The sequence below is a fragment of the Urocitellus parryii genome, chromosome X (genome assembly GCF_045843805.1).
Source record: "Urocitellus parryii isolate mUroPar1 chromosome X, mUroPar1.hap1, whole genome shotgun sequence".
NCBI classification, from domain to species: domain Eukaryota; kingdom Metazoa; phylum Chordata; class Mammalia; order Rodentia; family Sciuridae; genus Urocitellus; species Urocitellus parryii.
The window spans coordinates 30,628,813-30,700,324 of record NC_135547.1 but is presented as its reverse complement, the minus strand read 5'-3'; the positions used below and the strand labels follow the sequence as shown (position 1 = coordinate 30,700,324).

The following is a 71,512-nucleotide window of genomic DNA, read 5'->3' as shown; positions in this document are numbered from 1 at the left end:
GGAATTGAACCCAAGACATTGTGCATGCTACACAAGTGCTGCTCCTGAGCTACATCCCCATCCCTGAGAAGAATTCTTTTCAAAGCCAGTGTTACCTTATGTCATTCCTCCACTCAAAACTTCCTAGTGGCTTTTCCCACCACTGAGAATAAAAGCCTAAGTCCTTGTAATGGTTAATAAGGCTGTTCATAGTTGCCCCTTCCTCCAACTACTCTGACCTCATTTTAAAGTTTTTTTCTCTTGATTAAGTCCACTCCAATTACATTTCTTCCTCCCTGTCCCTTGCAGACGTCAGGCACTTTCTTGTATCAGAGCCTTTGCACTTGGCATTCAATCTGGAATGCTCTCCTTCCAGATACCCACTTCCTTTAGTTCTCTCTTCAAATGTCACCTGATCAGAAGCCCTCTCTGACCACCATATACAAAATAACATTTCCAACCCAGTGTGGTGAAGTATGTCTGTAATCCCAATGGTTCGGGATGCTAAGGCAGGAGAATCATGATTTCAAAGCCAGCCTCAGCAAAAGCGAGGCACTAAGCAACTCAGTGAGACCTTGTCTCCAAATAAAATACAAAATAAGGCTGGGGATGTGGCTTAGTGGTTGAGTGCCCAAGTTCAATTCCCACTACCCCTCCAAAAAATAACATTCCCCCACTTCCCTGATTTTTTATCCCCTTATCTTGCATTATCATCTTTCCCAATACTTGTCATAATCTGATATTATATATGTACATCTATTTATCTCTCTATGTATAAATATGTATACATACACACACATATATGTTTAAATCTGTTACTGTCTCTCATGTAAGTTCTATGGGAGCTGGGACTTATGTGCTTGTGTAATGACTCCACTACTTCAAGTCTGTCATGAGGTAAGTGCTCAAAAAAATGTATTAAATGACTGTCCACAGCCACCAGTCTAGTCTACTCCATCATCCTCTCACCTGGACTACATCACCTCCCTCCTAACTGATCTCTTTGCCCAGCCCTCTTTGTCTGGTTTCCTTCAAACCATTTACCACACTGCAGAAATATCTTTTAGAAATTAAAATCAGGCCATTTCACTTTTATTCTTAGAACCCTTTGATGGCCATCCCTTGGCCTTTCAGATAAAGTCCCAAATCCTTGCATGGCAGTGTACTTTCCTCCTTCTCCATAACATCCCCTATGCCAAGTGCAAGGTGTCTACTCTTTGGCTTTGACTACCTGGCCATCTTGGTCTTTTTCCTCCAGTCATGCTGGATCACTTTGAGTTCTTAGCTGAAGCCAGTCTCTCACATCAGGTCCTTAGTATATACTTGTCCCGCTGCCTGGGATACTCTCTCTCCTGTTCACCTTTCAAATCTCAATTTGAGGTTTATTTCCCAAGGGAGGCTCAGACTTTGTAAGCTCCTTCAGAGTCCAGCTACAGCTTCATCCCTGCAGGGTGCTGAGGTGCTTCCTCCCTCCATCCCATATTTATTTTCAATTTGTAAGAACAAGTATTTAATTTCCACCTATGAAGTTGTACCATTTAAGTAAAGGTGATAAAATATTTACTTTAAATATGTTGGTCATGGGCTGGGAATGTGGATCAAGCAGTAGCACACTCGCCTGGCATGCACATGGCCCTGGGTTTGATCCTCAGCACCATGTACAAATAAAGATGTTGTGTCTGCCAAAAACTAAAAAATAAATATTAAAAAATTCTATCTCTCTCTCCCTCTCTCTCTCTCTCTCTCTCTCTCTCTCTCTCTCTCTCTCTCAAAAAGGTTGATCATAAGCTTATAAATGATAGACCCAACCTGATCTTTTCTCAAAATTGGGAGCCATCTTGCCACAAAGCCATGAAAAGATAATTTTGCTTTACTATAAATTACTGCAAATTCTGAACCTGCTTGGAATGCCTTCCCGTGCCTTGAACTCACCCATGCCTGGCTCTCTGACCAGATAGCAGCCCTCTCTGAAACGTAGTGACACCTCATAAATATTGGCCTTCCCTGGCCAGACAACGACCCTTTCTGAGGCTCTAATGGTCCTCATAAATTCTGATGTTGGGGCCAGCAAAAAAAATGTAAACTACCATTAGTGTGATGCTTGTCAGAGTTTTGTTATCTGTAACCCTCCCTTTGTGTAACTTTCTGGGCTATAAAGCTGGGCTGCAGGAAAGCTGGGCTGCTGTCTTGTTCCCACCATTTTGGGAGGGAGAGGCAGTGCGGCCGGTCGAAATAATACCCTTGCTTTAATTTGATTTTAATTGGAGTCAGTGGTCTTTTCTTGCATCCTGGTCTAACAATAAACATGAAAGATACTTCTGAGTACACTATTATGTGCTTTTGTATACTTATCGCTTTTAAGAAATGAATGCTGTGAATCCCAAGAACAATAGTCGTTTGCAGGTATTTTGTGTACTCTTTCAAGTTTCACATATAAGTACTAAAAACATTATGTGGGAGCCGGGCATGGTGGTGCACACTGTAATTTCAGAGGCTTGGGAAGCTGAGGCAGGAAGATCGTGAGTTCAAAGCCAGCTTCAGCAACTTAGTGAGGCCCTAAGTAACTCTGTGTCTAAAATGCTGCTGCTGACTACTAAATTCTAAAAGTTAGTAGTCTCTAAAATAAAATACAAAAAGGACTGGGGATGTGGTTCAGTGGGTAAGTGCCCAGTACCAAAAAAAAGAATAAAGAAAGAAAAACATTATGTGGAATAGTAAGCAAATGTTATTTTTTCACTTTTTTCTCTTATCTCTTTAAGACTAACTTGATCGTTTTTTTTTTTTTTTTGTACCATGTATTGAACCCAGGGGTGCTTAACCACTTAGCCACATCCCAGCCCCTTTTATTTTTGTTTTGAATTTTTTCCCCTTTTATTTTTTGAGACAGGGTCTCACTATGTTGCTTAGGGCCTCACTGAATTATGAGGCTGGCCTTGAATTTGCCATCCTCCTGCCTCAGCCTGGAATTATAGGTGTGTGCTGTCGCTATGCCTGGATGATTTGTGCTAATTCCATACCTTCCCAGCTCTACCTTCTAGAAGTTAGTAGTCAGCAGCAGCATTTTCTCTTTCATCTTCTCTATTGTGTTCCTGGATCTTTCTCTCAGTTTATATGATTCAAAGTATACCTTTCCCCATAAAGCTTTATTCTACTTTTGAATAAATTGTTAAGTATATATTTTCAGGAATAGTAACCAAAAATTGAGCAATTTTAATGCTTCTTTTGCTCCTCATGGCCATATTTCTTTCTAAGCTACTTTTCCTCTACCTTGCATGGCAGTGTATTCTCCTCCTTCTCCATCTGCCTCTAAATGTCCTCTTTTCTGTTCCTATTTGGCTGTTTCTTCCTCTACTCTTTTAATGTTTTTTTATGGGATGCTTCCTTAAGCCTCTTTCCCTGTAGGCTCTTGTGTATCTCATGATCCCCATGATACTTTATATAATAGAATGTATCACAGTGTATGATGTGGGTTCATGTCTTTGAATTCCTCCACGGCTGGGATTGGGTTAATTCTGGAGATTAAACTCAGTGCACTAATCAGTGTACTAATCACACTTGTTATTATTTAGTGTCCAGTTCTATGAGGGCAGGGTCTGTGTCTATCTTGTTCACTGGTAATATCCCCTGTGACAAGTGCAGTACAACTGCTCAAAGAATATCCTTAAATAGGTTAATGTGAATAAAAAAGGAGTTTAATCTTTATTCTTTCATCTGCTTCATGGTCAGTCCAAATTCTAGTTATTTTAATAGTATTTACTAATCATTTGGCCTAACTGCTCTCCTGGCCTCTTGTCTTCCATCTCTCTGCAATCCATACCATGACTGCAACATCAGTAACATTAAAACCAAACCAAAACAAACAACAACAACAAAAACTCCCACAGTCTACTTGTGTTTCCCCTCCCCAATCCTCTGCTGTTTCCCCATTACCTACAGAATATAGTCAAAACCCCTCATCTTGGATTTGAGGGTTTGGCCCCAATCACTCTTCCTAAATCTCTGATCTTATTTATTAAGTGATTACAGTATACCAAATGCTATGCTAGTTACTGAGTTGGGAAGACAAGCACATCTACTAACTTTAAAGGGCATGATCAACTCTATTAGAGTCTGTGATAGATTATAAGTTTTTAAAAATTTTTAAAAATGTTTTTTAATTTTTTTTTTTTAGTTTTTGGCGGACACAACATCTTTGTTTGTATGTGGTGCTGAGGATCGAACCCGGGCCACACGCATGCCAGGTGAGCACTCTACCGCTTGAGCCACATCCCCAGCCCCTAAAATTTTTTTTATAGTTGTAGATGGACAGCATGACTTTATTTTATTTTTCATTTTTTTGTTATTTTTATTTATTTATTTTATATATGACAGCGGAATGCATTACAATTCTTATTACACATATGGAGCACAATTTTTCATATCTCTGGTTATATACATAGTATATTCACAACAATTCGTGTCTTCATACGTGTACTTTGGATAACAATGTCCATCACATTCCATTTATTTATTTTAATGTGAACCTAGTGCCTGACACATGCTAGGCAAGCACTCTACTACTAAGCTACAGCCCCAGCCTGGATTATAAGTTTTTGCCCTATGCAAATTCACAAGTTTAGAACTGTAACTTTCAATACAGTGACCACTAGCCACATTTCAAGTACTCAATAGCTATGTGGGGCTAGCATCTATGGTATTGGACAGCACATCTCATTTCTATATCCAAGAAATTGGGGATTACCTATAGGTGCTTAAGAGGGCAAGGACCATACCGAGGACATGCTCCCTAACCCTAACCCCAACACTTTGGTTTGGGTGTATTTTCAAGTAGTTCTGGCTCCCAAGAGAGATAATGCATCAGAGTACTTTGTAAACTATTATGTGATAAAGAAATTCGATATAATAAATAGGCTTTCATCACAGCTTTGTGTTACTTCAAGCAAATTCTAGCTCTTTTCTCGAACTTCTCCCATCCCCTTAATTTTTGCTCAAGGTTTCTGAAAAACACAGGTGAAATGTTTATCCCAGTGCTAAAAATCTTCATAATACTCACCTTGAAGCTTTTAAACCAGGACCCTATCTCAACACCCATCTTTTCTGTCACTTTCCCTGAAAAAAAAAAGGACACGAATTAAGATTTTCAAAAGAGCAACAAAATATTTATTTTGAGATTTGAGAATTATGGAAAACCATCTAGGTAATGGGGACTGGACCCTCATCAGGATCTTCTGGGAAATCCGTAGCACCACCCTCTACTGCAGCTCGCTGCTTTTCCAGTTTAGCAATCAATTCTTTCGCTGGATTGAAGACGCCATTGGTCTGCTGGTCACAGACATAGCAGCGCGGGGTGGTGCGGAAATGCTGCAGTGCACATCTCTCGCAGAAATAATGCCTGCACTTGGTGACAACTGGGTTTTGGAAGGTCTGGCGGCAGATGAAACACTTGAATGGTATTTCCTCATCATCACTTCCTACTTCGTAGTTTTCATCCTCATAGACACCATAGCGACCCTCATCAAGCTCACGTTCGATCTGCCACCCGTGCTTGTAATCTGAACGATCATGGAGGAATTTGCAGCTGTCTCCGAAGCCGCAGAAGCCAGTCTCCTTGTAGTCCTTACAGATATCGGGCTGGTAATCCCAGCGCACGGTGGCACGGAGATGCTCAGGGGCTCGGATGGGGCCCTTCCTCACCATCCCAGAGGAAGCATTGCCCATAGACGTATCTTTGGGCTTCATGTATTTCTGATAATTATTGATTCCCCGATAGATCTTGTCATCTTCCTTGCCCCTCAGCTCCTCCTGGATCTTCTGGCTGCGCTCAAAAATGGCTTGTGCGTCACGCTCCTTCTCTGTGTCTAGCTCATAGACGGCTGTCGCCCCCATATCCTCTGGCCCCACTGGTTTCGCCGAGCGAGTGGACTTGTAGACCACGCCGAGACTCTGAGGCTCATTCTCCTCCTCATCATCACTACTCAAGTCGCTGTAGGCCGCCTTCTGTTTACCACTGCCGCGGGTCTTCTGTATCATTGGATTGTGGGCCACACGCTTCTTTTCCGGTCGGACCACAGTGTTGCCTTCGTCACTGCTGCTGCTGCTGCTTTCCCCGGGCTCCGGGTCGCAGATCCGGCGTTTTCGCCGGCCTGCTGCCCCTTTCCGCACTGGCTTTTTGAAGAGGAAGGTGCACACTTGGTCGGCCGACTTTCCTGGAGAAAGTTGCTCTGCCATTTTAGAGTCCCGAGCTCCAAAACTGCTGTGGCTGGTGGGTTGCACGGAGTTCTTCACGTCACTGAGCGTCTTACGCTCTGCGGTGAGTCGGAACTGAAAAACCAGAGGGAAGAACCTCAAGAGAGCGCTAGTGACAGAAGGCTAGTGCGCGAGCCCCTGACACTCTTGAGCCTTGGCGGACTCCGTCGCTTCTTCCGGAGGAAGACAGGGCACCGCCCTCTCGCGGGGTGCCGCGGGGTTTCCTGGGAAAGAAGCCGAAACCGGTCACCTCTAAGGAGCCTAAGGGGTAGGGATTTGGTTTAGATAACCGTGCCGAAATGTGGTTCGAAATTCTTCCAGGACTCGGTATAATGGGCGCGTGCTTGCTTATCCCTGGAGTGGCAACTGTGTACATCCACAGGTTCACTAACGGGGGCAAGGTAAGGCTACTTCCCCCAACCGGGGAACGACTCCACGGACCGCGGTCCCAAAACAGCAGTGGGATAGGGAGATTGTTAGGATATGGAGCCTCTCTCCGAGATGGGAGATACCAAGGCTGATCCTCCTCTTTCTTGATGTTGCCTAAAAGTGGAGGCTTGCGGAATGCACAGCTTGCTTTAGTTAGAAATAGATAGTTCCTGGAGGGAGAAGAGAGTGTCAATAGGGCAGAGTAGCCTATCTGGTGCTGGAAAGAGAGAGATGAAAGAGGTAGGTAGGTCAAAATTCCTAGGCAGAGCGGAGAGGCGCTTGTCATGTTCCCATCCCTTTAGACCTCCAATCTTTTTTGTCGATTTTGGTTTTAATTTCTCATGTTCACATCTCTGTAGCTTCTTAATTTTTTTCCCTACCCATAGTCCCCTCCCTCCGCCATGAAGGTTTTATCCCCCACTTTGCTTTGCAAGCCTTTAGGGAATCACATTCGGATTTTCATTTTTTCCTCGTTCTAGTCCTTCACAACATCTTTAAGTACACTCGGAATATATATAGATTTGGTTTTTGGTTTCGTGATTGTCTTTCACCCGTGAAGTACCAGGTTCTGGTGTTGTATGTCAATTTGGCTTTAGTTTAATTAACTAATTAAGTAATTTTTTAGCGATACTGAGTGTGCTCTACCACTGGGGTGCTCTACCACTGAGCTACATCCCCAATCCTTCGTATTTTTAATTTTAAGACAGGGTCTTGGCAAGTTGCCCAGGCTGTCTTTGAACTTTCAAGCCACCCGCCTCAGCCTCCTGAGTCGCTGGGATTATAGGTTTGCCCAACTAATTTGGCTTTTATTTCAGTGATGATTCCATTTTTCTAGCATAGCACTTATTAAAAGTTGTAAGATCCATTTGTTGGGTCACTTATCTTTACAAATTGCAATAATGTTTGTCTTTTATTTGAAGGAAAAAAGGGTTGCCCATTTTCACTATCAGTGGAGTTTGATGGAAAGAGATAGACGCATATCTGGAGTTAATCGCTATTATAAATCAAAGGTAAGATGTTTCTGATGCTCACAATCTGCCAGGCTTGAGAGGAGCTCTGGAACCTAATTTGCATTTTCTTGTCTATTAGTGAGGCAAGCAATCTTTTATGTATTTAATTATTTGTTTTTAAATACTGGAGATTGAACCCAGAGGCATTCCTTTTTTAAATTTTGAAACAGGGTGTCTCTGAGTTGCTGAGGCTGGTTTTGAACTTGTTGATCCTCCTGTCTCAGTTTCCCAAATCACTGGGATTAAAGGCCTGCACCATGAAGCACAGCTTTTTTTTTTTAATATTTATTTTTCAGTTTTTCAGTGGACACAACATCTTTATTTTATGTGGTGCTGAGGATCGAACCCAGTACCCTGTGCATGCCAGGTGAGCGCATTACCGCTTGAGCCACATCCCCAGCCCCTGGATTTTAATTATTTAAAAATTTTATGTATGGGCTGGGATTGTGGCTCAGGGGTAGAGCACTTGCCTAGCATGTGCGGGGCCCTGGGTTTGATCCTTAGCACCACATACAAATAAATAAATAAAAATAAACATATAAAAAAAGGAAAACAGCATTCTTATAAAAAATTTTTATGTATGGCAAATATTTTTCCCAGTCTTCTTTTTCACTTTGTGATATTTTTCATCAGATAGTAGTTTTTAATTTTGATGTTTAGTTTATCTTTCTGTATTCTGGGTTTTACATCTTCTGTAACAAATGCCTTTTCTACCCAAGATTATAAGCATATATACTTTCCAAATACTGTTACAGTTTCTTTTTTTTTCCCCTCGTGTCCTTATTTGATCCATCTACTGGTCATTTGGGAATATAATGTGAACAAGGATTTAACTTTTTTCCAGGAGATAGTCAGTTGTTACCGTCATTAATTTATAAAACAGTTTATTTTTATTTGTAATACCATTCTAGTAAACTAAATTTCCATATATACATGGGCCTGTTTCCTGAATTTGCTCTTCTGTATTCCACTGGTCTGCCAGTTGGCACACTAATAACTTACTTAAAGAATTGTTGTAATTCTGTGTTTGATTGAATCATATTAAACTGCTGTTTTCTATAAGTCAAAATGACCAAGTAGTAGTATTTTCATATGGCTCAACCTAATAGTATGTTCATATAACTTATAGGAGTAGTTTTTCCTAATAATTCTTTTTAAAAATTTTAGATACTTTTTAATATTTATTCCTTGCTCATTTATTCTTCACAGGGAACCTAGGTAAATATTATTCTCATTTTGTAGGTGAAAAACAGAGGGTCAGAGCAACTCAACGTAGGTGATCTGCCTCTCAATATACTGCTATTTGAGATAAACAGAAGTTAGATAGAGTAGTCCTCCCTTATCTGCAGTTTCACTTTCCATATGTCAGTTACCTCTATCAACTGTGATCTAAAATGGAAAACTCCAGAAATAAAGTTATAAAATGTTAAATGCTTTTATTATAATTATTTTATTAGTTACTATTAAACTCTTACTGTGCCTAATTTATAAATTAAATTTTATAACAGGAATGTATATATAGGAAGAAACAGTATGTACATTTGTGGTTTCAGGCATCCACTGGTGGTTTTGGAATGGATCCCTAATAGATAAGGGGGGATAGCTGTATCTACTTGTCTAGAGCTGTGTTTCTCAAAGTTTGGTCTAAGAATAACCATCAAGATCACCTGGCATGTGAAATAGGATTAAGATTTCTGAGAGGTAGCTCCTAGAAGTATACTATTTTGTCTTCTCTCAAGGCAATTCTTCCAGTAGTAGTAAACAAAATACCTAGAAGAAATGTCGTCACTGAATAATCTTTTAATTTATAGATGCTGAAGTATTTGGTTGTGACTCTTGAAAAGTAGTGTAGTGCTTACAGGGCAAGGATTTTGGAGTTGGGGGTCCTTGTACTTGAATTCTGGTTCTGCTACTTCCTTACTGACTTAAGCAAGTGATTTTTTTAACCTCTCTGAGCCTCTATTTCCTCATCTGAAAAAAAATGGAATGAGGATAATAGTATGTACCTCAAGTTGGCTGTTACTTTATGAAGCAGATTTTACCCTATTATCCTCTGACTCAGAGAGTGCTTTGTGTAAGAATTGAGGTGTTAAAAATAGTTTCTTGATTTTAGTTCTGATTGCAGGGAGGGAAGGGTCTTTTCTTTTTCTTATTTTTTTTTTTTAAAAAGCATTTATTTTATAATTTGACATATGTGTAGGCCTGTTTGATTTTTGTTGTATGTAAATTGTACATTTTTTTTAAAGAGAGAGAAGAGAGAGAGAGAGAGAGAGAGAGAGAGAGAGAATTTTTAATATTCATTTTTTAGTTCTCGGTGGACACAACATCTTTGTTGGTATGTGGTGCTGAGGATCGAACCCGGGCTGCACGCATGCCAGGCGAGCGCGCTACCACTTGAGCCACATCCCCAGCCCGAAGGGTCTTTTCATGTAAAGTAATGTTTGCTGCTCTCAGAAAAGGAAAAGTAGAAATCATTACAGATTATTCTTCTATGGTGATTATAAAATTCATTGCATTTCAATTCCATATTGTTGCAGGATGTGAAAACACTTGTTTTTAATAAGAGAGAATGCCATTCTGTGACAGTGGAAATAAAGTACATGGTACATCTTTGATGGGAACAGAATTCTCACATTCTCTTTTTTTAAACTGTTTTTCAGGGTTTGGAGAACATTGATTAAGGAAGCATTTTCTTGATTGATGGAAAAAACTCAGTATGGTCATCTACCCCTGCTAGAAGGTTATTTGATATATTATGAAGCATGCAGTGTGTTATGTAATACATAATCAAAATAAAATGAAAACCCAAATAAAATGAAAAAGAAAAATACAAAGGCATTTCTTTCTTCAATATATACTATACAAGTTCAAGCAGTCTATCCAGTGTAGCTTTATTACTTTTAAAAACAAAAAAAAAGCAAAACCAGGAAGCAGCCAAGACTTGTACAATTGTAGAAATAATGTATACCAAGCACTATCTCTGTACCTAGAACCTAATACATCATGAATGGTATTACAATTATCATTTTAATAGGTATTAATATATTTTTAAAAAACATTTCTTCATGGGCTGGGGTTGTGGCTCAGAGGTAGAGTGCTTGCCTACCATGCGTGAGGCACTGGGTTTGATCTTCAGCACCACATAAAAATAAAATAAAGATATTATGTCCACCTATAACTAAAAAAATAAATATTTTAAAATAAACATTTCTTCAGAGATTGATAGGATAACGCAGAAAACAAACTTTTTTCCCCTAGTTCCTTTTCTGGGTGGATCCTGCAGTATTTAAAATTTTATTTAGGTACCTAGGGAGGTAGCTCAGGGGTAGATCACTCGTTAGGAAGTACAAGGCCCTGGGTTAAATCCTTTGCATGGCAGTAAAATAAAATTACAGTTAAGATAGGTTGAAACTCGGGCTGGGGTTGTGGTTCAGCAGTAGAGCAATTGCCTTGCATGTGCGAGACCTGGGTTCGATCCTCAGCACCACATAAAAATAAATAAGTGAAATAAAGGTATTGTGTCCAACTACAACTAAAAAATTAAAAAAAAAAGAGGTTGAAACTGATATCACACCTTCAGCTTTCATTCATTTTGTATGGTATCTATCACAGTATATGCATAAGTGTTGACTTTTGTTTTAGGATAGAGCAGTATCAACAATCATTTGTTTTATTCAAATGAGTGTAGTGATCCCTTGAAAGAGTTGCATGGTTTTTTTTTAATATTTATTTTTTAGGTGTAGATGGACACAATGCCTTTATTTTTTTACTTATTTTTATGTGGTGCTCAGGACCAAACCCAGGGCCTCGCCCTTGCTAAGCGAGCACTCTACTGCTGAGCCACAATCCCAGCCCATCATATTTTAACATTAAAGGTAACCAAATAATATGAAGAGCTGACACAGTGAAGACAATGCTGCTCTACATGTATACAAAAACACAGGTGACATCAGGACTTCTAGGTGAGAACACCAGTTCTTTGTTTTATTGTGGTGCCGGGGACAGTAACCAGGGCCTTGTGAATGCTAGGCAAGTGCTGTATCACTGAGTCACATCCCCAATTCACTAAGTTGTTTTTGTTTGTTTGTTTGGTTTTGGTACTGGGGATTGAACCCAGGGGTGCTCAACCACTGAGCCACATCCCCAGCCCTTTTTTTGTATTTTATGTAAAGACAGTTTCACTGAGTTGCCTAGGGCCTCACTAAGTTGCTGAGCCTGGCTTTGAACTCACTATCTTCCTGCCTCAGCCTCCAGAGGCACTGGGAATATAGGTGTATACCATGGTGCCTGAATTGAGGTGATCTTAAGCACACGTATGCTGTGTGATATCCACTCACCTCATTTTACAGGGCAGGAGTTATAGAAGGAAGGAGGTTATATTCACACTTGGTCTTTATTGTGTCACCCTGTGATAGTACAGCAGTGACCTTTTACAGTTCAAGGAAAGCACCCCATCCTAATGACAATTTTTTTTTTTTTTGTACTGGAGGTTGAACTTGGGGGCACTCAACCACTGAGCCACATCCCCAGCCCTGTTTTGTATTTTATTTAGAGACAAGGTCTCACTGAGTTGCTTAGCGCCTTGCCATTGCTCTGGCTGGCTTTGAACTTCGGATCCTCCTGTGTCAACCTCCCAAACTGCTGGGATTACAGGCATGTGCCACTACACCCGGCCCTAATGACAAATTTAATATAACTGCTAGTCATTATTTAGTGTCTCACAGGCCTCATCTGATTGGCTGTTGTGATAGCTATTGCTGGAAAGGAAGAAAGAGGGCAGGCAGTACATATAGGGAATTGTGGATATAAAAGATTTATAGCATTAAATCACTAAATCTATTGCTTTTCAAGTCTGTTATTTCTCCACTTTGCCTCTAGGTGGGGATCATCCACTAAATATATCTCCTTAGAGGCTACAAAATGAAAAACAAGAGTTGTTCAGATTCAGTGTTAGAATCCAAATTCTTTTTTTTAAAGCATTTATTTGTTTGTTGACCCCTCCCAGTGGGAGCCCCAGTAACAGATTCTTTTTTTTTTTTTAAGAGAGAGTGAGTGAGAGAGAGAATTTTTTAATATTTATTTTTTAGTTTCCGGTGGACACAACTTCTTTGTATGTGGTGCTGAGGATCCAACCCAGGCCGCAGACATGCCAGGCGAGCACGCTACCGCTTGAGCCACATCCCCAGCCCCAGAATCCAAATTCTTTACCTCCCCTTTTGAAAGCATCTTCTGTGAAGTTGATCTTTATTTTATTTGTTTTTTTAATGGTACTGGGAATTGAACCCAGTGCCTCATATATGATAGGCAAACATTCTACCATTGAAATACATTCCAGCCCTGAATTTTAGTTTATATCTTATTGTCTGGGAATGAACTAGATTAAAACAGAAACTAGATTATTAGATTTTGATTGATTCTTTTTTTTCCAGTGCTAGTGATTGAACTCGGGGCTTTGCACATGTGAGGTAAGTGCTCTACCAGTGAGAAAACACCCCCAATTCTTTTTTATGGTACTTTGAGTTGAATCCAGGGGCATTCTACCACTGAGCTACATCCCCAATTATTTATATATACACACACACACACACACACACACACACACACACACACCAGGGATTGAACCCAGTTGTGCTTAACCACTGAGTCACATCCCCAGTCCTTGTTTTATTTTTAAATTTTAAACAGGGTCTCACTAAGTTGCTTAGGGCCTTACAAAGTTGCTGAAACTGGCTTTGAACTCGCGATCCTCCAGCCTCAGCCTCCCAAGCCTTTGGGATTATAGGCATGTGCCACCATGTCCAGCTCCTTTTTATTTTTTATTGTGAGACAGGGTCTCACTAAGGTGCTGAGGGTCTTGCTAAATTGCTGAGGCTGGCCTCAAACTTGTGATTCTCTTGCCTCCCAAGTTGCAAGGATTACAGGCATTAGCCATTGCACCTGGTTCCCAGTCCTTTTCTTAAATTTTATTTTTAGATAATTGTCACTAAATTACTTAAGCTGACCTCAAACTTGGAATCATTCTGCATCAGCCTCCTCAGTAGTTGGGATTACAGGTGTGTACCATCATACCCAGCTTGATTCTTTTTTAAAAATATTTTTTAGTTGTTGATGGACCTTTATTTTATTTATTTCTATGTGGTGATGTGGTGCTGAGGATTGAACCCAGTGCCTCATACATCCTAGGCAAGCACTCTACCACCAAGTTACAACCCCAGACCCCAAGCTTCATTCTTTCTTTTCTTTTTCTTTTTTGGTGCTGGGGATTAAATCCAGGGCCTTGTGCATGTGAGGCAAGCACTCTACCAATTGAGCTATATCCCCAGCTCCCAGCTTGATTCTTTTCACATATAGTTAAAAGGGTTTTCTGATAACTGTTTTGACAGTTGTGGCCTGGCTGCTAATCTCAGATCCGTCTGTCACCTGCTATGGCCTGTTGAAATGTTGCATTGGAAATGTTGTCATTCGTTTTTTTTTTTTTTTTCATTATCCTTAAGTTTTTAAAAATAGATGCCATATTCACATAGTTTAAAAAATCCAATGATATAAGATATGCAGTGAAAAGATTTGTAATCTCCTGCCCAGTACCTGCCCAATCATCACACCTCCCTAAAGGGTGTCTTTATGCACATATAAATATGCAGTGGTAGTATCTCACACTGTTCATCTTCATGCCACTTGTTCTGAAGAATGCTGATTTTTAAAAATTACAGCTACTAAGCTGTCACAGTATAATTATTTCTAGGGTCAAACGAAATAGTCAATAGGAAAAGACTTTGAAAAACAGTAGAAGAAGCTGTATCATTCAGAAGAGAGAGGAAGATAATAGGCCCTGTCCTTTGGGAAATGTTTTTTTAATTTTGTTTTATTTTGGTACTGCAGATTGAACTTAGGTTCTTAACCACTGAGCCACATCCCAACCATTTTTACTTTTTGAGACAGGGTCTCACTAAGTTGCTGACACCAGTCTTGAACTTGTGATCCTCCTGCCTTAAACTTCATGAATTGATTATAGATATGTGCCACTATACCTGGCTGGGAAATGTTTTAAAATAAGATGTAAAAAAGAAACTTATAGAATCAATAATTCAAACTTAGAAGGACCTATTAGGTACTTATTTAGTCTGAATTGATTCCTCAGATGAGTCAACAAAGGTTCAGAGATGCAAAGTGATCGATCACTTTCGTGGCAGAACTGGGACTGAAATTCTGGTGTGCTTTTTTTGTTAACCAAAATTGTTTTTAAAATATTCATTTTTTAGTTATAGGTGGACACAATATCTTTATTTATTTATTTTTTAGTTGTAGTTGGACACAATATCTTTATTTTATTTTTATGTGGTGCTGAGGATTGAACCAGGGCCTTGCACGTGCTAGGCGAGCGCTCTACCACTGAGCCACAATCCCAGCCCACAGTATCTTTATTTTTATTTTTATGTGGTGCTGAAGATTGAACTCAGTGCCTCAGGCATGCTAGGTGAGCACTCTACCTCTGAGCCACAATCCCAGCCCCAACCAAAAATTTTATTTGTTCATTTCTTGCATATGAAGTACTCTTGGATTACATCCTTGTTGAGATTCTTTGCTAATGGTCCTCAACCACTACACAACTGCAAACAAACACTATGGGGTTTTCTCTTGTGGCCAACTTTACAGAGGCCTATGCTCTCCCCTAGTTCCTTCTTTTCATCAACCTTAATTAGGTTGGTTTGGGGCTCAGCACAAAAGGCCTTCACCAACTTGAATACATAGGCTTATCACAGTTGGATGCAAGCACACAAAGATGGGCTCGGCTCTTGTCTAAGACTTTGGAAGCTTTGCAAATTCCACGGGCTTAGGCCATGGTGGTAGGTTATGGGTAAAGCTGGCGGCAGCAACAAGGGAAGATAATTGTGATGTTTTGACTCCCAACCTGGTGTCCTTTTAGCTCTTCTCTGTGGTTCACTTCAATAAAGATTGGTTGAATAAGTGCTACACACCAGGCACTGTGCCTCAGATTTGAATGGCATGGCCTTATCCTCTAGGAGCTCACAGTCAGTAGGAGTAACATAGGGGTATGAGGGGTAAGAACTGTGACAGAAATTTGCAGAAGGTGCTATGGGGACACAGAGGTGGGGGCATGAACCAACCTTAGATTGGGGGTAAAGGAAAGGCTTAGGGTAAGTCTACACTAAACCAAAATTTTTTTAATCAGAGCTTTATAGTTATACATAGTAGCTGTGTTAATCCCAACAAACTCATACATGCATGGAAATCTATTTCAATTAACAACCCCCCCACTGCCTTTTTCATTGCCCTTTCCTCTCCTGTCCTCTCTCCCCTTAGTGTAGTTTGATTTGCATTTCCCAGACTGCTAGGGATATTGAACATTTTTTCATATGTTTATTGGCCACTTGTGTTTCTTCTTTTGAGAAGTTTCTTTTTAATTCTTTTGCTCATTTATTGATTGGGTTTTTTTTGGTGTTATTTTTAATTCTTTATATATTCTGGATATTTATCCCTTTGGAGGAGTAGCTGGCCAAGATTTTCTCCCATTCTGTAGGCTCTCTCTTCATGCTCTTAATCATTTCCTTTGCTGTGCAGAAGCTTTTCAGTTTGACAGCATCCCATTTATTGATTCTTGGTTTTATTTCTTGTGCTTTGGGGGTCTTGTTAAGGAACTTGGTGCCAGCACCTATGTGATGGATTGTTGACCCCATGTTTTCTTCTAGAAGTTGTAAAGTTTCGATCTAATTCCTAAGTCTTTAATCCATTTCAATTTGAGTTTTGTGCAGGGTGAGAGAGATGGGTCTAATTTCATTTTTCTACATATAACTATTCAGTTTCCCCAGCACCATTTATTAAAAAGACTGTCTTTTCTCCAAAATATATTTTTGGTACTTTTTTCAAATATCACATGGCTGTAGGCATGTGGATTTATTGCTGTGTCTTCTGTTCCACTGGTCATCATGTCTATTTTGATGCCAATACCATGCTGGTTTTGTTACTACAACTCTGGATTATAATTTTAGATCGGGTTTTGTGACATTTCCTGCTTCACTTTTCTTGCTTAGTATTGCTTTGGCTATTCTGGGTCTCTTATTCTTTCAAATGAATTTAATAATTGTTTTTTTTTCTAATTCTGTGAAGAATGTCATTGGTATTTTGATGAGGATTGCATTGAATCTGTGTATTGCTTTTGGTAGAGTGGCCATTTTGACAATATTGATTTTTCCTATCTCAGAACATGACAGGATGTCTTTCTATCTTCTAAGGTTTTCATCAGTTTCTTTCTTCAGTGTTCTATAATTTTCATTATAGAGCTCTTTTACCGCCTTGGTTAGATTAATTCCAATGTATTTAATTTTTAAAATTTAAAAAAAAAATTTTTTTGGTAGTTGTGTTTGGAGAGCATGTCTTTATTTTATTTGTTTATTTTTATGTGGTGCTAAGGATCGAACCCAGTGCCTCACACATGCTAGGCAAGCACTCTGCCAATGAGCTGCAGCCTCAGCCTATATTTAATTTTTTTTAGGTTATTTTCAATGGGATAGTTTTCCTGATTTCTTCCTTGACTGAATGACTGTTGAAGTATAGGAAAGCTATGGGTATTGATCTTGTATCCTGCTACTTTGCTAAGCTCATTTATAAACTCTAGAAGTCTTCTGGTAGACTTTTAAGGTTTTCTAGATGTAGGATCATGTTGATGGAAAACAGATAGTCTGGCTTTTTCTTTTCCTACTTGCATCCCTTTGATTTCTTTTTCTTGCCTGATTGCTGTGGCTGACGTTTTGAGGACTCTGTGGAATAGGAATGGTGAGAGTAGACAGCCTTGACTTGTTCCTGATTTTGGAGGAAATACTTTCAGTTTTTCTCCATTTATCATGATGTTGTAAGCCAACTCTTGAGAGTTGGGTAGGGTTTAGTAGACATAACTCAGGGAAAATATTCCAAGCAAAGGGAAGAGCAATGAGGGTGGAGATGGAAACTAGTGTGGCTGTGTGGGAAAGCTCTACCAGCAGTTTTGCAGAGCAAGGGCAGAGTGTAAGGCAGGGAGAGGCAGGAGGGACTGGGGAGGTTGGCAGGGCTGCAGCAGGAAGGACTTTTGTGTCTCCCTCAGGGTGTTGGAATTTCTGAGGGCCATTGGAAGTCTATGCAGAACAAGATAGTCTGTCAGGCTGCTCTGGACTTAAAGCGATGGTGGTTCTTGGACAGAGTTGCACACAACTGTAATCCCAGCAACTGGGGAGGCTGAGAAAGGAGGATTCAAGTTCAAGGCCAGCCTTAGCAACTTAGCAAGGCCCTAATCAATATAGCAAGACCCCGTCTCAAAAGAAAAAATAAAAAGGGCTGGGGATGTGGCTAAGTGGTTAAGAACTTCTGGATTCAATTCCCAATATTGAATCAATCAAGCAAGCAAGCTGTGGTTCTCAGCAGTACCAATTTGCCCCCAGGGCACACTCAGAAGATCTATAGGCAGTCTATGGAGTTTGGAGGAGGACATATTTCTGACATCTAGTGGCAGAAGCCCATGATGCTTCTAAACATCCTACAGTACATAGGACACCACCCTGTCCCATGACAAGTTTCTAGTAGCTCAAAATGCCAGATAGTGTAAGGTTGAGAAACCCTGAAAACAGTAGCAGGAACTCCACTGAAAAGGAAGTGTTATTGATGTTTTATTTAATTTAAATTTTACATTTTTAGGAATATATGGGAGCAATTTCCCTGGTGTGTTTTTTTTGTTTGTTTGTTTGTTTTTCATTAAAGTTCAGATCCCTTTTAGCTCATCTATAAACTTTACCTTTATTTCTTTCCTGGAGGCATTTATTTTCCCAAGGACTGCATCCCAACCTATACTCAGTGATGTGCCTGAGGTCATTAAGACCACAGAATAAAATATTTCTTTCTTTCTTTCTTTTTTGCACTGGGGATTTAGTGCAGGGGCACTTAACCACTGAGCCACATCCCCAGCCTTTTATTTATTTATTTTTTGAGCCAGGGTTTCAATAAGTTGCTTAGGGCCTTGCTAAATTACTGAGGTTGGCCTCAAACTTGTGATCCTCCTGCCTCAGCCTACCAAGTTGCTGTGATTACAGGCATGCAGCATCATGCCCAGATTTCTCTCTCTTTTTTGTTTGCTGGGTTGGGCATGGAATCCCTGGCCTCAGGCATACTAAGCAAGTGCTTTCCATGGAGCCATACCTCTACCCCCTTCTTTTCCAAATAGATGGTATGAGATGTGGAACCATGAGATTTGGGAGCTTGTTTACATCAGGAGGTTCCACCTGTGTGTTGTATGACCTTCAGTACATCACTTTACTGATCTGAGCCTCCATCCCTATCTCTCAAGTGAGGATAGTATTTGCTGCACATGGCCCTAGGTATTTGAGATGATTTCAAGCAATTATATATGTGAAATAGTTTATAAGTGTATATATAACCTTATGCATGTAGAAGGGATCATCACTGCATTGGAGCATCACTGTAACAGCTCTTCAGCTCATCCCAAGTCCCCCCAAAAGGCACTTCCACAAGTGTGATGTTGGGAGGATCCTAAGGCCTCAATCTCTGGTTCTGTTAGAGTGGTCACATCTACAGAATCTCAGAGCACTGTAAATGAAGGCAACAGACAGTAAGAACTTTAATGATGAGACTAATTGTTCTAAAGGAGTTTTCTAAAAGCAGAAATAAAAATGCAGTTTAATGCCACCATGAGAAGTGCATGCCTGGTTACCCTTCTCGGATCTTGCTGCTTCCTCTGTTCTAAGGGAAAGTGGTTAGTGGATGAGGTTGAAGCTGGCTATCCTCACAAGGAAGCTTCTACATGGGGGTAACAGGTGGGGGTGAGAATTAAGCACCATCTAGTGTTTGAGATTCCATATCACTTTGATTTTTTTGAGGGGTACCCAGTATTGAACCTAGGAGTGCTTAAGCACTGAACCACATCCCCAGCCCTTTTAAAAAAATATTTTATCTAGAGACAGGGTCTCACTGAGTTGTTCAGTATCTCGCTAAGTTATTAAAGCTGGCTTTGAACTTGCAATTCTTCTGCCTCAGCCTCCTAAGCCACTGGGTTTACAGGCATGCACCACTGCACCCAGCTCACTTTGATATTTTTATGACCTAAGAACTCAAATTATTCTATTGTGGTTTTGAGAGAAACAAGACACATGGAACAATTACTTTTGTCTGTACTAAGTATGTAGATCCAAATTTTAGATAACTAAAGAAAATGGCATTTAGCTTATTGGTTTGGGTCTCTGTGTGTTTGTGCAATCCCCCCCCCACACACACACACACATACACCCTCATCCACTCTTCACCCTCCTGGTCAAATATTTCATCTATGAGGTTTGCATGGAATATTCTTTTGGGGTGTGCTCTTCTTTTGTTTTCTAAGAGAAGCTGGAGCAGATCTTAGTGGCCTACTGAGGTTGAGAATCTTCTAATAACCTTTACATTTTTTATGTATTTTTGATAAAAGATGGAAATTCCTGTAAATAACATCCTATGCTATGTTTGTATAATTTTTAATTGTTAAGGGTTTCTTCAGTATATTTGTGTACCCCTCTATATCTTGTGCCATGGACTACAGTATCTCTTCCTCCACCCCAAAGACTATTCTGCAATGAAGAGCCAAATAATTGCTTTTGGGATTTCCACAAATCTTGTTTCAGGATTAGAGTTGTAATTGTTCTGTTCAGGGCATCACTAAGAAGATGGCCTGGCACTTCTTATATAAACCCACGTAAGTGCTGCTTTATTAGTTTGAAAATATTTTGTACCATCTGTTGATTTGTTTCTTGGTAGGTACCTTCCTGGGTTCTAGAAAACATGGAGAATCCAATTATATTTGGGCTAGAAACTAATTGATCAGCTAATAAAACTTGTAAGTATGCAATTTTGACTATGACCCCCCAAAAATTAGAATCTCAAAGGTAATAGAAAGAAGGTAAAGAAGACCGGGGGAACACTGAGCATTATTGCCTCCAAGAAAACAAAAAAATATTTTCCTCATGCTTAAGAGCTTTGTGTGTGTGTGTGTGTGTGTGTGTGTGTGTGTGTGTGTTGCTGTGAATTGAATAATCCAGGGCTTCGAGCATGCTAGGCAAGCACTCCACCACTGAGTGATGTTGCCAGCCCAGGAGGTTTTTTTTTTTTTTTTTTTTTTTTTTTTTTGGTATATTGTGCTTATCCCCTGTGTGCCACCTATTACATGTGGCTGTAGAGTGGCTTGTTTCTAAGAACTTAATATTTGGGGTAGAGTTGGTAAGGTCTCTAGGGCAACCTTGCAGTTTCCATTGAGTGCTTATGAGAGCTGCCTACTCTAGTTATAACTATGGGCTGGAATATCAAGACATCACCATCAGAAATTCAGCTAACCAAGAGGCTTTGCCATACATAGTACCTTTGTTCTGAGCAATGAGACACTTATACTCAAGGATGTCAGAGTATTCTGAGAGGACTCCATGATATCATGACTCTCAGAGATGCCTAAAGCTGGGTCTCACTAGCACAGTAGTGAGGATGGGCCTGCAGCTTGGGAAAGGTCCTGGGATCCTATCACCTTCTCCCCTTTCCCAGGGCAGTCTGGTGGCTTTTTAGACTTGTAATGACATCACTCAGCTACACCTGTTTAGATCTGCCCAAATCTAATATGCCTCGTGTTTTGAGCCCAGAAGCATTTCACTGTCCCCTACTTTGACTCACTAATTATCTTTTCATGTCAGCACATCTCATCTTCCAACTGGACTATGAGTCCTTGAGGGTGGGAACCATGACTTAGCTTACTTCTCCACAATTCCTGTTATCTGTGCACTTTACAGATACTTCAATATATGTATTGGTTGCCTGGATTCACATGAAAAGAAGAGAATGTCAACATTTGACCTAGACTTCATTTCTGAGAGTCATCAACCTTGCTAGGCACAGGCAGGAGAGGAAGGAGAAGGGAAAGGAGTAAGAAGATAGGGAAGGGTGTGGTAGGGTGAAAATGAGAGTGTAGGGGAAAGAGAGGGAAGAAACTGATGGGGAATGAAAATGACTGGAATTACATAGGTGGAAAAGAAAATAATTCAAGATTTAGGGTGTGGAGTTCTGAAGAAAGTCTATGGTATTGAAGAGGGGTTCCATCCCCTCTTTCTTGTGCTCTGGCATACAACACCTCTGCCTAAGGCCCTTTCCCTGGATTTTCCTCAATTCAGGAAGAAGCTAACAGAGTGATGACCTACAGGTGTCTCCAAAGCAACTCTCTGTAATGAGCCCAATGTCCTTCATACAAATTGTCCCCACTGCACACTTGGGGGCAAGTGAGGCACAGGCCTCTCTTTTCCCTGGAATTCTGTCCAGCTCCAGGCAGTCCTGCTGAGCAGAGCAGGGCATGTACAACTCCTGAGGATCCAACAGTATGCAAAATCACCTTGGCCTGACAGGCCATTAGCAAAGTCAACTTCTCTCAGAATGGTCTGGAAGGGCCCTTTGAAGTTCTGGGGCAGGATGTCTGTGCACAGGTTGTACTCAGGCAAATGTGGACATATTGCTGCATCACTAGAACATGAACCAGCAGATGCACACCTCCAGCAAGGTCCAGGACAGGAATAGGGGCCTAGAGTTCTGGGGAGACTGGACACCCTGGTGCTTTGAGGCTCATGGGGGTGGGGGGAGGTGACAACGTGGGAATTTGGGATGGGGAACTCACAACCAGCCTAGGGCTGAGCTGGCAATCCTCTAGCTAGCTCCTCTACCTCACCTGCTGCTCTCACCACTGCTCTCCATCTCGTGCTTCTGTGCCACATCTCCATACTTACCTGCACTAATGTCTGAAGAGGGTGTAGTTTGGAAGAGTCTGTTCTTAGCAGAGAATTCTAAGGTTTTGAATTGAGAATTCAAAAGGTTTCCAATCTGGAGAGCACTGGAGGTGAGATGGTCTATAATTTGTTGGCATCTTGGCTGGGGGTAGGAGGTAAAGTTTTAGCTGTTGATTTAATGCCTGCTTCAAAGAAGGAGTCTTGTTAATCTGCTAGAAAATCTTTCCTGCCTCCTTCCACCCACTCACTCTCCCACCCAAAACATTTCTTAAGATGTTATTTTAGTTGTTGACAGACCTTTATTTTATTTATTTTTATGCAGTGCTGAGAAATGAACCCAGTACCTCACACATGCCCAGCAAGTACATTTCCGCTGAGCCCCAGCCCCAGCCCCCTACCCAAAGCATTTTGCCTGCAAGGAGTCTCTTGTCACTTGCTTGCATGGAAATTAAGAATCCCACTCTCTCCCTATCTCTCACCAGGCACTAAACTCAACTTAAAGTGGATCAAGGACCAGAGATCCTGCACCTAATAGAAGAAAAAGTAGGCCCAAATAGTCATTATCAGATTAGGCTCCGATTTCCTTAACAAGACTCTTATAGTACAAGATATAAAATTAAGAATCAATAAATGGGATAGATTCAAATTGAAAAGCTTCTTCTCAGCAAAAGAAACAATCAGTGGGGTGCAGAAAGCACCTACAGAAAGGGAGCAAATTTTTACCACACATACATCAGATAGAGCACTAAAGTCTAGGATATATAAAGCACTCAAAAAACTTAACACAAGGGGCTAGGATTGTGGCTCAGCAGTAGATCACTCACCTAGCACATGTGAGACCCTGGGTTTGATCCTCAGCACCACATAAAAATAAATAAATAAAGGTATTATGTCCATCTACAACTAAAAAATAAATATTAAAAAAATTTAACACCAAAACCCAAATAACCCAATCAATAAATGGGCTAAGGAACTGAACAGACACTTCTCAGAAAATGGTATACAATCAATCAACATATATATGAAAAAATGTTCAACATCTCTAGCAATTAGAGAAATGCAAATCAAAACTACTCTAAGGTTTCATCTCACCCCAGTCAGAATGGCAGCAATAAGTGTTGGCAAGGATTTGGGGGAAGAGACTCAGTCATACATTGTTGGTGGGACTGCAAATTGGTGCAACCAATCTGGAAAGCAGTATGGAGCTTCCTTAGAAAACTTGGAATGAAACCACCATTTGACCCAGCTATCCCACTCCTCAGTTTATACCTAAAGGACTTAAAAACAGCATACTATAGTGAAGCAGCCACATCAATGTTTTTAGCAGCACAATTCACAATAGCTAAATTGTGGAACCAACCTAGATGCCCTTCAATAGATGAATGGATAAAGAAAATGTGATATATATCATATATATATATATCAATATATCATATATATATGATATATATATGTGATATATATATATATATTTATACACACATACACAATGGAATGTTACTCATCAATAAAAGAGAATATAATCATGGCATTTGCAGGTAAATGGTTGGAGTTGGAGATTATCATGCTAAGTAAGCCAGTTCCAAAAAACCAAAGGCCAAATGTTTTCTCTGATAAGTGGATGCTGATCCATAATGGGGCTGGTGGGGGGAGCATGGGAGGAATGGAGGAACTTTAGATAGGGCAAAGGTGAGGGAGGGGAAGGGAGGGGACATGGTAGTAGGAAAGATGGTGGAATGAGACGGACATCATTACCCTAGGTACATGTATGAAAACATGAATGGTGTGACTCTACTTTGTGTACAACCAGAGAAATGAAAAATTATGCTCTAATATATACTATGAACTGAAATGCATTCTGCTGTCATGTATAACAAATTAGAACAAATAAATAAATTTTCCAAAAAAAAAAAAGAATCCCACTCTCCCTTGCCTCCATGCCAGACCCTCACCATGTGCCACTCATCAGTGGCCCAGGGCTTCTAATACCTTGCTGCTCACCAAAGCTTGGCATAAAGGAAGTAAGAGTTCTGCCATTTTGGAATGTACTACTGTGGGTCTTGGTGATTCAGGCTGTGGTTTCAGGCATGCTGTAGCACTATAAGGTTCATAACATTTGGTCTGACAGGATCTACATGGGCATCAAACTAGTGGACAGGACTGAGGCCAGTTATTTTCATTAATAGTATTTGTAGCCCTGGAGCGAGTGTGCTCACTGGTGAGAGTGTTTACAGGATTCCTTCTAGCTTGTCTACTGGGCATTTTCCCTAATAAATGAGAGCTCAGAATACAAGCTCCCAGCTTCAGGGCAGTGGCATGCTCTTTCTTGCTCCTCTGCTTTTTTATTCTGTTATGGTTAGTCTCTTCCTCATCATGATTGAGGTAAGTAATGCTATTGAGCACTCACAATATGCCTGTCCTTGTTCAGAGTTCTCTGTATGAATTACCTCATTTCATCCTCTTTTTAATCCCATGAAATAAGATCCCCGGGGCTGGGGATTGTGGCTTGGTGGCAGAGCGCTTGCCTAGCATGTGTGAGGCACTGGGTTTGAATCTCAGCACCACATATAAATAAATGAATAAAATAAAGGTCCGTCAACATCTAAAAAAAAAAAGAAAAGAAAAGAAATAAGATCCCCATTGTATATACGAGGCTTAGAGAGGTGGAAGGACCTGCTGGGATTTGAATCCCTTCTGTGTTCAGAGTCAGTGTTCTTCCTACTGAGATACACTGTCCCTCACACTCACCTTCCTCACCACAACATCTCCGCAACACCATTTGTGTGCAGAACCTCAATGTATATGGTGGTGTCTTCCAGGCTGAGAGCTCAGTATTTCTTCTGGGTAATGAGGATATTTATAGCGTTTTTCTTCCTTTGCCAGGATTAAGATCAATTGCCTCATGGTGAGCAACCTCTCCATATACATAGCATGATTCAGGGCAGGCATTCTGAGACTTGGGAATTTCATGGGCTAATAAAATAAAATCAGGAGCCGAGCATGGCGGCACACTCTGTAATCCCAATGCCTTGGGAGGCTGAGGCAGGAGGATCGCAGGTTCAAAGCCAATCTCAGCAACTTAGCAAGGCCCTAAGCAACTTAGCAAGACCCTTTTCTAAAACACAAAAAGGGCTAGGGATGTGGCTCAGTGGTAAAGCAATCTTAGGTTCAATCCCTGGTACCAAAAAATATAAATAAATAAAATAAAACTGAGTCCTGATATAGTGTTATCAACTTTTCATTTCACCAGTTAAGGCCATTTAAAAGAATCCTACTAATAATAGTAGGAGTAGTATCTAGCCATTAGAGTTTTTGATGTACCAGGCATTGTTCTCAGTGTTTACATGAATTTTCTGAAATTTATGTGAGTTTAATCCTCATTAAAAAAAGAAAAACTACTTTTTGGTTACTAGTCTTGTAGTCAGGATGGGGGAGGAGAGAGAATGAGAATAAAGGAAATCTAAAATTATAAAAGAGGCAGGACACCCCCACTTCCTTGGACACCCAGCTCTGGGGCCCCTACTCTGCGGAGAAGTCTATCTCTGTTCTATCCTTTAAATAATTGCCTAGGCATTTCTTGGGTGTTCAGTCTTCAACATTCCGGAGAAATGTAACTTGGCCCTGATTCTCATCACTAGGATCATCATCCTGTTGTCAGTTAAAAGTCAAGAGGTGGACCTGGGTGGAACTCTCTGAAAACCTCTATGGGATCCCCAATAAAACTGGGGTGCAGGAAAGGCACATTATCCATCTCCTCTTTGAGAGGACCCACTCTCTCCCTTAAGAGTGTCCCCTTTCCCTTTTCCTCTTTAATAAAACGCATGCCTTGTTACTCTTAAAAAAAAAAAAAAGAAAAACTGGGGCTGGGGTTGTGGCTCAGAGGTAGAGCGCTCACCTGACATGCGAGAGGTATTGGGTTCAATCCTCAGCACCACAAAAATATAAAATAAAGATATTGTGTCCACCTATAACTAATAAAGATATTGTGTCCACCTATAACTAAAAAATAAATATTAAAAAAAGAAAAACCTAGCTGGGAATGTAGTTCAGTGGTAGAGCACTTGCCTAGCATGTATGAGACCCTGCGTTCTATCCCCAGGACCATGAAGAAAAAAAGAAAGATTTTTCTGCCTATGAACAAAGCATCATTAAAGTCTCTCTTCCCAAGCTGTCATGTCTCCTGAAGAGCCCAAACAGCTGCAGAGGCTCTTCATCAGAGAGCTGAGCTTTGAAATAATTAATGAGAATCTAAGAAGCCATTTTGAGCCATGGGGAACACTCATGGACTATGTGGTAACAAGAGACCCAAACACAAAATACTCCAGGGGCTTATCACTTAAGCCACTGCAGAGGAAGTGGATGTAGCCATGTGTGCTAGGCCACACAAGGTGGATGGAAGAGTTGTGGAACCAAAGAGAGCTGTCTAAAGAAAAGATTCTCAAAGAATAGGGGCCCACTTAACTGTGAAAAAGAACTTTGTGGCAGTAAAGAAGATGCAGAAGAACATTATCTATGGAAAAATGGAAGTGACTGCTCATGACTGAGTGAGTCAGCAGAAAGAAGAGGGGCTTTGCTTTTTTTGGGGGGGGGGCGGGTACCAGGGATTGAACTCAAGGGCATTCAACCACTGAGTCACATCCCCAGCCCTATTTTGTATTTTATTTAGGGACAGGGTCTCCCAGCTCAGGGCTTTGCTTTTGTAGCCTTGGACAACTATGACTGTGGATAAGATTGTCATTCACAGATACCATACTATGAATGGCCACAACTGTGAAGTAAAGAAAGCGCTGTAGAAGCAAGAGATGGTTAATGCTTCATTTAGCCATAGAAGTCAAAGTGGTTCTGGAAACTTTGGTGGTAGTCATTGCAGGTGGCTTTGGTGACAATGACAATTTTGGTCATGGAGGAAACTTCAAGTGAGTATGGAGGCTTTGATGGCAGCTGTGGGGGTGGTGGATATGGTGGAAACATGGATGGCTACAATGGATTTGGTAATGATAGAAACAGTTTTGTTTGTTTATTTATTTATTTATTTATGGTAGTGGGGATTGAACCCAGCGGTGTTTAACTACTGAGCCACATCCTCAGTCCTTTTTATTTTTTATTTTGAGATAGGTTCTTGCTATGTTGCTGAGGCTGGCTTTGAACTTGCGATCCTCCTGCTTCAGCCTCCCAGGCCTCTGGGATTGCCACTGTGCCTGGCTAGAAACAGTTTTGGAGGCGGTAGAAGCTACAAGGATCTTGGCAATTACAATAATCAATCTTCAAATTTGGGATCCATGAAAGGAGGAAACTTTGAAGGCAAAAGCTCTGGCCCCTATAATGGTGGAAGCCTATATATTGCCAAACCACAAAATAAAGGCAGCTAGGGCAGTTCCAGCAGCAGCAGCAGCAGTATCTATGGCAGTGACAGAAGGTTTTAATTACTGCCAGGAAACAAAGCTTAGCAGAAGAGAGCCAGGGTGGTGACAGGGAAACTACAGGTTACAGCAGATTGGTCAATTCAACGAGACACAGTGGTGGCAGGGCTTAGCTGCTTACAAAGAAGCCATATTCTAGACAACATTCATGTGTATGGGGGAAAAAAACCCTTGAGGACTGTATTTGTGACTAATTGTATAACAGGTTACTTTAGTTTTAGTTCTGTGGAAAGTGTAAAGCATTCCAATGAAGGGTTTTTTTAAGGGGGTGGGGGGGCAGTACTCACTGAGTACAGGGTCTCACTGAGTTGCTTAGTGCCTCGCTTTTGCTAGGGTTGGCTTTGAACTTGAAATCCTCCTGCCTCAGCCTCCTGAGCCACTGGGATTACAGATGTGTGCCACCACACCAGGCACAAAAGCTTTTAATAAAGACAATTTTGGCACCCATACTGTTGATTGCTAAATATAATATTGTGATCCTGACACTGAATAAATGTATCTCTTTAAAACATTCCAGATGGGCATTGTAGCACACACATATAATCCCAGAAGCTGGGGAAGCTGAGGCAGGAGTTCAAAGCCAGCCTCAGAAACTTAGCGAAACTCTTGTCTCAAAATAAAAAATAAAAAGGGCTGGGGATGTAGCTCAGTGTTAAGTGCCCCTGAGTTCAATGCCTATTACCAAAACCAAAAGAAAACAACAAAAATAAAAACAAACAACAATGACAACAAAAATCCACTCCAAAATCCTATTCTTTAGGTATTATCATCATCCCCACTTTATAGACAAGTAAACTGAGAAAGATAAGTGTTAAGTAAATTGTTCCTGAGTCTGTGCTGATAACCATTATAGTATACTCTCTCATGCTTGATTCACAAAAGACTTTTTTTTCCAGTGCTGGGGATGGAACCCAGGGCCTCACACAGGCCAGGCAAGCATTCTACCATTGAGCCACATCCCCAGTCCAAAAAATGTCTTTAAAAATAGTCAATGGCACAGGGGAGGTTCTAACCTTAGAATTTGGAAATGAAAAAGTAAATAACCCTGGTTAATGATGCAGACTGCTCTGGGTTTGAGTTTGGGCAATTTATTTAACACTCTTTGGGCCTTGTTTTGTTCATCTATAAAATGAAAGTACAGATATGTATCTCATGGTGCTGTTATAAGGTATAGTTAATTTATCATTAAAGGTTTAATACTGTGACTGGCATATCATCAGGATGCCCAATGCATACCAGCTGAGAAATGCAACATTACTAGTCCTCCAGGCACAGCCCTGCAAGCTCATCTCCTGCTGGGAAGAAGTGGGTATGGCTCCTATGACTTAGTCCTGTTATATCAAGGTCAGATGGTGGCTGTGACTGGTCTTCCTCCCCCTTCCTTCCCTCACTCTTTATTTTCCTTTTTTATTAACAGAAGCAGCCAGAAACATGTGGGTTTTCTTCTCATTGGTTGAAACTGGTGTTGCCTTGGCAGCATTTGTAAACATTCCGGCTCTGAATCTTGGGGGAAAAGCTGCTGAGAAATTCCTTCTGAGGCTTTCCCTGCTACTGCTGCTACTGCTTCAAACAAAGATCTGTTCACTCAGGTATCGGGATTCTTAAGGGGTGGGAGATTCCATGAAAAGGATCTGCAATGATTTTTCCTTACTTATCACCCAGACCTTAAACTTGACCATGCCCCCATTTCTTCCCACCCATCCTGCTCATCTAGCCTCTTATTAGAAAGGGAAGGGGGAAAAAAAAGAACTAGAAGAAGCCAGTTGGAGGGATGGTCAAGAATGATATACAGATGTGTGAGGATAAAACCTGAGCTTCTTTCTGAGCCCTGCTCCCCAACTGCCCCCTTCTATTGGGGCATATGGCTTCCTGGGGAAGATCTTAAGGTGATCCTTCCATGTTTAAAGCCCCTAGCTCATTTGCTTGGTGTTGGAGATCACAGATTTGGTTTCTAATCAATCCCTTAAGAGACAATTTACTGAAAGCTAAGTCACCAAATGACCAATTCTCTCAAGGATCAAGATGGTCTAACTCAGCAAAGCCTGTTGAACTGAAAAAATTACAAAACCTTTTGTGTGGTTGTCTTTAGCCACAGAATTGATGGCAAATTCCTTTGGCCAAATGGGCATGGCCCAAGGACCAAGGTAAGCCAGTTCTCCAGTGTTGAGGGCTTTCAGATCCCCTTCACACCCATCTTTTAGCCTCTGCCAGTTTGGGAATAGGCAGCATGGAAAGATTTTATTTCCTTCAGCAAATGATCTTGTCTATTCTCCAGCTACAGTAAGAGGGAATTGGGACAGAGGCATAATGAGCTTAATGTGCTAATATCAAGGTCTAAATGAACACTGGTCAGTATTATGATAGGAATATTTAAAGGCTGTTCAAATTACTTTTGGTGATGGCCATGGGAACCAGTTTGCCTTGTACAGTATCCACCATCCCCTATGACCAACAATGATGTTAAGAAAGGCAACAAGGAGTTGCTCCTCATGAAGGAGGTTCACAGGAGAATGGGTGCATTCTGGATGCCAGATGAAAATGTGAGGACAAGGCCCCACCACTCTTTCTGAATCCTGGAGAGAGAAGAGTAGTGTAGTTAATAGCACTGGCTATGGAGCCAGACAGGCTTGGTCTCCTCATTTCTACATGGTAACAAGAGTCCCTCTGTTTATGTCTCAGCATCTCTATAGGAAACTGTTGGCATATTAAAATTATAATAATTGGTAAGGGGGATATATACAAAGGTGTAACTAGAGTACAGGGAAACAAGGGAACATTTTGTTTCTCCAGCACCAGTAACAGTGGGACACAGTGGGGGTTGATGGGAAAAAATGATTACTCTTACCAAACCAAGAGGTTGTGTGAGACACTGGCCCTAAGTGAAGCTGGAACCTTGTCCAGGAAGTCAGCCACAGGTGACCCTATAGGGGGAGAGCCATCAGGGGATCTATAACTTCCACCTCATCCTTCTTCCCTAAGTTTGGTCTTGTGTGGAAACTTCTGGACACCAGAGGGCAATAGAGAGCCTATTTGTATGATCAGCTTTCCAGGACATTGATCAGGGAGAGATGGGAAAGGGGAGTGAGTGGATCTGGAAGGGCAAATGAGAGGTATCCATTGGCTAATATCATAGCCCTGGGGTAACAGCTAAATGAAATGTGGCACATCAATCACCCCCACACTGGAAACTACTATTTACAGAAAAAGTAAATAGCTCCATTTGGAGAGAGACATCTGCTATCATGCAGAACTCCAATATACGAAATTACCTGCAAGGATTTATAAGTGTGTTGAAAAGAAGTGATTTCTCAGAAGTGAAGAGACTTAAGCAGTAGTACAGAAAGAAAGAGAATTCAAGACTTGAGGAAAAAATATTCAAAAGACTAAAAATGTGCCAAGATACCTCTGTGACAGATGAATGTCCATAGCCCTGATAACGCCAATGTTCACATTCTCAAAAGATGTTGATGGCATTTGGAAAACTTTACAATTTATGATAAAAATATTTATAGAATAGGAGCAAATTTTTTCTTGATTTGGTAAATATCAAATCATATGTGTTATCCTTAATAGTTTTACACCAGAAAACATGCCTACTGAATTCAGAAACAAAAGAAGATTGCTCATTATCTCCATTTCCATTTAACATTGTTTTTTTCTGGAAGTGTCAAAGCTAATACCCATAAAGATATATTTTTCAGGAAAATATATAGTAAAAATGATAATTTCTTGGAAATGGTTTAATTATATGCCTGAAAAGTCCAAGAGGGGGAAAAAAAAAAAAACAGTCACCAACCTGCCCTCTGCTGCCTTGACTTTTAATTGACTACTGTTTGTGTGTGTGTGGTGCTGGGGATGGAACCCAGGGCCTTGCACAAGGTAGACAGGGAAGTGCTCTACCAGTGAGCCACACCCCCAGCTTGTGAATTCATTACTTAAAAGAGCCTGTACCCCAGTTGCTCAGAGCAGGGATTGAGGTTCTTTTAAAGACTCAACAAGAAATTATTATTTGGACTTCTAGAACTCTAAAGAAGTTAAGAATCATTTTATTACTTTTTCTTAAGTACTAGGGATTGAACATTGAACCCAGGGGTGATTTACAACTGAGCTACACTCCCAGTCCTTTTTATTTTTTTAAAATTTGAGACAGGGTCTTGTTAAGTTGCTGAGGCTGGCCTCAAACTTGTAATTCTCTTAACTCAGCCTCCCAAGGTACTGACTGGGATTATAGGTGTGTGCCACTATGTCCAGTTCTACACATTTTGATGTAAGTCTTCATGGCTTTAAGAATGTGGAAATCCTTGATTTTCAGGAAAATTAGAACCCAGCAGCTAGGTACAAAGTCAAGAAGAGTGAGGTCTCACTCCTACCCCAACTCCCAATCTTCTTCCTAGGGACAACGGCTATTACCTGTGTCATGATTCTTCAAGAGATAGTCTATATTTACTTGAGTGCATTCCTGTGCAAGTACATACACATGAAGAGAGTAACTTCTTTTTTTTTAAGAGAGAGAGAGAGAGAGAGAAAGAGAGAGAATTTTTTTAATATTTATTTTTTAGTTTTCGGCAGACACAACATCTTTGTTTGTATGTGGTGCTGAGGATCGAACCCGGGCTGCACGCATGCCAAGTGAGCGCGCTACCACTTGAGCCACATCCCCAGCCCCAGAGAGTAACTTCTTGAGTGTCTTTATCCAGGCAAAAGAAAATGGATGCATCTGAAATACCCAAAAGTCAGAAGGTAATGTTTTTGGATAAGGATTCTGAAACCAATGCAACAACGTCTATGATGACAGCAATGATGGAGGACACACAAGACAACAGAAATGTGACCGAAGTAGCTCTGGCTCTAGTTGAGGATGCCATCGCTGTTGCTGTTGAGTTTGTGGAAGGTAATAATCCTGTTTGGTTGCCTGAAGAATTGTTTCATGGCAACTACCAGGCAACTAACAAATCCATGCCTTATTTGCAGAAGCTAGAAACCCCATCAAAAACATCAAGTGGATTACTCATGGTGAATTCACTGTAGAAAAAGGCCGCAAACAAATTGAGAAGTTTGTTTTGGTAAGTTAGTTAACAACAAAAGGGCCCTTGTTTGATCAAAAGTTTGAGGTCCAGAAAACCTAGGTAATGACATCAAAGGTGACTAGATTAAGTAAGCATTGTCTCCATCTGGGTTCCAAAATCAAGGTGGGTTAGTCTTTGAAGGTAAAAAGCTTAATCGTATTGCTCTGTGTTTGTATCATCTTAACCTGACATTGCCCTAGAGGGAAAAAAAGACAACTAGCATTTCCCATTAAGCATATTGTTCCTGCTATTGCATTCAGTGGGGTCCTAGTGGCTCCCAACTTCACTACGCTCATACTAAAAGAGTGGATGTGAGTGGATCAAGTGCATTTTTGTATGTGTGATGCTAGGGATATAACCTAGGGCTTCCCTCATTCAAAGCACACACTCCACCACTGAGCTACATCCACATCCCCAGGAACAAATGTCTTTTTGCTACAGCTTTGGAATGTATTGCCCAGATGGTAAGATGTACATGTCCATCAGTTCCCCCTCCCCACTTGTGTCCAGCTCTGATCCCTCTATGTCTTTTCCTGGCAAATTTGGGAGGAACATCTTGGGTTGCTTTGCTTAATTGCCAGGTACCTAAAGAAATATGGCTTGAAATCTCTCATTGTACTTCCACAGAGGAGAAACTATTTGAAACTGATGGAGGTGAACTCACCTGTTCCCAAGACAAGTTTCCAGCTGTGTTGTTCCTCTGGCCAGCCCATTAGACTACATTCTTTGGAGTAGTTTCCTAGGCCCTAGAGAGACCCTGGTCAGGTGGTTCTGAGGAAAGGAAAGGCATTTCTGGCTCTACACTCTCCCTCTGTGCTCCAGTAGCACCTCTCACTGTTCTCATCAAGAGGGGTAGAGCGCTGTGAGGAGGAATGGAATGAAGTATTAGTTACTCTGGGGACTTCCTGCTCTACAACATGTCTCCATTTGAGGTTGGGCAAAGACCTCTGTCTGCTGCAGTCAGGGCTTCTAAATCAGACTGGAATGGGATAGAGAAAGAAGGTGAACTTTCTTTTGGAAATCACACTGGCCATTCTGATTAAAGGCAAAGTGAGGGCCGGGGTTGTGGCTCAGTGGTAGAGCACTTGCCTAGCATATGTGAGGCACTGGGTTTGATTCTCAGCACCACATAAAAATAAATAAAATAAAGTTATTTTTAAAAAAGGGAAAGTGAATTCTGATGATGGCCTAAAAGGTATAAAGTTATCCGAACCCCTGCTCCTTTCTCACCACTTATGAGTCTGACTCCATCGGCAACTACCTTCTCCCTTTTCATTTTACCCACTTCAGCCTCCCACCTCCTTGCTGTTTTTCAATTTCCAGGTATGTTCTTGCCCTGGTCTTTGCATTCACTGTCTGCTCTGCCTGGAACTCTCTCAAGATATATTTTCATGGCTCACTGCTTTACCTCTCTTTAGATCTTTGTTAAAATGCCACATGTTCATCAAGGCCTTTCCTGGCCACTTCACTGAGAATTGCAATCTTCTCCCTTTCTCTGATTCATTCCTCTCTCAGCACTTATCTCTACCAGAGACCATCAGATAATATGGACAATGAAGGCTGAGATCACTGTTGTCCCTGGCCCTAGCAACATCAGCTACACAGTGGATGCTCAATAAATCTGTGTTGAATATATGAGTGGATTTATTATCTCGTTACCATTATTTCTTCATAGATGAAAAGCCAGGGGTCAAAATATTTGTCTCAACTACTTTGAGGCCTATTGTGAGGATAGAGTCAATTAGAAAGAAGATGACTAAAAAGCTAAAAGCTCTATATAACTCATGATAAAAAAGAACCTTGTTCCCAGCTCCACTAATAGAGTGAACCTGAGAAGTGAGGTCTACTATCTAGGTGCCAGGCATTTCTTTCTTCTTCTTCTCCCTTTCCTTCTACTTCTCCTCCTTTTTCTTCCTCCTCCTCATCCCCCCTCCTTTTTTTTTTTTTGGTATGTGGATTGAACCCAGGTGCTTAACCACTGAGCCAAATCCCCAGCCCTTTTTATTTTTTTTTATTTCAAATCAGGGTCTTGCTAAATTGCTTAGGGCCTCACTAAGTTGCAGAGGCTGGCTTTGAACTTGCAATCCTTTTGCCTCAGCCTCCCATGCCACTGGGATTATAGGCATGCACCATTATGCCTGGCAGTGCCAGGCATTTCTTTTTTTTAATTTTAAAAAAATTTGATCTTTTTAGTTATACATGGCAGTAGTATTTTAACATATCATACATACATGGAGTACAACTTCCCATTCTTGTGGTTGTACATGATGTGGAGTTACACTGGTCTGATTCATTCTACTTTCTTTTCCATTCCTGTCTCCCCTCTCTTCCCCCACTCTGCCCTGTTCAATCTGGTGAACCTTCCCTTCTCCCCCCACCCCATTGTAAGTCAGCATTGGCATCAGAGAGAACATTCTGGCTTGGGTTTTTGGTGATTGGCTTATTTCACTTAGCATGATAGTCTCAGGGTCCATCCATTACCAAATGCAAGGCATTTCTTTTTTTTTTTTTTAATAGACCTTTACTTTTATTTATATGTGGTGCTGAGAATCGAACTCAGGGCCTCACACGTGCTGGGAAGCACTCTACCACTGAGCTACAACCCCAGCCCCCAAATGCAAGGCATTTCTGATGGCGAGTTTTCTTAAGCTTAGTGTCAGTTTCTCAGAGTTTACCACATAACAGGGGATGGTCAATTAGGTGATGATCATTTGCTAAGCATTGCTATGTGCCAAGCACTCCAAGCACTTCACCATGTATTATCTCATTTAGTCCTCACAACAAACCTGTACATAGGTATATCAATGACCATTTTATAGATGAGGAAATGTGAGGTATCTGCAGTCCTTTCTATTTTTTAAAAAAAATATTTTTAGTTGTAGATGGACACAATACTTTAGTTTCTTATGTGGTATTGGGGATCGAACCCACTGCCTCATGCATGCTAGGCAAGCACTCTACCACTGAGCCACAACCCAAGCCCTGCAGTCCTTCTTATTTTGAGATAGGATCTTGCTAAATTGCTGAGGCTGGCCTCAAACATGTGATCTTCCTGCCTCAACCTCCTGAGTTGAGTTACTGGGATTACAGCCCTGTGCCATCTCATTTCCTAATTGTCTGATATATTCTTTTGTTGTTTGCTTGTTTATTTGTTTTTGTGGTGCTGGGGATCAAATCCAGGGCCTTGTACATGCTAGGCAAGTGCACTATCACTAAACTACACCCACAGCCCCCATCTGATATATTCTTTCTACCTTAATAATAAAATTATTTTTGATGACAAAATAATAGTTTTATCATCAATGAAAATCCCTAAAATGCAAATTCAAAAGATTTCAAGGTGTTGCAATGTGAATAAGAATGATTAGACCTAGTATCAGGAAGTTTGTGCATTTGTGGGGGTAGGGATAGTATACTCATATATTGCCAGTGAACACAACAATTTATTTATTCTTTTCAGAAACATAATCTGGAAATGAGAATATACAAGTGTGTGTGTGTGTGTGTGTGTTTTGAGACAGATATCACTAAGTTGCTGAGGCTGACCTCAAACTTGCAATCCTCCTGACTCAGACTCCCAAGTAGTTGGGATTACGTGCATATGCTACCACTCCTAGCTTTACAAGTGGGTTCTCTTTTATTATTATTATTATTAGTTATTGATGGACCTTTATTTATTTGTTTATATGTGGTGCTGAGAATTGAACCCAGTGCCTCACACCTGCTTGGCAAGTGCTCTACCACTGAGCCACAACCCTAGCCCCACAAATGGGTTCTTTTTTTTACATTAGTCTTTTTTTAAATTTATTTTTTAGTTTTAAGTGGACACAGTATCTTTATTTTACATTTATATGGTGCTGAGGATAGAACCCAGTGCCTCAAGCATGCTAGGCAAGCACTCTACCATTGAGCCACAACCCCAGCCCCCAAGTGGGTTGTTTATTAAAAAAATTGAAAATTCCCATCATCTAATACAGTTCTTTTTATAAATAAAAAGACATTATTTTCAAAACCCAGTGAACAAAAAGACACAAAGTAGAAAATGAAAGCTTCCCCTCCACTGCCAGGATGCCCAGTTCTATTCTCCCAAAGGTCATTTACTATAGATAACAGTTTTGTGCATGTAATTCCAGGTGCCTATTGATTTTGTGGGTCCAATAATAAGTAAATGACTAAGCCATCCATGGTAGAGTGACACAGTGACATACTGTTTCCTGGAAGTGAGTATATGAAGTGGTATTATATAAAAATTACAAAACATAAGGATAACATACACATTCACTGGAAGTACATAAAAATCAGAGGCCTAGGGGTCTGGTGATATAGCTCAGTTGGTAAAGTGCTTGCCTTGCATGCACAAGGCCCTGGGTTCAATCCCCAGCACCACCACCAAAAAAAAAAAAAAAAAACAGGGGCCTGCATAATGATAAAAATGGGAAGAGACCGACCTAATGGGAATAGTTGAATTTAATGTCAATCTAAGGCTGCCTTAGTTCATAAAAGGGAAAAAATACACAAAGAGCCAAGCTCAGAAGAAGAACTCTTAAAATTGAAGCATCTGGTGGGGTGGAAAAAAATATTGAGCTGGCTGCTTTGATCCCTGGGTACCATCCAGGTATCATGTTAGAGTGTCTCTACTCAAGGACCCAGAATTCTCATCTGCAATGTAAGGGGCTTTGTTAGATTATCTCTAGGGACCATTCCAGTGCTATGAAGTCTGTGATTGTGTGAAAGATTAAATTTTAGAGCTGAAGACATATATTAAGTAATATAGAAAGGTTAAGGGAAAATAAGTTATGCTTCACTGGGCTACAAGGGGTTGACTGTTGGGCTTCTTCATGAAAAGGCATGATATATCAGGAGGCTGAGGCACTAAGCAAATCAGTGAGACCCTGTCTCTAAATAAAATACAAAGTAGGGTTGGGGATATGGCTCAGTGGTTGAGCAGCCCTGAGTTCAATCCCTGGTACCAAACAAGAAAGGATGATATATGAAAGAAGACACAGTTTCTTATCTCAAGAAATCTAGATTCCCATGGTTCTCTCTGGCCAACTAGATATGAGTTGGAAACAAACCAAAGCAGATCAGCCTACTTTTTACAAAAGAGGGCCTGAAATCTTTTTGCCATCTGCTTCCCCACATTCCCTTCCCATATCACTGGGATTGTTAGATATCCTGCTTCCTACTTACGTCTTTTCTTTGATTCAGAAGCTTCCTGTACTTCAGTAGCTCAAGGGGATTCAGTTGGAGTATTTTGTTGTTGTTGTTGTTGTTGTTTTGTGGCCCTGGTAATGGACAGGGCCTCTTAAATGCTATGCAACTGCTCTACCACTGAGCTACATCCCCAGCCTGAATTTAACTTGTGGAATATCTATTACATTCAGGTCCTGTGCTAAGAATCAGGGTTGCATTATGATTTCTATGCACTATTCTCCCATATGTATACTATACTTTTTTAAATGGCATCCTGCCACATTGCCCAAACTGGTCTTGAACTCCTGGACTCAAGCAACCCTCCTGAGTCATCCTCCAGTCCAGGCTGCCCTTTTCCTTTTGTGGGATCCTTCCTCAAATTTTTAGTTTACGACAACATCATTATAAAGATGACATCGGCCCTGAAAGTTCATTTCTTTCTTCTCATTTTATTTTTATTTATTATTTTTTGGGGTACTAGAAATTGAATTTGGGGTACTTAACCAGTAAGTCACATCCTTAGCCCCCCCTTTTTATTTTGATACCAGGGATCGAACTCAGGGGCAGTCAATCACTGAGCCACATCCCCAGCCCTATTTTGTATTTTATTTAGAGACAGGGGCTCACTGAGTTGCTTAGCACCTCACTTTTGCTGAGGCTGGCTTAGAACTCATGATCCTCTTGTCTCAGCTTCCCGAGCAGCTGGGATTACAGGTGTGTGCCACTGCACCTGTCTAGCCCTTTTTATTTTTCATTTTGAGACAAGGTTTAAGTTGCTTAGGGCCTCGCTAAGTTTCTGAGGTTGGTCTTGAGCTTGTGGTCCTCCTGCCTCAGCCTTCTGAGTCGCTGGGATTACAGGCATGCACCACTGTGCCCATTTCTTCTGATTTTAAAAGAAAAAAAGTTTTGTGGGCTTTCAATGTATTGTGGGCCCAAAATGCTATGTCCATTATGTATTATGGATAATTTGATCCTGCCATAATGTTTAATATGGATACTACAGTGAACACTGCTTGTCATCACTGGAGTACAGAGGGGAGTGTCAAATGCAATAAGAGAGGCAGAAAACAGAGTGTTAGATATTCTAAGGTCTTCTGTTTATTGACTCCACTAGTGCTTTGGGAAGGAGAAGCTTTTCCTATGGTGCAAACAGCATCATCCCTTTCTGAGGGATATGGATTATCCTATTGCCTGACTTCTTCTTCTGCTCTTATTTTATAAACCATCTCTAGCTGTTATCAAGGGTCCAGTTTTCACAAATGGTGGAAACCAGCCTCATTCCTTTCTAGTCACACCTGTAGGTCTCCTGAGATGGGGCAAGCAGAACACATGTTCTAATCACTCTTTAATTATTTTCCAATTAACCCCAACTCCAGTTACACACCCAAGTAAGGGTGTGGAGCAGCCTGTGGCTGTGTATATGTACACGGACACTTCAGAGGGTGTGCTCCTCCAGTCTAAAGCCCAATTTCAAGTGATATGTGCATTCTTTTCTTGTTTCATTTCAGCTTCACCTTTTCACGCCCCCACTGTGGAGATAACTGAGAGTTGACTCTAGTTTGACTCCCAATAAAAAAAAAAATGCAAGGACTCCAGAACAGGGCTGCAACCCTGACTGTTATGCACTGCTTTTATCAAAAGTGCTTGAGTAGAAGTCTGCCTTTCTTTGTCTGTGAGCTTTCTTTTTTCTATGAAGCAGACTTGGGAGTACCAAAGCCGCTGGGTGCACTACACAGAGTTTATAAAGAAGGAAGAGTTAAGTCACACCTTCTGCTATATCTACTGCGTGCGTTGGAGCATCCCAACAGCTCAGGTACCCATACCGCGAGTCAGTGCCGCTGCCTACTTCACCATCAAGATCACCAAAAGCAAACCTCCGGTAAGCTCTTCTTTTGGTGCTCTGTTCCCCACAGTGAAGCTTCAAGGAGAATGGAGATGTCTCTAGTCAAATTTATCAATGATGCCCTCTTTGCAAAATTTAATTATCATATTTCTGTCCTCATCTTACTTGGCCCATCTGCAGCACTTGTCCTACCTGATTATTCCCTCCTCCATGAAACTTCCCACTTGGTTTCTAGAAGAATACACTCTTCTGGTTTTCATCCTGCTTCACTGACCATCCATTCCCTATCAGTCTCCATTGCTATCTCTGCCTCACACCAACTTCTACATGTGATGTGTTCCAAAACTCAAGTCTTAAATCCTTTTCCTTTACTCACTTCCATAGTTAATCTCGATCAATCTTGAAAAATGTTACCAAGAGCTGTGGTTCCCAAATTTACAGCTCAAGTCCAGATCTCTCCCACTCAGAGGTATAATAAATATTTCATTTATTGTGTCTAAAATTAAACTTTCAATTTTCTATTCCAAATCTGAGCTACATGCAGTCTTCCTTGTCTCAGCTGATAGCCAAATTCTTCGTGTCATCCTTGACCCTTTATTTTCTCTCACACTCCTCAACCAATCCATTAAGAAATCCAGCTGACTCTACCTTCAAAAACATACCCAGCGCCCCACAATTTCATACCAGTCCATTTGTACCACCCTCTTCCAAGACACCATACTCTTGCACCAAGATGATTTCAACAGCTTCCAAACCAGTCTCTCTGCTTCTGTTCTTGCCATCAATGTGCCTCTTTTCTATAAAGCAATCAGCCAGTGAACCTCATCAAGTGAATTTCTGTCACTCCTCTGTTTAAAACTTTCCAAAAGTGCTTTTCCAATTCTAAAGCACATACAAAGTACTTGGTAATATGGAGATTCTGATTCAGCAGGTCAGGGGTAAAACTTGGGATTCTGCATCACTAACAAGTCTCCAGGCAGTGCTCACACTGCAGGTCCAGAGACTTATATTTGCATATCAAATGGCTACAAGGCCTTGTGTGATCTGGTCCCTTGTTTTATCTGCTTTCCCCTTCCACTAACTTACTCTGTTCCAACCCCTCTGATCTTGCTGCTTCTCAAGTAAGCCAGGTATAGTCCTGCCTCAGGGACTCTGCACTTGCTGTGCCATTTGACTAGAATACTCTCCTCTAAGTGCATGCATTGTGTAGTTTTCTACCCCCTCACCTTTTCTCCTGCACTTTCTTTCTGTTCCATCCCATCCCCCATGCTTTTTCTTCATTACATTTTATTACCTTCAAATATTCTATATCATCAATTTTTTTTGTTCTTGTCTGTTCCACCAGAATGTAAGTTCTATAAGGGCAGGCCATTTGTCTTGCTGAAAAACAAGACCTGGCCAAAAAAAAAAAAAAAAAAAATCTTGAAGGAATGACTGCTTGTAGCCACTAAGTAGACCACAAATAGCATGTTGACTTGAGAGTTGGTGTGAAAGGAGCCAAAATAATACCCATGATTCCAGGAGAAAGGTCCTCAGAGGAGCAGGGCTGGTACCAAGCATAATGCCTGGAACATAACAGACATGAAAAGTGTTATTTTCCCTTTGTCTTCCCATCCTTTCTCAAAAGTTGCCTGAGCTCTGATCTGACTTTAAGGCTTTATATATGAATGATATCGTCAGTGAGCCAACTATGTCCCCTACTCATTCTATTCCAGAACACATGTATCTTCAGCTGGAGTAATCTAAAGAGGTACAATAGATGGAGAGTTCAATTCTGGTCATATATCCCTCCATCAGTTGTCTTGCTCTGAAAGTCAAGAGATTTTGAAGTAAGGCTGGTGGAAATGATCCAGACCATACTGGAGACAATATATAGATAGTCTTGGGAAGAAGGCTCTTGCTCAATATTCCAGGCATCATTTTGGAGGTCAGAGTGGGAGGGGAACATGAGACATTATGACTTATATTTCGTTATGTTTTCAAATCTTGTTCATTTATATTATTTCCATCTGATGTCATTCTTCAAGGTAGAGATTGTCAGCTGAGTAAACTGAAGCATGTAAAGAAAGTAAATGAACTCCTCAGGCTCCTATTAATAAAGAGCACAATCCTCTGACAACCTGTCTCCAATTTTGTGGCAATTCTTAAGATATTTTTGCCAAAAAGATCTTTTTTTCAGATAGATTTAAAGTGACAAAGAACTACCACTTAGAGGTTCCCACCTTATAAGTAGGACAAATTCTGGAAATTCAAGAGTATATATCTAGAGAAGAGTAGGGAGGGAATTAAGAGTTGGTATGTTCAGTCTATGCTGACAGTTGTCCTTCTTTCTCTTAGGATACACCCATTGATGTCTCTTATATCTTTGAGGGCCATTCATTAGTTCTAAGGTAATGAACATTTGGAGACATATTTTGAAAGGGTGGGGAAAAAGTCATTATACTCCAGAAATCCAGAAGACCCACAGCCAGATAATTCACGTAATAGTCATTTATCTTCTTTGGACCTACCCTATTAGAATGAACTAAAACTAGAATTCTGCCATTGGTCTAGAACATCTTTTCCTTAGTGGCTGGTTTTGCAATAATTAGAAACTTGAGGGGCTGGGGATATAGCTCATTTGGTAGAGTGCTTGCCTAGAATTCACAAAGCCCTGGGTTCAATCTCCAGCACCACCAAAAAATAATAATAATAATTAGAAACTTGAGGATTATTTGCTGGAATAGGGTGGGTAAAAAAGCCGGTCATGTCTATTGTTTCTATAAGAAACTTCAAAATTACATGAAATTATATCATGTATTAAATAATCCCTTTATCTGTATATAGCTCCCTTAAAGATCTTTACATGTAAGCTCATTAATCCTTTTGTTGATTGGGCCCAAAAAACAGTAACGAATAGAGAGAACCCTGCCACCCTCTCTACTTACTCTCTCCCTGGCAAAAAAAAAAAAAAAAAAAAAAAAAAAAGGCTTATTGCTCACTAGGAATATAACAGTAAATCCCTGGTTCAATTTTTTTTTTTTTATTTTAAAAGCTTTTGGTGTTTGTTTTTCTTCCTCTGTAGACCAGGAATGGCTCGCTTTCGAGAAAAATGGCCGAGGGACATTATTGAGGCCAAAAATCTTTTAATGGAGTCAATCACCTTCTAAATTCAATTGTCTGAATCTTACAGAATGTTTTAGGATTGTTTTTCTAATCCAAATATATTAAAAATACAATACAGCACATCGAACCACAGAATATTTATTGAATAATAAACTTGCGGCATACAATCCAGCTGTAATTTTTTGCATTCATTTTTCCATTCAACTTCCATCACATTATCAGATTAACTAGTATGTTTCTAAAAGATTTTATTATCCCTCTATGCATCCTTTAGATCCTTGCAAGCACAGAGCTGAATTTAGAGAGGTGCTAAAATTCACCTCTCAGACCAAACTAAGATTAGTACTTGGCTTCTTGTTTCCCCTCTGCACTTAAGTCTCCAGCCCAGACACACCTTTTATGGACACAAGTGGGAATCAAAAAAAAAAAGGCAATAGTTTTACAGTTTATAGTATAATCAGTTTGAAGGGTTCCCCTTCCTCATAGGCCCATTCATTTATAGTGAGTTAAATCTTACTGCTAAATAATACATTTTGAAATTCTGCAACCTGGCATGATGCCTTCCTCAACTTACCACTTTACTTACATTAGCAGCTGGGTGGCTTGAGGATGGGGGTGGGAGGATAATGACACAGGGATGGGTTCAGTTACTACCCTCACTTATTTTTTGTCTTCCTATCCTCACACCAGATTATCACTTGTTTCTAATTTTCCTGTGAGACTCCCTTGTTGGGTTGCCAAATTTTAAAACACCAAAGACAAAATTACATTATACTCTGAGTGACTACTTACAAGTACTTTAGAATACATATTTACAAAGACAAACACTGGAAAGAAACACAAAATACAAATGATAATTGATGTGAAGGAACTGTAATTTTTCTTCCTTATTTTTTTACTATTATATTTGTACAATAAATTAAAAAGGAGGGATAATCTTATCAGAGCAATAGACATGAGGTGGGAAACTAGATAAGTTTTCTTGGAGAACAAAAAAAAAATATATATATATATATAATACACATTTAAAATACAATAGCCTTACTATTGACTCATGGCTCAAGTGACTAAGCATAGTTTGAAGCATTAATTGTAATAAGCTGAAAATGCAATACTTTTAGCCCTTTTATTCTTCCCTTTACTTCCCCAAAGAATATGCTACCGAAACAATTCTTTGGCAGATCTTTCCTATACAAACCCCGATGAAAGGAATGGTAAGGTTCTGAAATAAATACCTTTTCTTTCATTTACTCAACAAACAGTTGTTGAGCATCTACTCTCTGGAGGACACAAGAGAATCAAATAAAAATTCACAATATTCGGATATCACAAAATTGCTGCAGTTAAAACTACCATGCCAACTAAAAATAATGTCCTGGGGCTGGGGTTGTAGCTGAGTGGTAGAGTACTTGCCTAGCATGTGTGAGGCACTGGGTTTGATCCTCAGCACCACATAAAAAATAAATAAAGATATTGTGTCCATCTATAAGTAAAAAATATTTTTTTAAAAATAACATCCTTAGAGAATAAAACTTTTAAGTGGGAATTATAAACTTTAGGTTTTATTATATAAGGAAGTAAATGGATTAAGACAAGTTTGGGAACTTAGTTCCGTTTTTCTTTTGCAATACTGGGGACTGGACACAGGGTTGCTTTCCTACCGAGCTACATCCCCAGCCCTCTTTATTTATTTTATTTTTTATTTTGAGACAGGGTCTTGCTAAAGTGCTGAGGCTGACCTAGAACGTGTGATCCTTCTGCTTCAGCCTCCAGAGTTGTTAGGATTACAGTCATGTGCCACTGTGCTTAGCTCTAGTTTCCTTTTAACTTTAGGAAACTACAGATTTATTAGGCTTAGCAAAATGGATAAATACACATCCCTTCAAGTTCAGGGGTCATGAATGTTGTTACATGCTGACAGCTGTTTAGTTCAGTAGTTGCGGGTTAAAAGTAGACATTTTCTTAGAACATACAGAAAAACCTGTGCTCTATACTATGAAATATGACTGCTTTACTTATAAATTCCTTAAAGAAAAACCACTTTAAACTATTATAAGGAGAGAGGGCATTTAAAAATAGCACAGTCTGAATTTACCCATCATCCAGTAACCTAAATTCATCCTATGTACATAATAACAACACAGATCAAACAGTTTCCAACCATAACAAGTCAAAATTTACATTGCCCCTTCCCTTTTACACTTGTGACCTAACTAAAATTGAACAAAATAAGGGAAGGAAAAATATTATGATCACAATTTTTACTTTCAAAAATGTGATGAAATAAGGGCCTTTTATACAAAGTTAAGAATTAAAATGAATGATAGATATAAAAACATAAACTGAAAGCTTTAACCATGCTTAAAATGAAATCTACCTATTACATAAAGGATAGGGTTAAAAAAGTTTAATATCATTTTATCTACATCTGTTTGAAACAACTAAGTTAAAATACTATATTTTTCCAATCAGTACTCTTGACCGTAGTTGACTCTCACTCTTTTTAGATGTTATCTTATCATTAAAGTACAACTTAGAAATACTAATTTATATTGGCATAGCAATAAATTTCCCAAGACTTTATATTTGAGAGAACTTTTTGTTTCTTGCAGTACTGAAGATCAAATTCAGGGCCTTACACATGCCAAGCACCTGCTGCTCTACCACTGAGCTACACCCCCAGCCCCTAAAATAACTATTTTTAAGTAATTTATTAGGAATTCCACCTAATGTTCACATTTTTATTTAAACAAATGCATAGGCTAGTATGCATGTTGGTTTGTTAGTTTTAGAATGGAGGTAGGGACTTAAACCAAAATTAATTAATTCCTGGGCAGACTGTATATTGTATTATACAAGTCAGTTTTCAAATTCCAGATTTGCTTTTTTCAGCAAAGCCTTCATTTTGTTAACAAAAATAGCCTCCTATATAGCTTCTATATATCAAGTCCATTTATAACACATTCAACACAGAGGAATGATCATTTCCCACAAGTTCAATGGGATGGGGGAGAGCATCATGTAGAGCCAATAGTAGCACCGAACCATGGCATGTGATTAAGGTTTCTCATCTCACTGATTCTTTCTCTCTATGCCACCTCCCTTAATACAGTAGGATTTCACTCATATTTTGGATTTTTAAACCAGAAAGTTGTAAGTCAATCCAAAATAATCCAAAGAACTTAAAGATATATCAATAAGCAGCTTTTTATTGAGAGATTGAAAGAGTTAAATAGAAGGCACAGTAGCACTGTAAAGCTTTTTCAGAGCATAATAATCTTTTTGTGTATATGTATGGAACCCAGGCTTTCTTTTTTGTTATTAAAAATATCTGCTGAGCAATCGGAAAATCCTCATTTGTCATCCTTTCCTTTGGTCTTTCTGTATACCATCTCTCGAAAACTGGCCAGAATCTTGTTCTCTCTCTTTCGTCTTTCTTCTTGGTTAAAGGATGCAAGGGCTCTCTTCTCGTCAGCACTATAGATCTGGTTCTCTTTCCGCAGTCGCACAGCCTCCATTCGGCGATGCCTGGAGATAATTTTATTTTTGGCTTAATTTCTCAGTAATTCTTCTCACAGAATATCCTCATCAATCTTTTCTTAATACCATTTTTTTTTTTTTTTGGTTCCAGGGATGGAACTCAGGGGCACTTAACCACTGAGCTACATCCCCTACCTTTTAAAATTTTTTTATGTTGAGACAGGGCCTCGCTAAGCTGCTGAGGCTGGCTTTGAACTCATGATCCTCCTACCTCAGCCTCCTGAGCTGCTGGGATTACAGGCATGCCTTACTGCATCCAGCTCTACTAGCAGTATTTAAGAGAGCCTATAGGTCCACATTTGTTAAAATGATAAGTATTGTTAGAACTTTCAACTTTTGTCTATCAGATGGGTGTAAAATGGTATTTCATTAAGTTCTTGATTTCTATTTCCAATAATAAGAATATCTTTTTAAGTGAATATTGGGCATATGTATTATTTATTTTGACAAATGCCTGTTTGTGTCATTTTCCTATTTTTCTTTTGTTATTTACAGGTATTCTTTAAATTTTCTCAACTATGAGTTGTGTGTATTCTAAGATCATATTCCAGTTTGAAACTTGTCTTTTTACTTATTTTAATGCATCTTTTCATGAACACAAATTCTTATTTTTAACCTAGGCAAATTTATCAATATATATTATGGTCAGTAGACTTTTTATTTTCTTTAGAAAATACTTCTTCATCCCAAGGTCTAAAAGATATCTGCTCTTTGAGTCCTTAATCTAGTGGCCCTGCCTTTCATATATGATGATTTAGGGTCTTACTTTCATCTTTTTCCATATGGATAACCATTTTTTTCTTTTTCCATTTACTAAATAGTTCCCTCTTTTCCACTGATCTGACATGCCATATCTTTCATATACCAAAGTCCCATACACATATGGTTGTCCTTGGGCTCTGTATTTTATTCCATTGAGCAATTTGGTTGTTCTCCTATACTTTCTAAAGTGCTGTAGTTTCCTAAGTTCTCATCTTTGGTAGAGAAAATCTAACCTTCCCTACTCTTCTTCAGAAATGACTTGGCTCTTCTTGGCCTTTTCATCTAATAAATATATTTGAGAACCAGTTTGATAAGTTTCATGAAAAACTGTTTGATTGGAATTTTATCAAATCTATAGATCAATTTGGTAAGAAACGACAACTTTAAAATATTGCCTTCCTACCCATGAACATGGCAGCTCTCCACCATTTAGGTCTTATTTAATGTCTCTTAATAAAATGTTTTCCCTGTAGAGGTTTGGGGCATCTTTTGTTAGATTCATTCCCCAGTCCTTTGTAATCTCTGACACTATTATAAAAGATGTTTCCTTTTTTTATTTTATTACATTCTGTAGTTGCTGTTTTTTTAAATTTTTTTTTAAATATTTATTTTAGTTTTCGGTGGACACAACATCTTTGTTGGTATGTGGTGCTGAGGATCGAACCTGGGCCACACGCATGCCAGGCGAGTGTGCTACCGCTTGAGCCACATCCCCAGCCCTGTAGTTGCTTTTTGATGGTATATAGAAATGCAATTTACTTGTGTGTAGTAACCTTATATACAACAATTTGTTACACCCTTCTATTACTTATAATTCAACTAAAAATTCTTTGGAATTTTTTATGTAAACATATACTTCACAAAAAATGACTGTGGTATATCATTCTTTCCCATCCTTATGCCTCTGGTTTCTTTTCCTTGTCTTACTGTGCTAGGTCTCTGAAATGATGTTTCACATGTTGGTCCTCAGAATTCTCAAGATTCTGAAGGTGTGCTTTAGGGGTTCTGCAAATATTTGCTTCCAGTGTCATTTCAAAATAGTTATCTACTTTTTTAACTTTTTAGTTATAGGTGGACACATATCTTTATTTTTATGTGGTGCTAAGGATTGAACCCAGTGTCTCACGCATGCTAGGCGAGTGCTCTACCTCTGAGCCACAACCCTAGCCCTAGTTATCTACTTTTTAAAGAAGTAAGTTTTAAAGAATCCAAATTTCAATTTGATTTCAGTACTACTGCCCTATTACCTTACTCTCCTTGTTCTCCCTGGTTACTGTGCTTTCTTCTCCCTAATTTTGTATTCCTTTCAGCATACTGAACTTGACATCTTTCAAAATCCTTCTCTGCTATTCATTACCATAAAACTGGGTACATTGACAGCTGGAAGCAAGCTCAAAAACCAAGAAACATTTCTTGTGCAAATGTTTTTCTTACTACTAAATTGCCACATTCCTTGTGGAACTATGATAGATAGTTAAACTTCACTATATCTTCCAGTGGATAAAATATCTGTATCAAAAAAATGAACTAGGAAAGGACACAGGAAATAGTGATTCTTCAAAGTTAGGGTTATAGTTGAGTTTGAGACTAAGTTTTATATAAACTTGGAATGTTAGCTAAGTATGTTTATACCAAAAAGCCAATATCAAACCAATATTTATACTCCAATTTCCAATCACCAAAATATTATTCTTGTAGAAGGAAAAGGAAAAGAGCTAATCATGGAAACTGAATTCAATGCCAAGAACATACCTGCTACCACTCATTACATAACCTGAGCATTCAAATGATGCAATTTCTTCACTTGTCAAGCCAATTTCACCTCTTCGTGGGATACGTTTTCCAGCTTTTACATATTCGGCCATAGCTGCACCTTCACCAGGTAAGAGAGCATGGCCATAGCTACAAAGTAATTCAGAATCAGAAAAGGTCCATTAAAAACCATCTCAATATAATAAAACTAATCGTCTAAAGAGAGCACAAAACATTTTTTTCAAACAACAAGAATAACAGTGCTGAGCAGTAGTGTGCTGGGAAGCCCAATGTGAATTCCTTTAATTAATGAACAATGCACTATGACCTACATTATTAACTCAGAAATGCATAAATATTTTAAACAAAAGAACTGACATTAGTGAGTGTAAATTCAGGGTTTATAATTGTAGGTTTATTTATCTCTACAGGTACTGCAATTTCTGCTTCTTCCTCTAGCTCATTCCCTTTCTCTTTTTCCCTTACAAAAAAAAAAACCTAAATGGAGAAATAATATCTCTAAAATTAATATTTTTAGACTTATAACTAAAAACAAGTATCTATTACCTTTGATTCAAAGAGACTTTAAAAGCTATTATCCCTTCATTTAATTCAGTGAATGTTTCTTGCATACCTATTAAACCCAAAGCTTGAAATACAAAAATAATCTTTGTTCTTTTGGAGTTTACATATTAATAAGGATATAATTATAATACATGGTAAAAAATGTCTTCCACAAAAGAATGGAATATGCTGTAAGGATTAAAGTGGGGTAGAAATTACAACTACTTGTGGAGGGGAAGTATTGAGAATCAGCATATGCTTCCTCTTTTTGAAAAGGGCTTTGAAGGATAAAGATTTTAACAGGAAGAAATTGGGGATAGGGAAGAAAACAGGGCAGGAAGAAGAAGCAAAGGCAAGTTGGGGGGAGAAACAAGCTGAATAAGGCACAAAAGTGGAAACATGTACTGTAAACAAAGGGAACTTTTAGTAGTCCAGGTCAGATGGAACCTGGGGAGTAGAGGGGGATAAGCTTGGCAAGGTAAGTTACGGCCATACTTTTTGAAAGGTACATTAGATATTATAAATACACTGCAACTTACTTCAAAGGTTTGTCATCTTGAGAAGCAAGTGTTTTTGGAGCCTCTGGGCCAATTAAATCAGAGGGTTCTTCAGCCTCTGCATGAAAGATATTCAGAAACACATTCACATTTTGACCAAATGGTTACTTTAATGTTTCATCTGTTTGAGTTAAAGTCTATCAGAAGAACTTACTTGATCGATCCTTCCAGGGATTCTCTAGAAATTCTTCTTGAGAATCCTTAGAACTTGAATCACTAGACTCTTTTCTGTTCTTCTTAGACTTCTTTTTCTTATATTTCTTCCTGTAGGGATTATAATTTGATACAAATTCACTTAATATTCCCATGTTAAAAGACATTTTAATTTTTTAAGTCAGTAATGAAAATGACTTCCAAGCTAATTCAAACTTGTTAGAGAAGTTTAAGTTAAAAATTTTCTAATATTTACCCAAATCATGTTTCACTATTTAAAAAGAGATTAAAGGGAACAATGAAATATAGTTCTTATATTGTAGAAAGACAACAGAAATAAAACAGCTTAAGAACAGCTCTTACCAATTTGAGCACTAATAATATCTTTGTAATGAATTAAAATGTATTAAATGTGTTTACATTTTTGAGCTCATAATACTAAAAAAATCCAATTCATTATTTTAAAAAACAAGTGATGATAATTGCTGTACAAACTATACTTCAGGATATTTAGGTAATTGATGAGTGCAAGCTTCTTTTATAGAATTATTCTACCTAATTAATGAAGAAGGAAAGTCAGAATTAGGCTATCATCATTTTGCAAACCCTAATGAAGTAAAGGATTAGACAATAACAACCAATGGCTGCTCATATAGCAAAAAGAGACAACCAGACATTATTTTGTCTCCTAATGGAAGTAGACAGCACCACCTATGAAGCTGCCCAAATTAAGCTTGTCAAGTCTCTATATTATTGTATGGGAAATACAGAGGTCAGAAGAGCATGCTGAAGTACACAATACAAATATAATCATTGCAATTTATAGACATTATTTGGATTCTGCTTTGAATACACTGTAGAAAAAACTACTGAGAATTGAGTAATTATTGTTAAATATTTTGGGCATGATAACAACATTGTGTGTGTGTGTGTGTGTGTGTGTGTGTGTGTGTGTTTAAGAATGCCTATCTTTTAGAGAAAGGTGAATTATTTATGGATGGAATGATATTTGGGATTAGTTCCAAGACAATAGGTGATAGTGGAGACTGCCCATGAGTTGAAAATAATTCAAACTGGGTGATGAGTATACAGGGGAATCATACTGTTTTATATAATTTTATACACATTTTAGCTTTTCCACTAAAACATTATAGAAAAAAACTGACGATCTGTGTTTCTTCTTCTTTTCCTTTTTCTTATTTTTCTTTGCTCTCCTCTTTGTAACTTCATCTGTAAATTAAAACACATTATAATTAGAAACAATTTTAAATTCTAAAACCCTAATACTTTTGAGTAGATGAAGTCCTATTGCTATACCATTTGATGTTACAGAGAAATTAATTCATATTAGTATTTATTGCAACTTGCCAGAAACTGTACTAGGCACTGGGAACATAAAATTAAAGTCATACTAGGTATAAGGTGATATAGAGTATTATTAATTTCATTGAATGAGATAACAGTTTTGTGTTTAAGTAGAAAGATGTCCTTACTTTTTAAAAATGCATATAGAAATATTTACATCAAAGTATATTTGTAACTTACTTTGACTATCTCAATAAAAGACCCATATGTGATTGTGTTATGCACATGTACAAATATGGCATAATGAGTCCTACTATTCTGTATAATTATAATGCACCAACACAAAAACATATTTGAAGCAATTATGTCAAAAATACTAACAATTGTTAAATTTGGATAAGAATATGGTATTAATTATACTATCAGTCATGCTATTCTCCTTACTTTTCTGAATGTTTATAAAGATTTTCATGATAGAAAAAGGTGAAAATATGGTACTGCAGTACAGAGGAGAATATTTTCTAGTGGCTCAGTGTGATAGAGAAGAGAGATGGGTATAGAGATAAATATAATCCAGAGTGACAGAGGAATCTTGAAATCAGACTGATTTGGGGAGGGTGTTTGAAGAATAGTTGGCTAGGAAAAGGTGACTCTTAAGCTAGTTTAAAAAAATATCAGTTTATTACAAAAGTACTCTATGCCCATGGTTGCTGTGAGTGAGTGAAGCTGGAGGAAGGGACAGACTGTACAAAGAGTCCCTCTGTACCAAGTGACACGGTCAAGAGAAAGAACATGGGATTCTGATCAATCAGGGTCTGAAATTTACTCTGAAGGCTAGGGAAAGCTACTGAAAGATTTTAGGTAGGGGATCGGCATCCTCAGATTATGCTTTTGTTGGTTTTTTTTTTTTTGTGATGCTGGGGATAGAACCCAAGGCCTTGCACATATTAGGCAAGGGTTCTACCACTGAGCTCTACCCCAGCCCTATATTTGCACTTTAAGAGAATTCAGTCTTCCAGCAGTAAGGAAGAAAAATGACAATGGGGACCAGGAAACCTGGATAACATCAGAGGAAGAGACACTTATATATATGTGTCAACCCCAAAAGAGGCAACTTCTGGTCATATATCAGCCAGGAAAGGGTATAAAAATGTGGCTTTTATACAAATTTACAGAAAATTAGGAAAACAAAAAGGTAAGAATATAATTAGAAAAATAAGATAATATCACACTGTTGAATTTTAACACATTTTTAAAAATATTTTTATTTGTAGATGAACACAATACCTTTATTTATTTATTTTCATGTGGTGCTGAGGATCAAACCCAGTGCCTCACATGTGCCAGGCAAGCACTCTAACCACTGAGCCACAAAACCAGCTCAAAATGGAACACATTTAAAAATAAATTCGGGTGGGGAAGTAGCTTAGTTGATGGAGTGCTTGCCTAATATTTGCAAGGCCCTGAGTTTGATCCCCAGCACCACCAAAAAAATAAAATAAATCGGATAAACAGTAAACTTTTTTAAAAGCCATCTTTTCGGTGGCTTATTGTGAAGTACCACCCCAGATGGGGTACCTTGCAGCCAACCTGAAAGGAGTACTTTATAGCATGCCTTTTAAAAAAATTATACAGAGGTGGAGCCCACTGGGCATGCTAATTACACAAAAAGAGCTCTCCCTGTATGGTTTCCTTTGGCACCACACATCTTGCAGCCTAACCCCAAGTTGGTTTGGGTTCCCTGTGCTATGTACAACTATGCACAATCAATTTGGAGTCAGTTAGTTTACATTTGAATCCCAAATGTGACCTTAGGTGTGGTACTTATTACCTGCTCTGTTCCTCCATTTCCTCATCTATAAGATGCTATTGTGTGGACTAAATAGCAATAATGAATATAAAAGCACACAACAGGCTGCCTGCATAAAATCAAGGAGCATTCAGAAACTTTTGGCTATTATTATTTAACAACATCCTTCTAAATAAATTTTAAGAAAAAAAAAAACTAGTTTTGAAGAAAGGCTTGCAGAATGATGTTGGTTTGCTTACCACTGGAGTCTGTTTCAGAATCAGAGTCACTGTCACTATCTTCAGAATATTTCTTGTGTTTTCTTTTAGATGATTTTTTCTTTCTCTTTTTCTTAGACTTTTCTTTTGAATGACTAGACTTCTTCTTTTTCTTTTTTTCATCTGTAGGAAACACAGATTTAAAAAAAACTAATTTCTAAAGAAGTATTTCTAAATGTCAATTTTATTGTTTTTGAAATATGGAAAAGGAATAGATGATTGGCAATCTGAATAAAAGCAAAGTCCAATGTTCAACTACTTATAAACTTACTTTTAAAAAATATTTTTTAGTGTTGATGGACCTTTATTTTATTCATTTATTTATATGTGGTGCTGAGAATGGAACCCAGTGCCTCACACGTGCTAGGCAAGTGTTCTACCAATGAGCCACAACCCCAGCCCCCCTAAACTTACTTTTTAAAATCAATTAAAGGGACTGGGGTTGTGGCTCAGTGGTAGAGCACTCGCCTAGCATGTGTGAGGCCCTGGGTTCGATCTTCAGCACCACATAAAAGTAAATAAACAAAATAAATGTATTGTGTACAAATAAAAAATAAATATTAAAAAAATAAAAATAAAATCAATTAAAAAGTTCTATATTTAAAAAATACCTTCTGAACTAGATGCTGAAGTAGTGCTTTTCTTTGGCTCTTCATCCTCTACTGGTGTATGTTCATCAGAGCTAATTTAAAGAAAATGGTTGTAAGAATTAGAAAAGTGATGAAATATTGACCTAGGAGTATTAAACAGAGCCTTAAAATTTTTAGTAACAACACTGATTGCCTAAGAACCATAAAAGTAAGCACAGGACCATTTTTGTAAGAGCATATTTCAAGGGTCTACTACCTTCATAATAAAAAAAATTCTTGCATTTCCATCATTCTACAGGGTTTATAAAGTGTTATTCAAACAAAACACAGAAAAATCTATAATTTCAGAAGAAACCACAGGGAAAAAGGAATAGAAACCATAAGGAAAGATGAAAGGCTATGGAAAGACTTCAGGATTGTTTTTTTTTGGGGGGGGGCGGGGAGGGGGTGATGGGTATTGGGGATTGAACTCGGGCACTCAACCACTGAGCCAGATCTCTAGCCCTGTTTTGAATTTTATTTAGAGACAGGGTCTCACTGAGTTGCTTAGGGCCTTGCTTTTGTTGGGGCTGGCTTTGAACTTATGATCCTGCCTCAGCCTCCTGAGCATGTGCCACTGTGCCTGGAGACTTTAGGATTTTATTCTTACCTTTTTTTGTCTTTTGGAAAGGCTGAAGATAGAATCCAGGGCCTCAAGCATGCTAGGCAAACACTCTACCACTAAGCTACCTTCCCTGCCCCAGGATTTTATTCAAAGTGTATAAAGGATATATGATAAAGCAACAACTGCTCTGTCTCCCCAGAGAAGGAAGAACCTAATAAACTAGTCTAAAGAGATTTCATTCATTTGCAGAGAATTCTGAAAGTGAGAATTAATAAAATCTTTATAATAGTTCAGAAAGAGAGTTTCCACATCATATAATCTTTTCCTCTGAAAATAAAACCTGGAATAATTTAGGAATTGTCTAGAAAATTATTTCTAGAGTTTTTTCCAACTCTAATTCTCTGAGTTCAGGTTCTTTAAGCTTTCTCCAAAGGTATCTATAAGAACAAGTTTCAGGGCTGGGAATGTGGCTCAGTCGGTAGTGCGCTCGTCTGGCATGCGTGCAGCCCGGGTTCGATTCTCAGCACCACATACCAACAAAGATGTTGTGTCCGCCGAGAACTAAAAAATAAATATTAAAAATTTTCTCTCTCTCTCCTCTCTCACTCTCTCTTTAAAAAAAAAAAAAAAAGAACAAGTTTCAAGCTATGTGTGGAGGTGCACAAATGCAATTCCAGGTACTAGGGAAGCTGAGACAGGAGGATCACAATTTTGAGGCCAGTCTCAGCAACTTAGCAAGACCCTGACTCAAAATAAAAAATAAAAAGGGCTGAGGATGTAGCTCAGTGGTAGAGTGTTCTGGGTTCAATCCCTAGTACCCCACCTAGCCCTCAAGTTTCAGATAATAATGCTTTTCATCCTGCCACAAATTATAGTTTACCTGTCAGGCAATTTTAATTGTCTCAATTCAAATTAAAGTAGACAAAGAAATACAGAAGAGGGAAGAAAAAACTTATGAGTAGTACCAAAAGAAACAAAATAAGGGGAAAAAGCATCACACCTTCAGATAGTATTGGATATAGGAAAATCAGCTGAACAAATCCATACTAATATATTCATTTTTTAAATTTGTTTGTTTGTTTTAGTTGTGGATGGACACAATACCATTATTTTATTTATTTATTTTTATGTGGTGCCGAGGATTGAACCCAGTGTCTTGCACATGCAAGGCAGGCGCTCTACCACTGAGCCACAACCCAGCCCTCATTTTTTTAATATTTATTTTTTTAGTTGTAGGTGGACACAATATCTTTATTTCATTTTTATGTGGTGCTGAGGATCAAACCCAGTGCCTCAAGTGTGCTAGGCAAGCACTCTACCACTGAGTCACAACCCCAGCCCAGTATATTCATTTTTCTTTTTTTCTTTCTTTTTTGATGTTCATTTTTAAAGAAATTTCTTTGTAATGCTATAAACTGCCATGCAATCTGAAACTGGGTTAGTGGAGAACAATAATTCAAAATAATGTATATTAACACTGAACCTTTCTAAAAATAGGAAATTAGATGCATGGATTACAATTTAAACAGAACAATTAGCATGCTAAAGTCCACTAACAACATGTTTAATCCTTAGATATGTTCCGTTTTTATTTTTATTTATTTGTTTATTCTTTGGTACTAGGAATTTAATCCAGAGGCACTTTACCATTGAGCTATATCCCCAACCCCCACCTTTCTTTAAATTTTGAGACAGGGTCTCACTAAGTTGCTTAGGGCCTGGCTAAATTGCTGAGGCTAGCCTCAAAGTTGCAATCCCCCTGTCTCAGCCTCCTGAGTCACTGGGATTAAGGCATATGCCACAGTGCCCAGCTTGTTCTACATTTTTAAAACATAGGAGTAGAATAGCACAAATCACAAGAAAATTTTAAAAAACTGAGATGTAAAGTTCTTCACTTAACCATAATGTTCACAGAGCTGGGCGTAGTGGTGCACACCTGTAATCCCAGCACCCTGAGGCTGAGTTGGGAGGATCATGAATTCAAGGTCAGCCTCAGCAATTTAGCAAGGTCCTAAACAACTCAGCAAGACCCTGTCTCTGAATAAAATATAAAAAAGGGCTGGGGACATGGCTCAGTGGTTAAGTGCCCTTGGGTTCAATCTCTGGTATTAAAAAAAAAAAGTTCACAATAGAATCAGGATTTAAATTAATGTTATAACATATTTTTAAATCACTTACTCAGGTTCAGGATTCTTTGGAGAAAGTCCCCATACTTCAGGAGCTCCTAATTCTCCAATCCTCTCTCTCTCACTTAATCTCCTAGAGGATATAAACATTTAAATTATAACTCATGGATGGATTATTTCCTAAATGTACAATCAAATTCAACAAGAGTCCGGTTAAATCCTATTTTCCCAATGTTTTATTATATTATTTTCTTTTTAGAGCCAGGGTCTCCCTATTTTGCTCAGATTAGCCTCAAACTACTAGGCTCAAGTGATCTACTTCAGCCTCACAGGCTTCTGAGATATAGGAGCCTGCCATCACAACTGACTTTCCTTATGTTTTAAAAGTTAATAAAAACCTGGTTTAAGTGGAAATTAATCACATAGGAGTTGATGTTCTTGTAATCCTATCAAATGGTACAAACTACAGATAGCCTCAGTGCCTGGATAAGAAACAATAGCTTGGGAGACTGTCCAGGGCATCCCTATGCCAAGTGCATGGCACAGCTTCTAACTGATCACTTCATTGTAATATGTGACAGAATGTTTTACATTTTGAAATAACTTTGTTCATGCATGATTAAAAAAGAAGTCTCTTTTGATTTAGTCAAACCTTCAGTTTTCAGGAAGCTAAGAATTAATAAAGAAAATAAAAATGAAGAATTAGAAATAGGAAATAAAGGGAGTTCTGAAAATAAAAGAAAAAAATTATTTGACAAATATTATACTCAATGAGATGTCAGATTTGTTCCCTCAGTTTTCCCTTTAGCTCCTTTTTGGAAAAGGAGTACATTCTCTGTTCTTTGGAGGACACTAAAATTGTTTAATTATTTTGTTTTATGATGTTTGTGATTTATTCTGTTTTAATTTTTGCTATTTTTCATAAACTGAAAAATAAAACCCTAAGGCTCAGTTCCTCAAAGTTTAGCTGTTTTAGATTCCATTTGTTTTTAATAATCCTTCAAAATAAACATAATTGGTTTGGATTTTTTACTTCTTTATTCAGGGGAAAAGATATAGCTATACAGAGTCAGTCTCAAAGGGTTTGCCACTTTGAAGAAACAGTCCAAAAGGGGCCATACTTGTAATTGTATTTAGAATATACAAATATAGGGGAAAGAATGCTGCCAGACTCTGAAGAACATAAAGTCCTGTTCTTATACCTGTTGCCATCTGGCTTCATCTGCACTGTTAAGACAAATTACTTATCTTCTAAATGTACAAATGCAAATTTCACTTAAGCATGGGGCTGGGGTTGTACCTTGGTGGTACAGCGCTTGCCTAGCACATGTGAGGCACTGGGTTTGATCCTCAGCACCACACAAAAATAAATAAATAAATAGATGTATTGTGCTCATCTATAACTAAAATTTTTTTAAAAATCACTTAAGCAGTTCTGACATTTTTTGGTGAGGATTCACCAGCAAGAAGCCATTTGCTTTTTGAGTGATATATTCTATGGATACTTTTCTGAACAATTTAACTTGGGTAGGTCTTTTAACCTAATTCAGGACTGTTTTTATTTTCTGCTTCCATGCATGAGGCACTAATAGCTAACAGTTATGGAATATTTATTATGTTCCAGGCACTAAATTATTACAACCTTAAAAGACATGGTACTAATTTTATCCACCCCCATACCCTCACCCTGCTTTTTTTTTTTAACAATGCTCAGGATGGAACCCAGGGCCTCAAGTATGTTCAGTGAACACTCTACCATTGAGCTATATCCCAGCCTCAGCATCTTTTTAATGGTGAAGAAATGAAGTTCACAGAGGTTAAATTAACTTTCACAAGGCTGCACTGCTATTAGGTGGATAACAAAGGTTTCAAGCAGTCTGATTCTGGAGCCTGTCTTTCTCATCACTATACTTTATTAGTTCCCACTGCTGGAAGAAAAAGAATCATGAAGCCATCTCCCAACTGTTGGAACTTTAACTTGCCCCTCAATGCCTGTAATACTTTCGGACTTCTCGTTTCTTAAACACATAGTGCATGGCTTAGTACAATGCCCAACACATAATGTTTAATAAATATTAGATATTGTGAGTCACACAGCAATGATTCTAAGCCTCTTCCTTAAACCAGGCACTTTCCCACTCCAATATTCATTCTTATTAGAGGAGACCCAATCTCACCCTGACATCATTTTTCACCAACAAGATTGAGACCACTTACCCAGATCTTTCTTAAGGTAACTACATCTACAGCTAAGCAGATCACTTCCCCCACATTCATGTAATTATCTTGTGCAATATAAATCCTTAATTTCAACTCTTTCCAATTCCGTACAAAACATTTCCATTGATATATTCCGTTATCTCAAACTTGTCTGTTTCTCCACTCAAGCAATGATTGATTGCATGTCGAATTCTGGAACCAACAGAATAGTGATCCTTCTTTCCATGAATTCAGTTTGTGAGCAATAAAATCATGCTCACGACTGATAATGACACAGCCAAGTAAATGCTATAATTCCGGTAGATCTGAGGCTCTTGGAGACGTCTGCTAACAAGCCAGGAGCGGGTAAGGGGACAGCGATAAAATAGGGCGCTGTATAAAGGGACCCGCCGACAAGTGAAAATATATGGGAAATAAAGGCAGAATACAAGGTTGCTGTGAGTGGAATGAAGAAAGGGACGAAAATGGGTGCAAGACAGGCAGAACGAAATGCGAATAGTCAGAAACACAATGAACGATAAATCGGACTCGAAAGGCGGGGGGGCTCATACAAGAAAAGATGCGGCGAGCTCACTCACTTCTGCCGCAGGCTCTCTTCCCTCTCCTTGTCCAGAAGGCTAGGCCACGGCTTGTCGCTCCCGTAGGGGCGTGAGTAGCTTCCATAATACGTGGAAGAGGAGGCAGAAGCAAAAGGGGTGTTCCGTGGCGCAGAGGGCCGCTCTCGAGAGCGCGAACGCGAGCGCGAGCGGTATGACTGGTTTCGGGAACCTTGGCTGAGACCACCCAGCTGATGACATAGGCCATTCTTGTCAACAGTCCGAGAACAAGAACGCGAGCGCGACCGGCGACACCGCGGGGAGCGGGAAGATTTGCTGGGTTTGGGGCTCTTCGACGAACTGCGGCGTCTTCCTCCGGAGCCAGAGGCCTCCCGCTCAGGGCTGCGGGAACTGGACACTGGAGCCATTACCGCAGCTGTGCCCCCGAAGCTGGGGGCCAAGGGGGCGCTCTTGTGACCCCGGGAAGATTCCCGGTTGCCTTGGCTCCCACAACTCGCCGCCGAGCAACCTCCCAAACCTGAAGAAACCTTGGAAACAGTTCCGGGTACGTCAGCAAATACCTTCCCCAGACCTAAGGGCTCCTCCCAACCGGAAGGGGCAGGTACCAGTATAAATAAGCCGGTCTGGAAACTGGGTCCGCGCATGTGTTCAGTTCCGACAGAGGTTCATCAAATCTAAGGTGTGTAGGAGATCAAGTCCTTTCTCAGATTCGAACTTGAAATACCTGAAGAGAAAGTCCACGGAACACAGGATATGTTTCACTGAGTAACCATGTGAACAACACACAATTCTGCATGTGTTTCGTGTGCTGTCTCTGTATAATTATATAGGCATGTGTATGTATATGAATATATGTACTTTATGCATATAAACATATATATACACACATCAAAAAATATGATTTCTTTTCTTTTTTGAAATCCCAAGCAAAATAAGAAGGGTTTATTGCAATTAGGAGTGAGCTATGATATTGATGCCCATATTTTCTAGTTAACTTAGAAAGCACAAATTCTATGTTAATGACTTGAGCCTGATGCTCTCCAATCAAATTAGCAGCCCATAGAAAAACTGCATATTTAATTCCCCAGTCACACATGTCCACCAATGTGCTCCAACTAAAGGAAACTGGAACCCACTAGTTATCCAGCCCATTGAACCAGTCTTTCATTTACTAGCGAAGCAATAGGGTTAATGATCAGTATTTATATTCATGTTATAATTTTTTGCATGCTACTGGGGATGGAATCTATGGGTGTTCTACCACTGATATTTATTTATTTTTAATTTTGAGACAGAGTCTCACTAAATTTCCCAGGCTGACCTCAGACTGCAAGCCTCCTGCCTCAGCCTCCCAAATAGTTGGTCTCTTTTTGCTTATCAAGCCCCTAACTTTTGTGATACCAGTCTGTACACTTTTGTAGCACTATTTTTTAAACTTCATTTCAATCCAAATTCCCCCCACTTTCCCTCCCCTTCTCTCTCCTCCTATTCTCCCTCCTCTACTCTGATAATCTTTCTTTCACTCCTTTATTTATTTATGTGTGATTGGTACTTCTTTTCTCCTACAAATTTATAATTGCATACCAGAAGGCAAAGAATAAGATAAACGCTTTTTGTTTGTTTTTCACTTTCACAAAAACTCCATTCTTTTCTTTATTTTTTAAATATAGTTGTAGATGGACAGCAAGTCTTTATTTAATTAATTAATTTATTTATTTATGTGGTGCTGAGGATCGAACCCAGTGCCTCACACATGCTAGGCAAGTACCTCACACATGCTGCCACTGAGCTACAGCCCCAGCCCCTTATATGCTTTTTCTATGTATATATAAAGATGAAATTACCTTTGGTATATTTACAAATGTATATCTCATGATTTCGTTGAATTCATTCCATATTTCTTCCCCTTTCCCTTCCTCCCTCCCTCTCCTTCTCCTCCTACTCCACTGATCTTCCTTATGTCTTATGATATCTGATCCCCTCCCCAACTACCTTCTTTCTCTTATTTTGCTCTTACTTCCACTTATGAGAGAAAACATTTGGCCCTTGATTTTCTGAGTCTGGCTTATTTCACTCAGTATGATGTTCTCCGGTTCCATCCATTTCTCAGAAGATGACATTATTTCATTCTTCTTTATGGCCGAGTAAAACTCCAGTTTGTAAATATACCACATTTTCTTATCTATTCATCTGTTGACAGCCATCTGGGTTGATTCCATAATCTGGCTATCGTGAATTTGTGTTGCAGTACCATTTTATACTGTTTTTAAATGACTTGGATTTTTGTTGTTGTTGTTGTTGTTGTTGCAGTGCTAGCAATCAAATCCAAGCCTCACACATGCAAGTGGTAGACCACTGAGCCACATCCCCAGGCTATCTGATTTGGATTTTTGAAGACACATAGATTTCCTGTAAAAATTCCAAATCAAGTCTATTAGTAGCTTAATGGCCTCAGGGATTTTCCTAAGAAGTAACTCATCAAACTGAAAACTAATGTGAATTGATTATGGGAAATCTTTTCTTTTTGAAATTGAAAGGACAGTTTTATGAAATAATGTTAAACAGAAAAATGGACCACAATATTGGATATCGATATCTTCTATGTAAAAACCAATTGGTCATGGGGCAAGATCCAAAATCTGAATTGAAACCAGAGGTAACTCATGCCTGTAATCCCAGTTATTCAGGAGGCTGAGACAAGAAGATCCAAGATGGAGGCAAGCACAACTTAGCTAGACCCTGTCTCAAAACAAACATTTTTAAAAATGGTTGGTGATAGGTTGGGGTTGTGGCTCAGTGGTAGAGTGTTTGCCTAGCATGTGTAAGGCACAGAGTTCGATTCTCAGCACCACATTAAAAAATAAAGATTTTTTTTCATCTACAGCTAAAATTATTTTAAAAAATAAAAAAAATGTTTAGGGATGTAGCTTATTAGCAGAGTGCTTGCTTGGCATGAGTACAGGCCCTGGATTCAATCCCCCATACTGCAAATAAAAAAAAATTGAACTAAATTGAGTCAGAGAAATTATGTGATTTGGAATAGAAATTTTCTAATAAGAAAGCTTTCAATGTAAAAACTACTGTCTAGCTGGGCACTGTGGGGTGTGTCTATAATCCCAGCTAGCCAGAAGGCTGAGAAAAGGAGGAATTCCAAGAGTCCAGGAGTTCAAGGTTAGCTTTGGCAACATATAGAGACCCCTTAAGAAGGAAGAAAGTCTACAGCCTAACTTCTGTGATACCAAGCTGTGCACTTTTGTATCAGTTAAGCATAAAAGTTTTGCAACAGTGGTCTATCTGTCCCATGGCACATGCTTCCTTCCTTTTTTTTTTTTTTTGTACTAGAGATTGAACCCAGGGACACTTAACCACTGAGCCACATCCCCGGCCTTTTTTCTATTTTACTTAGAGACAGGGTCTCACCAAATTGCTTAGGGCCTCACTACGTTGCTGAGTCTGGCTTTGAACTCATGATCCTCCTGCCTCAGCCTCCTCAGCCACTGGGATTACAGGTAAACCACCATGCCCAGTGCTTCCAGGCTTGCAGAGGGTGGGTCCTATCGAATACCAGCACAGCCCAGACAAAGAATCATTTACACTAAACACAGACCTGACATTCTTTTCAGGAATCAAATCATTGTATCTTATGGGGCATGGGAGCCTTCAGTTTCAATACACTATTCCTCTTTGTAATATGAGACCCTGCAGGTACATGATTGATACCCACAAGAATTGAGACAGGTTTTGGGGTTGTGAAAATGGGGGTTGAAGAAGTGATTAGGGAAACTTTTCTGATCAGTATCCATTTGAATTAGTAGATACTTTATGATTATAACAATAATTGTTTAAGAGCTTCCAAGACTAAAATTTATTGATCATATTTTTTTTTGTACTAGGGATTGAACCCAGGGGTGCTTTACCACTGAGCTACATCCCCAGTCATTTTTATTTTATATTTTGAGACAGGGTCTTGATAATGTGTTTAGGGCCTTGCTAAATTGCTGAAGCTGGCTTCAAACTGGCAATCCACCTGTTTTGGACTCCTGAGTTGCTAGGATTACAGGCATGCATCACCATGAATTATCATGCTCAAAACCTGAATCACTTACTTCTTTAAAAAGTGCATTATAGTTATACATAATAGTAAGGTTCATTTTGACAGAATCATACATGCATGAAATGTAATTTGCTCCATTTCAATCTGTACTGCTTCTTTCCCCCCTTCCTCTCCCTATTCCCCTTCATTTATTCTACGGGTCTTCCTTCTTTTTTTTTTTTTTCCAAATTGGTGCTTTATAGATATACATCAAGGTGGAATTCATTGAGATATGTGTGTATGTGTGTAGCATACATAATTTTGTCCATTTTATTCCTCATTTCCTCCCTTTTCCTGTCCCTCAGTCCCTTTCCTCTATTTCACTGATCTCCCCTCTATTTTCATGAAATCTGCCTCCCTCTCTTTTGTCCTTTATGTTGTTCTAGCTTTTGCATATGAGAGAAAACATTTCACCCTTGACTTTCTGAATCTGGTTTATTTCACTTAGCATGATGTTCTCCAGTTCCGTCCTTTTACCAGTAAGTGCCATATATTCATTCTTCTTCTTTTTTTTTTTTTTTAAAGAGAGAGTGAGAGAGGAGAGACAGAGAGAGAGAGAGAGAATTTTATTTATTTTTTAGTTCTTGGCGGACACAACATCTTTGTTTGTATGTGGTGCTGAGGATCGAACCCCGGTCGCACGCATGCCAGGCGAGCGCGCTACCGCTGAGCCACATCCCCAGCCCTCATTCTTCTTTTTTTAATATTTATTTTTTAGTTGTAGTTGGACACAATACCTTTATTTTGTTTATTGTTTTTATGTAGTGCTGAGGATTGATCCCAGGGCCTCTCATGTCCTAGGTGAGCACTCTACCACTGAGCCACAACCCCAGCCCAAATTTGTTCTTCGTTAAGGCTGAGTAAAACTTCATTATGCATATATACTACATTTTCTTTATCCATTCATCTGTTGGCAGACACCTGGGCTGGTTCCATAATTTGGCTTTTGTGAATTGTGCTTCTATAAACATTGATTGCTGGGGTTTTTGTTCTCCCGACTAAAAGGCTCAGGGGTCACTCTAATTAAACTGGGCTAACTGGGCTGCATGAAATAACCATACAAGAGACACAAATACCTTTTTCTTTGGGGTCGCTGTGACGGCTCCGTGAAGCAAGGGGTCAGGTTTCAGGGGGCTGAGACTATCTTCATGATGTCCATTGTCAGCAGGTTGACTGACACCTGGGTAGGCCACACCCAAGGGCACAGTAAGAGGAGGGGACACACACAAGGCACTTCCATGGAAGATTCTATCCTAAACAGGGCAAGGGGTTATATTACAAAGGAACAGGTGAGCATAGCTTCACCCATGGGGCTGTAGCAAGACACACCCATTTCTGTGACTGAGCGCCTCAGCATCCAGCTGGGGAGTGTAACTCAGTCACCCGTAAGGTTGGCCTCCCATAATTGATGTGCCTTTTATCCCCATAGCATGCTGATTTTAGTTATTTTAGATAAATACCAAGGAGTGGGATATCTGGGTCATATGATGGTTCTATTTCTAGTCTTTTGAAGAATCTCCACACTGCTTTCCAGAGTAGTTGTACTAATATGCAGTCCCACCAATAATATATGAGTGTACCTTTCCCCCAACATCCTTACCTGAATTTGTTATGTGTATTCTTTTGTTTGTTTGTGTATAGCAGCTTTTTTCATAACTGTCCAAACTTGGAAACAACCAAGGTATCCTTCAGTAGGTAAATGAATACATAAAGTGTGGTACATCTTGAGAAAGGAATATCACTGAGCATTACAAACAAATCAGCCCACATGGTGGCACACGCCTGTAATCCTAGTGGCTTGGGAGGCTGAGATAGGAGAATCGTGAGTTCAAAGCCAGCCTCAGCCACAGTGAAGCACTAAGCAAGTCAGTGAGACCCTGTCTCTAAATAAAATACAAAACAGGGCTGGGGATGTGGCTCAGTGGTGGAGTACCTCTGAGCTCAATCTCTAGCACACACACACACACACAAAAAAAAAAATTCAAATTTAAAAAAATCAATCCATGATGATGTGGAGAGATCTTAAATACATATTTCAGAAATCTGAAAAGCTACATGTGATGTGATTCCAAATACATGACCTTCTAGAAAAGGCAAAACTATAGGGACAGTAAAATATCTGATTTACAGAGGATGGAGGAAGGGAGAAACCAGTGGATCATGAGGGATTATTAGGGCAGTAAAACTATTCTGCATGATACTATATGTTAAATAAATGTCATCAAACTTTGGTCAGTGATAGGCGTGGTGGCCCACACCCATAGTCCCAGCTACTTGGGAGGCAGAGACAGGAGGATTACAAATTCAAGGCCAGCCTCAGCAACTTTTTTTTTTGGTACAGGAGATTGAACCCAGGGGCACTCCACTACTGAACTCCATCCCCAGTCCCTTCCATTTTGAGACAGGATCTCACCAAACTACTGAGGCTGACCTCAAATCTGCAATCCTCTTGCCTCAGCTACCCAAGTCACTGAAATTACAGTTGTGCACCACCATACCTGTCCAGCCTCAGCAAGTTAGAGAGACCCTATCTCAAAACAAACAAAAAAAAAATTAAAAGACTATGGATGTAGCTCAGTGGCAGAGTGCCCCCAGGCTCAATCCCCAGTATCAGAAAGAAAAAATAAAAATCCATAAGATGTTCAAAACATAGAATGAAACCAAATATACACTATAGACTTTATTTAATAATGTACCAATATTGATTCATCAATTTTAACGAATGTACCACACTAACAGAAGATGTTAACATTGAAGCTAGGCATGGTGTTGTACACCTGCAACCCTGGTTCATTGATCCTGTATAATGTATTTTTATTCTCAATATCATCAATTTTGTATATGATCTTAATTATTTTCTGTATTGTATTGATTTTGAAATTAGTTTGTTCTTCCTTTGGTAAGACCTTGAGGTGGAACCTAAGCTTACTTATTTGAGATCTCTATTTTTAATGTGAGCACTCAACGATATAAATTTTCCTCTTACAACTGATTTCATACTTTCCAGAGATTGTGATGTGTTCTATTTTGTTCTCATTTGTTTTTAAGAATTTCTTGATTTCTTCTCTCATTTCTTCTATGATCCATTCTTCATTTGAAAGAGTATTGTTCAATCTCCATGTGTTTATTAGTTCCTATTATTTTTCTTGCTGTTTGTTTCTAGTTTCATTCCATTACGATCTGCTAGAATGCATGGGATTATATCTTTTTTTTGTATTTACTAAGATTTACATTATGAACTAGAATATGTTGTATTTTGAAAAAGCTTTCATGAGCTGCTGAGAAGAATGTAAATTCAGCTGGTTGTTTTGTTTGTTTGTTTGTTTGTTTTGGTTTTGTTTTCTTTATTTGGCTTCACACATGTGAGGCAAGTGCTTTACCACTGAGCTACATTCCAGTCCAATTCAGCTGTTTGAGGTGAAATATTCTGTAGATATCTGTATTAGTCAGGGTTTTCTAGAGGAACAGAAACAACAGGATATATATCTATATGCATCTATCTATCTAACTATTTATCCATCCATCCATCCATGAAGCTAGATAGTCCACAATGGCCATCTGTGGGCTAGAGAGCTGGAGGAACTAGTAACTGCACAGTATAAGATTCTGAAGCCTCAGAACAAGAGGAAGCAATGATGCTACCCAAGTCTGGCCTGGAAACTTCCTGGAGAATCACTGGCAGAGGCCACTTTGGAAGAGTGAAGGACCTAAGAATAAATCAAGCATGCATCTGCTGCTACTTCCTTGTTCTTCCAACTTTTATTCTATCTAAGCTTCCAACCTATTGGACAGTGCTGCCCACATTTAGAGTAGATCTCTGCTTTGGTTCACTGTCCCACATGCCAGTCATTCCTAGACACACCCACATTGACACACCCAGAAGCCTCTTAGGTGTTTCTTTTCTTTTTTTTTTTCTTTTTTTTTTTTTTTTTTGTGGTGCTGTGGATTGAACCCAGGGCCTTGTGCATGCAAGGCAAGCACTCTACCAACTGAGCTATATCCCCAGCCCTTAGGTGTTTCTTAATCTAATTAAGTTGACAATTCAGGTTAGCCCTCGTTAATCTGATACCCAAACATGACTCTTTACATCATACTTAATCTCCAAATAAACACAATAAGAAGGTTATAATTCTGTCTAACATGATATAACTATCCTGCACATAATCAAAAAAGTTCTTTCCCTAGAAAGGAAGAAAAAATGAAAAATGCTTTTGATGCTTGCTCTTCTGACATCCCACCACTTAAATATTCTAATACACATTTAATATCACTTTAATTACTGATGTTAAGTCAATCAATATTACATGGCATGATTAATGAATAATAGGAGAGTAATAAACATGTCCTCTTAATGCATGTGTAATAATGCACAAACATAATCTTAACAAAATAGGAAAGAAACATTAATACCAATTATAATCCTTATTTCTGTAACTGGTCATGTGGCTATAGTTGGTATGTATAACTACCTTCTTTTTTTTTTTTAATTTTAATATTTATTTTTTAGAACTCGGCGGACACAACATCTTTGTTGGTATGTGGTGCTGAAGATCGAACCAGGGCCACACGCACGTCAGGCGAGCGCGCTACCGCTTGAGCCACATCCCCAGCCCTATAACTACCTTCTTAATAATAACAGGACGTGGTAACACCAAGAGATGCTCTAAGGGATTTCCTGTACTCCAGGACCATGCTTCCTTACCTCCATTTTGTAGTAATAGTCCAATGTCCTCTTGGTAATCTGGATCACTCACCCCCGCCAGCACCATAACTCCCTTATTAGCCTGTTGACTCAGAGATATGAGGAGTCCAAAGTGGGCAGAGGAAAGTCTTCCAGTTTTTCAAGTGCAGTGGTGCATGCCTGTAATTCCAGCGGCTTGGAAGGCTGAGGTAGGAGGGTCACCTAAGTTGCCAGCCTCAGCAACTTAACAGGACCCTAAGCAACTCAACAAGACCCTGCCTCTAAATAAAATATTTTAAAATTTTTTAAATATATTTTTTCGGGGCTGGGGAGGTGGCTCAAGCAGTAGCGTGCTCGCCTGGCATGCATGCGGCCCGGGTTCGACCCTCAGCACCACATACAAACAAAGATGTTGTGTCTGCCGAAAACTAAAAAATAAATATTAAAATTCTCTCTCTCTCTCTCTCTCTCTCTCTCTCTCTTTATATATATATATTAGTTGTACACAGTAACTTTATTTTATTTATTTATTTATTTATTTTATTTATTTTATTTATTTATGGCACTGAGGATCGAACCAAGGGCCTTGCACGTGCAAGACAAGCTCTACCACTGAGCCATAACCCCAGCCCCTCTAAATAAAATAGTAAAACACCCCTGGGTTCAGTCCCCAGTACCAAAAAATAAAAATTAACTTCCAGTTTAATGAAATCATTGTTGTACGTCCTGGCGGAAGCACTCTTCCCTCTGGAACTAAGACTTGCAGGCCAACAGAGGATAAGGTAGGACAGGAAGCAAAAACTTTTCTAGTGGGTCAGTAGGAGTAATGGTGAGTGGTACCATTCCTGTTTTCAGTCCTTGATTCCTGGACCTGTGAATCCTAGCAACAGGAAAGACAGTACCATATAGTGCATGGTGATTTGAAGTATAGACAGCCTTCTGGAGAACCTTGCCCCAGCCCTGCAAGGTATTGCCACCTAGCTGATGCTGTAACTTCAAAAGTCCATTCCACCATTCTATCAAACCAGCTGCTTCAGGATGGTGGAAAACATGGTAAGACCAGTGTATCCCATGAGAATGAGCTCATTATCTCACTTTCTTTGGTGGTGAAGTGAGTTCCTTGGTCTGAAGTAATGCTGTGGGGAATACCATGATAATAGATAAGGCATTCGATAAGTCCACAGATGGTGGTTTTGGCTGAAGCACTATGTGCAGGGAAGGCAAATCCATACCCAGAATAAGATTCTATTTCAGTAAGGACAAACTTGTGCACCTTCTTCTGGACCCTCCCAGGATGGAGGAGAAGGTCCTATATGACAGATCCACTCCAGCACTTCAATCACTCTGAGCCTCTGAATTCCTTCATCAACAGTAAACCAAGGGATATCAGGCATTTCCAGCTCACTCACAGTAGGCCATCTTTTTTTTTTTCTTTTTTAGTTGTATATGGACACAATACCTTTATTTTATTTATTTATTGTTTTAAATTTTTATGTGATGCCAGGGATTGAACCCAGTACCTCAAGCATGCTGGGCAAGTGCTCTGCCAATGAGCCCCATAGGAGGCCACCTTTTGATTCATACTTCAGCCAACCATCCAAACAAAATATCAGTACTATTTTTTTAATACTGCTAGCTGCTACATAAAAACTAGAATCTGCTTAATGGGCCAATATTAATAAATGCAGCCTGGCCTAATTTTATGTTCCTTCTGCCATTATCCCACACCCTTAAAATCCATTTTCACACACGTTCCTCAGACCTCTGCTTGTATGAATTAGAAAACTCTAGAGATTCCTTTGGAGAGTAGTGTACCTCCTTGTGGGTCACATTCTGTACCTTACCTCTAAGGGCCTGCTTAGACTTGTATCTAGTTACAGGCCTAGAGTCAAAAGTGGTGGTGAGGGTGGGTCCTTTGGAGTATCAACATTTTCATGCTGAGCAACTGAATCAAGAAAGGTCTTCACTATTTTCATAGGCAAAACAGAATTATTTCCCTGGAGGTGAGGTGAAGAAACCAATACCACCAAGGATGGGAGTAAGGACAACTTGGCCATGGCTAAGGGTGGGGACTCAACAATTTCTGGCAAAATAAATTCATCAGAATTAGGAGTTCAATGTCCCTAGCCCCTTCAGGGTCCTCCCTTATGTTGTCATCCTAATCTAGTGGACTCTATTCTTTTCCAAGCAGCACCCTCACTTTTACTGTAGATGTCTTCCAAGGCTGAGAGTTAAACTTGTCTGAATTCAGCCAATTGCTGGATGAGGATTTGTGTTTGGTTTTCAGCAACCTCAGTCCTCTGAGAAGAAAGAAGATTCTCCCTCAGAGCACCCTGAGCAGTTTTTTTTTAATATTTATTTTTTAGTTATAGGTGGACACAATATCTTTATTTTATCTTTATGTGGTACTGAGGATCGAATCTGGTGCCTCACGCATGGTAGGTGAGTGCTCTACCACTGAGCTACAACACCAGCCCTGAGCAGTTTTTACATCAGTCATGCAAGTCTGCAGCTGAGAAATTGAATTTCTGAGCTCATCCTTCTCCTTTGTTACTTTGTCCAGTGAAGCCAGAAGCAACCAACCAACATCATCATATTTCTTAGTTTTCCAGAAATGTTCAAAAGTATGAGTCACTAAACTTTCTTTTTATAAGTGGCAAATTGAGGGCATTTGTTTACAAATCTCCTTAAACAGTTCATACCATGGATTATCAGTGCTCTCCATAGTACCAGTAGGAGAGACTTTAGTAACTTTAGGCCTAACCAATTTAGACAGCCATCTTCAGAAACCATAAAACCAACCAAGGAAATTCATCCTTACAATTCTGTTTCTAGAATCACTCCTAGTACCAAATTCTGCATTA

The 71,512-nt window shown here is 39.3% G+C and overlaps 4 protein-coding genes, 1 non-coding gene and 1 pseudogene across 5 annotated transcripts; 4 read left to right on the top strand and 2 right to left on the bottom strand.

The window, feature by feature from the left end:
* Positions 1–5,114: 5,114 nt before the first annotated feature.
* Positions 5,115–6,362, bottom strand: Rnf113a (ring finger protein 113A). Its single transcript, XM_026409066.2, has one exon. It carries the CDS (start codon positions 6,205–6,207, stop codon positions 5,173–5,175), a length of 1,035 nt encoding a protein of 344 aa, XP_026264851.2. The 5' UTR covers positions 6,208–6,362; the 3' UTR covers positions 5,115–5,172.
* Positions 6,363–6,434: 72 nt separating this feature from the next.
* Positions 6,435–10,491, top strand: Ndufa1 (NADH:ubiquinone oxidoreductase subunit A1). Its single transcript, XM_026409067.2, has 3 exons — positions 6,435–6,626; positions 7,575–7,664; positions 10,325–10,491. Exons 1-3 carry the CDS (start codon positions 6,525–6,527, stop codon positions 10,343–10,345), a joined length of 213 nt encoding a protein of 70 aa, XP_026264852.1. The 5' UTR covers positions 6,435–6,524; the 3' UTR covers positions 10,346–10,491.
* A 16,132-nt stretch (positions 10,492–26,623) lies between these two features.
* Positions 26,624–27,873, top strand: LOC113196950 (heterogeneous nuclear ribonucleoprotein A1-like; annotated as a pseudogene).
* A 4,704-nt stretch (positions 27,874–32,577) lies between these two features.
* Positions 32,578–32,942, top strand: Akap14 (A-kinase anchoring protein 14). Its single transcript, XM_026409059.1, has 2 exons — positions 32,578–32,761; positions 32,842–32,942. The coding sequence occupies exons 1-2, from the start codon at positions 32,578–32,580 to the stop codon at positions 32,940–32,942; spliced, it is 285 nt and encodes a 94-aa protein (XP_026264844.1).
* Positions 32,943–37,252: 4,310 nt separating this feature from the next.
* Trnaa-ugc (transfer RNA alanine (anticodon UGC)) lies at positions 37,253–37,325 on the top strand. The gene has a single exon. It is a non-coding gene; the product is annotated as a tRNA-Ala (tRNA).
* A 5,770-nt stretch (positions 37,326–43,095) lies between these two features.
* Positions 43,096–60,399, bottom strand: Nkap (NFKB activating protein). Its single transcript, XM_026409076.2, has 9 exons — positions 59,896–60,399; positions 57,150–57,230; positions 54,389–54,459; positions 53,760–53,900; positions 51,572–51,635; positions 50,407–50,516; positions 50,235–50,310; positions 49,132–49,281; positions 43,096–46,605 (listed from the first exon to the last, which is right to left on the bottom strand). Exons 1-9 carry the CDS (start codon positions 60,279–60,281, stop codon positions 46,431–46,433), a joined length of 1,254 nt encoding a protein of 417 aa, XP_026264861.1. The 5' UTR covers positions 60,282–60,399; the 3' UTR covers positions 43,096–46,430.
* Positions 60,400–71,512: the final 11,113 nt, after the last annotated feature.

Bases quoted from the DNA above. Each gene is read 5' to 3' on its own strand.
- Rnf113a (XM_026409066.2), bottom strand. From the start codon at position 6,207: ATGGCAGAGCAACTTTCTCCAGGAAAGTCGGCCGACCAAGTGTGCACC.
- Ndufa1 (XM_026409067.2), top strand. From the start codon at position 6,525: ATGTGGTTCGAAATTCTTCCAGGACTCGGTATAATGGGCGCGTGCTTG. The intron at 6,627-7,574 runs GTAAGGCTACTT...TTTTATTTGAAG, and splicing joins GGTTCACTAACGGGGGCAAG to GAAAAAAGGGTTGCCCATTT. The intron at 7,665-10,324 runs GTAAGATGTTTC...ACTGTTTTTCAG, and splicing joins ATCGCTATTATAAATCAAAG to GGTTTGGAGAACATTGATTA.
- Akap14 (XM_026409059.1), top strand. From the start codon at position 32,578: ATGGATGCATCTGAAATACCCAAAAGTCAGAAGGTAATGTTTTTGGAT. The intron at 32,762-32,841 runs GTAATAATCCTG...CCTTATTTGCAG, and splicing joins TGCTGTTGAGTTTGTGGAAG to AAGCTAGAAACCCCATCAAA.
- Nkap (XM_026409076.2), bottom strand. From the start codon at position 60,281: ATGGCTCCAGTGTCCAGTTCCCGCAGCCCTGAGCGGGAGGCCTCTGGC. The intron at 54,460-57,149 runs GTAAGTGATTTA...TCTTTAAATTAG, and splicing joins CCAAAGAATCCTGAACCTGA to CTCTGATGAACATACACCAG. The intron at 51,636-53,759 runs GTAAGCAAACCA...TTTAATTTACAG, and splicing joins TTCTGAAACAGACTCCAGTG to ATGAAGTTACAAAGAGGAGA.